This window comes from Bubalus bubalis, chromosome 4 (assembly GCF_019923935.1).
Source record: "Bubalus bubalis isolate 160015118507 breed Murrah chromosome 4, NDDB_SH_1, whole genome shotgun sequence".
In the NCBI taxonomy this organism is placed as follows: Eukaryota; Metazoa; Chordata; class Mammalia; order Artiodactyla; family Bovidae; genus Bubalus; species Bubalus bubalis.
The window spans coordinates 41,127,455-41,199,543 of record NC_059160.1 but is presented as its reverse complement, the minus strand read 5'-3'; the positions used below and the strand labels follow the sequence as shown (position 1 = coordinate 41,199,543).

General features: G+C 38.7%; 1 protein-coding gene across 5 annotated transcripts; it reads left to right on the top strand.

The window, feature by feature from the left end:
* Positions 1-14,000: 14,000 nt before the first annotated feature.
* On the top strand, positions 14,001-43,529 carry SINHCAF (SIN3-HDAC complex associated factor). 5 transcript variants are annotated; one of them, XM_006069093.4, is made up of 6 exons: positions 14,001-14,222; positions 27,979-28,126; positions 29,516-29,615; positions 31,129-31,255; positions 37,573-37,723; positions 41,438-43,529. In XM_006069093.4, the coding sequence occupies exons 2-6, from the start codon at positions 27,999-28,001 to the stop codon at positions 41,595-41,597; spliced, it is 666 nt and encodes a 221-aa protein (XP_006069155.1). In that variant the 5' UTR covers positions 14,001-14,222; positions 27,979-27,998; the 3' UTR covers positions 41,598-43,529. The 5 variants fall into 5 exon arrangements, with proteins under 5 accessions (XP_006069155.1, XP_044797249.1, XP_006069158.1 ...); XM_044941314.2 differs by lacking the exon at positions 14,001-14,222 and adding an exon at positions 14,907-15,039; XM_006069096.4 differs by lacking the exon at positions 14,001-14,222 and adding an exon at positions 16,096-16,471.
* The last annotated feature ends 28,560 nt before the right edge of the window (positions 43,530-72,089 follow it).

The window sequence follows — 72,089 nt, the reverse complement described above, 5'->3', positions numbered from 1 at the left end:
CTAGACGGACCTTTGTTGGCAAAGTAATGTCTCTGCTTGTTAATATGCTGTCTAGGTTGGTCATGACTTTCCTTCCAAGGAGTAAGCGTCTTTCAATTTCATGGCTATAATCACCATCTGCTGTGATTTTGGAGCCCAAAAGACTAAAGTCAACAACTGTTTCCACTGTTTCCCCATCTATTTCCCATGAAGTGATGGGACCGGATGCCATGATCTTAGTTTTCTGAATATTGAGCTTTAAGCCAACTTTTCCACTCTCCTCTTTCACTTTCATCAAGAGGCTCTTTAGTTCTTTTTCACTTTCTGCTATAAGGGTGGTATCATCTGCTTATCTGAGGTTATCAGCAAAGTAGCAGGATACAAAATTGACCTGCAAAAATCCATTGTATTTCTATACACAAACAATAAACAATCTGAAGACAAACTTATGAAAATAATTCCATGTACAATAGCATCAGAAAGAATAAAATACTTAGGAATTAACCCGTGACAGAAAAACTGTATAGTGAAAAGTCCAAGACATTGTTGAAACAAATTAAAGAAGATATAAATAAATGGAAATGTACTCCTTGGAAGGAAAGTTATGACCAACCTAGACAGCATATTAACAAGCAGAGACATCACTTTGTCAGCAAAGGTCTGTCTAGTCAAGGCTATGGTTTTTCCAGTGGTCATGTATGGATGTGAGAGTTGGACTGTCAAGAAAGCTGAGCGCCAAAGAATTGATGCTTTTGAACTGTGGTGTTGGAGAAGACTCTTGAGAGTCCCTTGGACTGCAAGGAGATCCAACCAGTCCATTCTGAAGGAGATCCATCCTGAGTGTTCATTGGAAGGACTGATGTTGAAGCTGAAACTCCAATACTTTGGCCACCTGATGCAAAGAGCTGACTCATTTGAAAGACCCTGATGCTGGGAAAGATTGAAGGAAGGAGGAGAAGTGGATGACAGGGGATGAGATGGTTGGATGGCATCAACGACTCAATGGACATGGGTTTGGGTGGACTCTGGGAGTTCGTGATGGACAGGGAGGCCTGACGTGCTGCGATTCATGGGGTCACAAAGAGTTGGACACGACTGAGTGACTGAACTGAATGAACCCATGTTTATAGACTGGAAGACTTAATATTGTTAACAGATGTCAATTCTACACAAAGTGATCTACAAATTCAATGCAATCCCTATACAAATCCCAATGAGTTTTTTTTTTCAGAAGTAGAAAATTCCATACCCAAATTTATGTGGAAACATAAAGGATTCTGAATAGCCAAATAATCTTTAAAAAGAACAAAGCTGGAGTATGAAATCATACTTCCTGACTTCAGAACTCATCAGAAAACTATAGCAGTCAAAACAGTTTGGTATTGGCATAAAGACAGACACATATAGACCAGTGAAATAGAATTGACAGCCCAGAAACAAACCAATGCATTTAGCCCATGGCTAAATTATTTTTGACAAGAATGCCAAGACCATTTGATAAGGAAAGGATAATCTTTGCAATAAATGGTGCTGGGAAAACTGGATATCCATATTCAAAAGAATGAAGTTGGAACTTATACAATACTATACATAAAAACTAACTCAAAAGGCATTAAAGACTGTAATACTTAAAATAATTCCTGAAACTATAAAAACTCTTAGACAAAGGAATTCTAGTGGTTAGGACTCAGCACTTTCACTGCTGTGGCCCAGGTTCAATCCCTGGACGGGGAACTAAGAACCCACAAGCCATGTGGGCCCTCTCCCCCACAATAAAAAATGGCCATTAAAAAACTCTTAGATGAAATATAGGGCAAAAGCTTCATAACACTGGATTTAGAGGTGAATTCTTGGTAGGACATCAAAGCACAGGCAACAAAAGAAAAAATAGCCAAATTGCACTTCACAAAAATGAAAACATTTTCTGCATCAAAAGACAATATCAACAAAGTAAAAGGTCAACTCAAAGAATGGGGGAAAATATTTGCATATCATATATGGGGGATTAATATCCAGTACATAAAGAGAACTACTAAAACTAAACAAAACAACCTGATTCAAAAATGGGCAAAAACTTTACGTTTTAATGTTTTTTTTACTTTTTGGCCGCATCACGTGGCATGTGGGACCTTAATTCCCTCACCATGGGATGAACTTGGGCCCCCTGCAATAGAAGCAGAGTCCTAACCACTGGGCCACCAGGGAAGTCCCCCCAAAATGGGCAAAAAATTTAAACAGATATTTCCCCAAATAAAATGTACAAATGGCCAATAAGCACATGAAAATATGCTCAATAGCACCAATCTTCAGGGAAATGCAAATCAAAACTCCAGTGAGATGAGATATCACCTCATATATGTTGAAACAGTTATTGTCTAAAAGGCAGAATATAACGATTGTTGGTGAGGATGTGGAGAAATTGAAACCCTTATGTGCTATTGGTGGGGATGCAAAACGGTGTATACTATGGGAAACAGTACAGTGTTTTCCCAAAAAAATTAAAAATAGAATTACCATATGATTTTTCTAACAACACAAGAGAGGACTTTACACATGGACAGCACCAGACGGTCAACACTGAAATCAGATTGATTATATTCTTTACAGCCGAAGACGGAGAAACTCTATACTGTCTACAAAAACAAGACCAGGAGCTGACTCTGGCTCAGATCATGAAATCCTTATTGCCAAATTCAGACTTAAATATAAGAAAGTAGGAAAACCCACTAGACCATTCAGATATGACCTAAATCAAATCCCTTACGATTATACAGTGGAAGTGACAAGCAGATTCAAGGGATTAGATCTGATAGAGTACCTGAAAATATGGACGGAGGTTCATGACATTGTACAGGAGAGAGTGATCAAGACCATACCCAAGAAAAAGAAATGCAAAAGGGCAAAATGGTTGTCTGAGGAGGCCTTACAAATAGCTGAGCTGAGACTCTAAAGGCAAAGGAGAAAAGGAAAGATATACCCATTTGATTGCAGAGTTTCAAAGAATAGCAAGGAGAGATAAAAAAGCCTTCCTCAGTGTTCTGGGCTTCCCTGTGGCTCAGCTGGTAAAGAATCCGCCTGCAATGCAGGAGACACGGTTCAATTCCTGGGTTGGGAAGATCTGCTGGAGAAAGGGTAGGCTGCCCACTCCAGTATTCTTGGGCTTCCCTTGTGGCTCAGCTGGTAAAGAATCTGCCTACAATGTGGGAGACCTGGGTTTTATCCCTGGGTTGGGAAGATTCTCTGGAGAAGGGAATAGCTACCCACTCCAGTATTCTGGCATGGAGAATTCAATGGACTGTATAGTCCACGGGGTCACAAAGAGTTGGACACAACTGAGCGACTTCACTTTCACTTTTCACTTTTCATGCATTAGAGAAGGAAATGGCAACCCACTCCAGTGTTCTTGCCTGGAGAATCCCAGAGATGGCGGAGCCTGGTGGGCTGCTGTCTATGGGGTTGCACGGAGTCGGACACGACTGAAGTGACTTAGCAGCAGCGGCAGCAAAGCAACTTTCACTTTCATTTTTTTCTTTCCTCAGTGATCAGTGCAAAGAAATAGAGGAAAACAATAGAATGGGAAAGACTAGAGATTTCTTCAAGAAAACTAGAGATACCAAGGGAACATTTCATGCAAATATGGGCACAATAAAGGACAGAAATGGTATGTACGGACCTAACAGAAGAAGATATTAAGAAGAGGTGGCAAGAATACACAGAAGAACTATACAAAAAAATCTTAATGACCCAGATAACTATGATGGTGTGATCAGTCACCTAGAGCCAGACATCCTGGAATGCAAAGTCAAGTGGGCCTTAGGAAGCATAACTTGAACAAAGCTAGTGAAGGTGATGAAATTCCAGCAGAGCTATTTGAAATCCTAAAAGATGATGCTGTGGAAGTACTGCACTCAATATCCCAGCCTATTTGGAAAACAGTGGCCCCAGGCCTGGAAAAGGTCAGTTTTCATTCCAATCCCAAAGAAAGGTCATGCCAAAGAATGTTCGAACTACTGCACAATTGCACTCATCTCACACACTAGCAAAGTAATGCTCAAAATTCTCCAGGCGAGTCTTCAACAGTATGTGAACCAAGAACTTACAGATGTTCAAGCTGGATTTAAAAAAGGCAGAGGAACCAGAGATCAAATTGCCAACATTCACTGGATCATTGAAAAAGCAAGAAAGTTCCAGAAAAACAGCTACTTCTGCTTTATTGACTATGCCAAAGCCTTTGACTGTGTGGATCACAACAAACTGTGGAAAATTCTTTATGAGATGGGAATACCAGACTATCTTACTTGCCTCCTGAGAAACCTGTATGTAGGTCGGAAGCAACATTTAGAACCCGGACATAGAACAATGGACTGGTTCAAAGTTGGGTAAGGAATATGTCAAGGCTGTATATTGTCACCCTGTTTATTTAACTTCTACTTAGCGTACATCATGTGAAATGCCTGGCTGGATGAAGCACAAGTTGGTATTAAGATTGCTGGGAGAAATATCAAGAACCTCAGATATACAGATGATACCACCGTTATGGCAGGAAGTGAAGAGGAACTGAAGAGCTTCTTGATGAAAGTGAAAGAGGAAAGTGAAAAATCTGGCTTAAAACTCAACATTCAAAACCTAAGATCATGGCATCCAGTCCCATCACTTCATGGCAAATAAATGGGGAAACAATGGAAACAGTGACAGACTTTATTTTCTTGGGCTCCAAAATGACTGCAGATGGTGACTTCACCCATGAAATTAAAAGACACTTGCTCCTTGGAAGAAAAGCTAAGACCAACCTAGACAGCATATTCAACAGCAGAGACATTACTTTGCTGACAAAGATCCATCTAGTCAAAGCTATGGTTTTTCCAGTAATCATGTATGGTTGTGAGAGTTAGACTATAAAGAAATCTGAGCACTGAAGAATTGATGCTTTTGAACTGCGGTGTTGGAGAAGACTCTTGAGAGTTCCTTGGACTGCAAGGAGATCAAACTAGTCAATCGTAAGAGAGATCAATCCTGAATATTCATCAAAGGACTGATGTTGAAACTGAAGCTCCAATACTTTGGCCACCTGGTGTGAAGAACTGACTTATTCGAAAAGACCCTGATGCTGGGAAAGATTGAAAGCAGGAGGAGAAGGGGGCAACAGAGGATGAGATGGTTAGATAGCATCCTGACTTGAGGGATATGAGTTTGAGCAAGCTCTGGGAGTTGGTGAAGGACAGGGAAGCCTGGCATGCTGCAGTTCATGGGGTCGCAAAGAGTTAGACGTGACTGAGTGACTGAACTGAACTGAACTGATGATTCAACAATTCAACTTCTGGATATATATCCAAAATAACTGAAAAGAGGTACTTTAAGAGATATTTGTATGTCCATGTTCGTGGCAGCATCATTCACAGCTGCTAAAACAGGGAAGCAACCCAAGTGTCCCTTGAAAGATGAATGGGTAAGCAAAATGTGGTAATTTACATATAATGGAATATTATTTATTCTTAAAAAGGAAGAATATTCTGACATATGCTGCAATGTGAGTGAACCTGGGGACATTATCCTAAGGGAAACAAACCAGTCATGAAAAGATAAACATGGAATGATTCCACTTATATGAAATACTTACGCTAGTCAAAATCATAGACAGGAAGTAGAATGGTTGTTGCCAGGAGCTGTGGGGAAGGAAGAATGGACAGTTACTATTTGAGTATAGAGTTTCAGTTTTACAAGATGAAAATAGTTATGGAGATGGATGCTAGCGATGGTTGCACATTATGAATGTATTTAGTACCACTGAATTGTATACTTAAAATGGTTAAGATAAATTTTATGTTATGTATATTTTAGCACAATAAAAAAACTGAAAAAATATTCTTTGGTGATTTTCACACACTGCAAAGGTTGAACTATTGGAAAATATCACTTGCTGTTTGAGGAATCAGGGTGAAGTCCATGAAGAAGTACAGTGGAATGAATCCAGAATTTCGACCTCAGAGACCTGGTTTCCTCTTTTGCCTTTGCCTCTTTCTATGACATATGAGACACTTAGTAAGCCTCATAACTGCTAAGCCTAGTTTTTATATGCAAATAAAAATGTGACAAAGACTCACATCTGTCACAGAATTTTTATGAAGATTTTAAACAATGAAGAGAGACAAAACATGTGCAAGCACATACAGTAATGCCAGATCTAGAGCTGGCAATCAATAAATGATAATTATATCTCAACCTGAGCTGGTATTTGAGTCAGGCCTTGAAGAATGGATAAGATTTAAACATTCAGACCTGAGAGGGAAAATGTTTCCAGTAAAAAAAAGAAGAGTTTTTATGGACTGCATGGTTTTATGGCTATTTATGTGTATGCACCATACAAAACACTTGGAAGCTTTGGAGCCAAATCAGATATGGATCTTTAGTTCAAGAAGCTAACAGTCACCTTAGTAACTCACTCATTAAACTGATACAGACACTTTTTCTTTTGTAATGTTGCTTGTATTCCTAATGTGCCACATATGTTTTAATAGGTGTTTTCTACCTTGAAATATTTTATAAGTATCTATAATAGATGTTCATAAAAGTTCAAAGAGGAAAAATTATATAACATAAAAATTACTACCCCCACTTTCTCAATTCTGTCTTCATCAGACGTAGCATGTGGTATGTCTACTTAAAATCACTTTTTGTGCACATACAAATGCATTACATATATATTTCTTTTTGCCTCTCAAATGAAATCATACCTTACATGCTGTTCTGGAAACTGCTTTTTATCCACTTTAAATAGAGTGCCAGTATCTTACTAAGTCAGTATATATAAAGCAACCTCATTCTTTGAAATAACAGTATAGAATTCCATTTTATGTACATTTCATCATTTCTTCAATTAGTTACCTATTGATAAGCATTTTGGCTATTTCCATTATGAATAATGCTGGAATACATATCTTTAGACATATCTATGTGCTCTGTATAAATATATCTTAGGGGAAATCCCCAGAAATGGAACCAAACAAAATTTCCACATTTCAATAGATAATGTTAAATTGGTATCTTAATGGAATGAATAATGTATACTCCCAATAAAAGAATATGACAGTTGCTGTTTCCCTACATGTTCATCAACCCTGGACATTATCAAACAAATTTATTTATAATCAAATCTAGATAAAAAGTGGTTGATTTTCTTTATACTAAAATTATTAATAGTTACTGTAAAATTTTTAAATAAACAATCTTATTATAAAGTATGACTAAAGTTCAGCTTCTTTCCATGTGTTTATTTCTATTTATATATATTTGGGTGAATTATCTTTTTATATTCTTACTCATATTAAGAAATTATTTTTATTTTGCAAGATTTTTTCAGTTTGACTTTTTTTCATTGGAACTATCATATCTTTCCCCATGTACAAATTTTTAAACTTTATGTAGTTAAATTTATTAATCTTTCAAGTCTTTTGAATTCCTTCATTCCAGGATTAAAAAAAAAATGATATACATTTTAAATTCCAGGGCTTCTCTGGTGGCTAGCTGGTAAAGAATCTGCCTGCAATGCAGAAGACCCACATTTGATCCCTGGGTTGGGAAGATCCCCTGGAGAAGGAAATGACAACGCACTCCAGTATTCTTGCCTAGAGAATTCCATGGACAGAGAAGCCTGGCAGGCTACATCCTATGGGGTCACAAAGAGTAGGACATGACTGAATAACTAACACTTTCACTTTAAATTCCAGTCTTTAATTGCAACATTCTATTAAAATAATATCATGATATGACAAAAAGAGGGAAAAGTTTATAAATTTTATCTTCTGATTATACTATATCAATTATGGTAAAAGCTAATGAATGTGATTTATTTATGTTCAGTTTTTCAAATCAAGAATTTGGACAAAATTAGTTAATTATTCAAAACATGAAATTTATTTTAGCCCCACTGGCAACTGTTCTGATTTGAAGAAATGACAGGTAAAATTTTAAAGAATGCATTTTTTCAGAAATAGTTTTAAAGATCTGGGAGTCCTGTGTTCTCCTCCACAAAGTATTATTTTGTAAATTATTAGTCTAAGTATAGATTACATTGCTGGCATTATAGTAGTGTTTCAGTTGTCAACAGTTGAGTACTAACACACCCCCTATTTTCAACAAGCTTGAGGGTATGTTTTAATTTTATTATTGTAAAGAAATTTAAATTATGTTCATAGTCTAAACCTTGCCTGCTAGCAAAACAGTATGTAATGTTTTATTCTCTGCTGATACCATCATCTCTAACCATTGCCACAGATGCAATATGGTACATTGATTACCTCTGTTTCATCTGCAGTGCTTTGTATTTCCATTTCTGGAACACTAAAGTACTGCCAAATTAGCAATATATCTAGATAAACAACTAATGCTTGCATCATCTGAAACCTTGAAACCGGTATCTCTTATTTGCTGAGCTAAGCTAGGAAGTTGCTTTTTTTTTTTAATTCCTGCACAAAAATTCAAAGTCTTTAAAATACATATTTAAATGTTTTAAAAAATTAACTGTCAGCAAAATATTAAAATTTTCTAGGTTCCTAGTTTCTAGATTTCTAGGTTCAAAGTTTTTAGAAATGGCATCCCAGCATGTATCTTTTACTTTTCTGTATTATGTAACTGCTTGTTCACCTGTTCATCTGTTGTTCATCTGATGTAGCATATTTGCCTTTAGCAGTGATCTGAATAATTAGAACAAGGATTCTTTCAGGAAGTGGATTCTATGGCTGGGGGATCAATTTCCTATTGATGTTTAGAAAAAAAAAATTTGCAGAAGAAATATATATTGATTATACCAATTGTAATCTAATCACAGGGGTTTGTCTCTGGAGTCTCTGCACTTGCATAGTGCAACTACTTCCAACTCAGTGTAGGTACTTCCAAATCCACAGGGCTTACATTCTGATTTCTACTAGACTCCAACACTTGACATGATCTTTTCCCTCAAACAAGATTCATGTGTGATTTTTATTCAATCAAACTTATGATTCTTTCGGTCATGTCTTTTCTCACCACCCCAAGTACCTGTCTTTAAGAACTTGTTCCTAAAATTGCCATTGGTTCAACAACTCTTTCTACCCTCCAATCCGCCATCTAATCCTGCTGATAATTCAACTTTACCTCTTCAAAGATGCTTTTACCTCCAGATTATATCAGATCTCCTTGCTACACATGATTAGGTTCACAGTATTTTTTTCCTTTTATTTCTCATGGTCTGTCATCATATTTGTGCTGTTATTTGGAATGCCTGCCGCATTCCATGAGAGACTGTTTCTGCATTGCTCACCATTTTACTGTCAGAGCCTGGCAATTAGTAGATACTCACTAAGTATTTGTTGAATGAATCAATGAATTCATGTCCAAACTGAAATCTCATACTCTCTAAAATGACATTCCTCACCTCTCCAGCCACAGTGATGGACAAATTCCTTTCCTGAACTTGTTGATGCCATTCATTTATCCTAAGGAATCACAGATTCACAAAATTCAGTAGGAGTAGGTAGCAAGCTTTCTACTGTAAATAATGTAACTCACTGAAATAAAAGTCTTGGTTTTATTTTTGTGAACACCATCATTAATGATGGGGACTTGACTTCTGAAGTATCATGAACCATCCTTGGACTATTCAAATGTTTAGAAATATTTCTTATATTTAGCAAGACATTCTTGGGCTTTTCAAGATGAATTTGGCTCCTAAGCATAAGAGAATAAGCCCATTTGCTCTTCTAATGATGGTCCTTTGCAGGTAGTCAAAGATTGCTCTCTTGCTCAATCAAAACATAGCCCCTCCTTCAATTATTGCTTTTATGCTGTGGTTTCTGGACTCTTTCATCATCCTGATTTCCTCTCCTGTGAACTCATTCCAGTTTGTCAATGTCCTTCTTGAAATAAAATTACTTTTGTTACCAGTAATTTTATTTTAAATTTAAAAACTTTCATTTTTTGAAAGTTAAAGTCACTCAGTCCTGTCCAACTCATGGGATTCTCCAGGCCAGAATACTGGAGTAGTTACCCTTTCCCTTCTCCAGGGGATCATCCCAACCCAGGGATTGAACGCAGGTCTCCCACATTGCAGGTAGATTCTTTACCAGCTGAGCCACAAGGGAAACCCAAGAATATTGGAGTGGGTAGCCTATCCCTTCTCCAGCAGATCTTCCCAACCCAGGATTTGAAGGAGGGTCTTCTGCATTGCAGGCAGATTCTTTACCAACTGAGCTCTCAGGGAAGCCTAATTTTTTTAATTATTATTATTAAAATTTTTTTAAGTATGCTAATATAATATTTAAAATTTCTATAAATTCAGAGGTTGCTCTTTCTAAGAATAAATTTATGACAGTTCTTTAAGTCTAAGTTCAGAAATTTGAAAAGTTAATTTTGATTAAGTAATAGATACCTTTTCTGGCAGCTGTGAACAGTTGCTGGAGGATTGCTTAGATTACACAACCAATTTTATACTTACAGTTTAAAATTATCTGACTTGCTCTGTCCACTTGCTAGTTGAACTTCAAAAGGACTTAAACAAATGAGTAACAAAATACTGTGCTTGTTTAGGTATGAGGAAAAGGTTTAGTTTTATAGCTATTACCTGTTAAGGATCCAAACCCAATGGTTAATAATAATAATCATCTCTTTCCTGGGCTCAACAAAAATGTTTTGATGTGGTTCATACCAGCCTCTGATGAGGGTATCAGCCTTCATTTAAAAAAATCATCATTAGTTTCAGTGGTCGTTACAAACCTTACTAAATTGCTGATGATATCCTTCATTGCCAAGCATGAATTGTCTTTTTCAGTCCTTTATATAGAATTTATCCTCCATTCCAAGATCATAATAAATTGTAAAGTTGCTGATAATAGTTAATCCTCAAAACAAGACAACAAATGCTACAGAAGAGAAAGTAGCAAGTAAAATGGAATAAATTAGAAGAGGTAAGAAGAGCTTGAGTCTCTCTACTTCTTAAGTGGTTTTACTGTCTGGCACATAGTTATGATCATAAAATGTTTGCTAAATGATTGAAAACATTTGGGCAATAGGCATAATTCTACAATGGGGACAACACATAAGTAAGGTAGTTGGCTTATCTGGTAGCTTATTTTCAATTTCAATATTTTTGCTAACTCAGTATGAGTTCAAAATAGCACTACAGTCATTAAAAATACTCAAATATTTCCCGAACATGGTATAAGTCAATCTCCTATAATCCAAATATAATCTAAACTTATATAAGTTTCTTCCATCCTTTCTTCCTTATGAAAAATTCACTTAGGCTACTTAAGAAACAGTTATTTTAAAAGTAGCTCATAAATGAAGCTATTAGTTGGCCCTGGATAGAGCCAGCTATAACAACGTGTTCAAACAGTGAAAGGAACAAAAGAACCTTTGGAATGCACCAGCTTGTTCAAAAATAGCAGGTTTTTTTTTTTTTTCAAGACTCTAAGGAACTGAAATTTCTCTTTAACAATTTTGTTGCTACCTTTCCTACAGAAATTACCTAGATGCTTCTTGACCTCTACTTTGAGAGTAGAGGAAGCCTTGCTGTATAGTATTAGTTCCATAGCACGAAATATCCAAAATACTGTAGTTCCTGCATTCCTTGCACATTTGGACCTATTTCATCCCTGTATTAAAATATATATATATATATTTTTTTGTATTGAGCTATAGTTGATTTACAATATATTAATGTCAGGTGTCGGAGAAGGCAATGGCACCCCACTCCAGTACTGTTGCCCAGAAAATCCCATGGATGGAGGAGCCTGGTAGGCTGCAGTCCATGGGGTCGCTAAGAGTCGGACACGACTGAGCGACTTCACTTTCACTTTCCACTTGCATTCATTGGAGAAGGAAATGGCAACCCACTCCAGTGTTCTTGCCTGGAGAATCCCATGGACGGAGTAGCCTGGTGGGCCGCAGTCCATGGGGTCGCACAGAGTCGGACACGACTGAAGCGATCTTAGCAGCAGCAGCAGCAGCAGCAGCAATGTCAGGTGTACAACATAGCAATTCAATATTTTTGTAGATTATACTCTCTTCAAGTTATTACGAACCAGTGGCTTACAGTATATATTCTTTACATAAATTTTCAAGAGAGAAGGCATTGAAAGTACATATATACATTATATATATTAAACATATATGTATATTAAAATATATAGATGTATCCTACAAACAATAATTGAAATTTGAAAAATATTACTATACTTGTAAGTTCCATACTTTCAGAAACATACATTAATGTGAAATAATTTTTGGACTATCTGTCATAAACTAAATAAGTACTCGAGACAACCTGGGCCACATTTTAAAAATCTTCTTTAAAAAGAAGAAAATAGAAGTTTATGCTTAAGAGTCTAATTTGCCATCAAAGTCCAGAAATGGTTATGAATCTTATTCTGCTTTACTTATTATGATTTAATGATAGCCATCAAATCAATCGAGGTGATGACCATAACTTCCAAGATCATTTTAGATAAAATACAAAAATTCTAAACTGAAACTGTTTTTATGTGAAATAAATCTATAATAAATTTGAAAACATCCATCGATTTATTATTTACAAGCAGTCTGTCAAAGAATTCATTACATACCGTGCACTGTTTTAGGCACTAGGGTACAAAAAGAATGTAACATAAAATTCTTGCCCTTAGGGAGCTGACATTTCAGTGACAGGTGTCAGCTTTTTTCTCCTTTGTAGGTATTTAGCATATGGTTTTTACAAACAGTTACAGAAATAGTATGCTACAGAACCTAAAGAAAATGAAGAAACATTAGTTGAAGACTTCAGAAGTGGGTTTGTCTTGTTTGTACTAGGAATTGATTGTCACATTAAATTAGCATTTCAGAAGTAGCTATTTAAATCCGTATTGTTGACACTACAGTGAAAGCAGTGAAACTAGTCAGCAGATGATTAAGTTTTATGGTTGATGTCCACACTTTTGTATCCTGGGACCAATATCAAGTTTCCGGGAAAAACATCCTTGCTCTCTCCCCATGTCCCTCAATCATTAAGTCAGGGTCTCAGCTTGTTGTCTGGGAATAAAGATGTATCTCAATTATTCTTTCTGCATTTTTCACTTATCAATCTGAGATTTACTTCAGCTTTTCCAGGTTTTTTCCTATCCTGAGGCAAGAAGCATTTAGATTGTTTATTATATATTCCACAAGGGAAAGTCTGCATTTAACTGGCTACTTTTTCAATTCCCAAGACCATCAGTTAGTAGAATCAATATTATTTCTGGGTGAGTGGAACAACCTTTACTAGCAGCTGGAGGTGGTATGTACATTTCTAGCTAGATTACTGACTTCCCACTAACTAGTCTATTAGGAAAACGACACTGTTCCCACGGAAATTAACAACCATTCAATTCAGGCTTGAAATCTTAAGGCTGAAGTGGAGAAAAAATTGGATTGTCATGGGTTCTGTTACTGTTTGAGGAGGGCAGACAGGAGTTAGTGAATGGAGTGTCAAAATCGGACTTTACTAAATGACTCATTAAAACTGCAAGACGAAACTCTACTGGCTCCAGAAGATTAAAACAGAAAAAAGATTCAAAAACCTGTTTTCAAACAAAATTTAGCAAACGTGGGAAACATATAAATTCAGTCTGGATACTTGCAAGACCACCTCCCCTATCACTCAGGCCAGAAACCGGGCACAGGTATGAGAACTTTGCAAAAACAGCTTTCAAAACTATTTTCCAACGCGAAACGGTGTGCCTGAAGAGCTTCGGAGTGGAAAACACTTCACGCAGTCTAGTATTCTCCCTGGGTCGCTAACCTCTCCGCCTTTCCCATCCCGCCACTCCCACTTGGCCGCCGCCTCAAGGCAGAGGGCGTTTGTTTACGTGACGTCAGCCGTAGTAAGCAGTCCCCGCCCCCGTTTCCCTCTGGCCGCCGCGTTTCCCGCGCCACGGCGCTTCTCCCCTTAAAAGGACAATAGAGGCCTCGGGAGCGCGCTCGGCCGCCGGGCCTTTTCCCCTCCCAGCCCTCGACGCGCGCGCGCCCGTATGCAAATAAGTTCGATTCAGGAGAATTTTGTACCGGGAGCCGCGCGTGCGCAGAGGGAAAGCGGAATCTACACCTTCCCCGCCAGCGGTAGCAACTGCAGAACTGCAGGAGACAATCTTTCTAGACAAGGCAGTTGAGGAGGAGGGAGCGATTGAAGGGGGGGTTGACTTGGCGTGCACTGCGCCCCTCGGGAACGTTACTGCGCGTGGAACGGCTGCTTTTGGAAGGTGAGTAACTCGAACCATTACTGTGGTGCAAAACTGTCTCACGAGGCTTTGATTTCAGAGTGGTTTCTTTTCTCTTTTCACCTCACCTCACTACCTCCCCCAGTCCTTCTACAGACACACGCACACATTTATACACACAGGAAGTTTTGTCTTGGAGATGGCATTTCGGGGAGCGCTGTTTTCGTGATCTTCAGACCCCAGATTCTTTTGTATCTGCATGTTTAGTGTGCCCTTTTTAATTGGGGAGGTTATTTGAGGAAAAGCGAAAGTCTTGGGGTGGGGGAAGTGAACGGAGCCAGGAAAGGGGTGAGGAGTCGCCAGAGTTGAGGGATCCACGTTGAAGGTGACAATGACTTTTCGCAGCCGCAGTGTTCGCTGGCGAAAGGGAGCCCGGTGGCTTAAAGGCCCCAGAGAAAAGGACTTGCTGGCGATTGCAGAGGGGCCCCGGGTCTGTGCACCCGCGTGGGCGCGCGCCCGGGAGTGGCCGGGCGCCGTTGTTGGCCCTCGTGGTTTAGTTTCTTGCGGCCCCTCGCGCGTGTTGTCATGAGGGTGGACAATGAACGCCCCTTGCTCGGAAACTAAGTTGCCGCCTACTTGAGAGCTGGAGGGCGGAGGGGGTTTAAATCGGCCTTTCGGGTCGGTGCCGGCGTGGCCATAGTGCACGCGGGTGGCGTTGTCCGCCCAACTCCGGAGGGATGCGGATGCGACAATGAGCAACACGCGGCCGCTCGGAAGCGGCCCCGGCTCGCAAACGCCTCTCCTCGGGCCGCGCCCAGACAGCGCGGGCGTGCGGGGTGTCGGTGGAGCCCCAAGTTTGGTTCGCAAATTTATTCACCTGTAGCGTATAAAGTGGGCGCCGCGGAGCTCTCTAGGGCGACGGTGTGCGGCTTAAGATGGCTAGTCGGAGCCGAGTTGACTCCGGGATGGAGGCAGCGGCGTTGTCTGCGCATGAGGAGTGCGGGAACTCTGGAGGGCACTGCTTTTTGTGGGGAGCGTGACAGACCACGTGCTGGGGCTGCGACCCCGGTTTGGTCCGGGGTCCGACTGAGTGTCGGGCTCGCGGTCAGCGGGGAGATGTGGGCGCAGTCTGCCCGGCCGGACAATGTGACTTGCTGATGATGGCGTCTTGCCAGTTTAAAAAGCAGAATGAAAGTCGCCAACTCTCGGCCGGTGCGGGGCGGGGGATTCGGGCGTTTCTCATCAAGGACATTGCAAAACTTTGATTAAATGGGCCTACTGCTTGGGGAGGACGGCGGGACCAGCCCCAGACTCCCGGGGCGCCGGGTCCGGACCCTTCCCCTGGGCGATCGTCAAGTGTCTCCCCCAGGGAAACAGTCCCACGCCCCTGATGCTGCACGTAGGCAGCGCCCGGCTGGACAGAAAACAAAGAGCTGCATGTGCCGGTGCGGGCCCGGCCGGCGCTGGAGGCGGCCGCCTTGCAGGCCGGGCCCTCCTAAGTTCGGGCGAGTTTCGGGAGGGGCTTTTGTCCCTCGGCCCCTCGCGGGGAAACTTTGGCGACGCTACTTGTGCGCGGTGCGGTGCCGGAGCGCGTGGGGGGAGACGGCGTGCTTCCTCGCGGCGGGCGGCCGAGGGGCAGCAGTCGGGGCTTGGCGCTGGAGCCGGGGCGCCGGGTGCCGCGACGGCCGAGGGCCCGGGAGAGAGCGGCCGCGAGGGCTCGGCCCGCTCCCCGGGGCCGGAGCCTGCGTCTGGGAGGTCTGTGGATCCGCCTTTGAAGTCGAACTGTTGCCATGTTTGAATTACGTCAGGGCAAAGCCATGAGGAGGAACAAGCCCCGGCAGCACGGCGTGCGGGAGGCGCGGCCTGCGGGAGGCGCCGGGCCGGCCGGGTGGGCGGGCGCGGGGCCCGTTGTTCCGGCGCAGGTGAGGGAGGCGGCGGAGAGGGACGCGCTTCCCTCTCGCCGCCACCCCCTCCCCTGCGGGCAGCTCTCCACTGGAACTTTCCTCCCGACCCCAGCTGCTGTATTTACCCACGGGTCCGCCGGGGAGCTGTTCTGTTTGCTGCCTGGGTGTCTCTCTCTCGGCCGTCGCCGCGTGCCCGGGGGGAAGCGCAGCCTGGGGCCACCGCGGAGGACTGGGGCGGGACGGGGAGGCATTTTGCTGCTTTCGGGGAAACCGGCGAGCACCCCTTCCCCCCAGCCGAGCCGCGGCCCGCACGTTCAGGGGACCCAGCCCCGACGACACCCAAAAAGCAACCGCAGCGAACTTCGGGGCTCCCGTTGTCCTACAAAGGGAAGTGAGGACTGTGGGCAAACCGTGCGTGCAGCTCTGGTCTTTGTGTGTTTACGTGTGGGAGGGGGGGCCGGCTGTGGCCAGGGCTGTTTTGGTTGGGGAGGTGCTACTTGGGGTGGTCGCGCGGTGCAGAGTTTGTTCTGGTAACTCTGACCCCTACTAGGTTTCTTTGTTTTTATTTTCTCTCTCTAATCTTCGATTACTCCAGGCACCCGGAAGACCAGGAATTACTGTGTAGCCAAACATGAACCCAGTGCTAGACAGTTTCTCCCCAACCGTCCTTCCGCGCACTCCTCACTCACATTATCGTAAGGAAGCTTAAGAAAAGTCCCTCCGCCCCAACCCCGCCTTTCTCCTAATAATTTTTTTTTTTAAATAAATTTGACCTTGTCATTAAAAGTACTCAAAGCACCTGTTTTTTAACTGGAGTTTGTCACTCTTGAAGAGCGTTTTCATAATTTATGTTACAAAACCGAAAACGTTTATTAGTTGCTCAATCTGAATAAACTTCTGGGACTTTGTTTCTGGTGGCTATGGCATTTAAAGTATTTACGTAATGGTTTGGGCAAGGGGGAATCTTTTGGCCTAAAGGTGTGCTCAGCTCAGGTTCCTGCGTTATCTTTGGACGACCTTGAAGAAGCTAGCACGTAGGAGTTAGGCCTTTCTAGGAGATTTTTTGTGGGGGCTGGGGAGGAAGCTACTCAAGGGGATGATACAAGGTAACGGCTAGCTGTCCCTGCTAGCTTTTCCTAGTTCCTGAGAACTGGGATTGACCTGCTGGTTACCCCTCTTAGATTTTCTTTTCAAGCTAACTTTTTTTTTTGGTATGTGGCCCCAGGCATAGCTCAGAAATTATGCTGGTTTGACACATGGATGCTTCTTTGGTATTTGGGGTTTGCTTGCAGTCTAGACATCCGATAAGCAGCACCGTGTCTGTTTCTTTCCTTATTGCTCTTGTATTTTGATCATGTTTAAGGGTTAGAATCTAAAAGTGGCCTTTACTGAAAAATAAAAATATCCTTTGAGGGCCACGCCCACACATACCAGACTGTCCATACAAATTGAAACCAGTTTTGTGCTTTCATTGTTAAGCTATTCAGTATACTCTTTTCGCCCAAGTTTTGGTTGACCGAATGACAAATACCTAAAGGCTGCCAATATTAGTACATTTCTGAAATGAATAGAAACATCTTGTCAAGAGAATGAGAAACTTCAGATTTAATAACCTTATGGCTTTCCTTTGGGGAGTTATTTCTCTGGGTCAGGTATTTATTAATAAAACGCATATGAGGAGCTTTGCCAATACACTGAGATTCTTTAATTTGTTTTCTTAATTAGTATTTCATAGCCGAGTTACAGCTAGATTTCAGTGTTCTGAGAAACTTCAAATGTATCTAGAGTTTAAGGCTTCTGTTTTAAATATCAGATGATATGTGCAGCAGAGATTTGGTTTATCAAGGTAAATGAGTTGAGAGTGGGAAAGACACAGACAAGGTCTCTGCTGCCTTCTCGTTTTGCATTACTTTTGCAAGAGATTGGAGATTAAAAGTTCAATACATAGTATGTTCTAGAATCTTGGGTGGGCCTCAAGACTGCTGTTGCAAAGTACTATTCTGTATATCTGGAACCTGAATGATCAGTTTTTTCTCTAGAGTTGGCAGTCAGACCCTGGGAAAACCTGGCTCATAAGCTCCCAGTCAGGCAGATTTATGTCACAAAAGCATTTTGAGAATGATTTTCCATGTAAAATAAGTTTCTCACTGGGAAAAACTTAAAAGCTAATTTGAAATGTAGACCAACGTCATAAGCTGTTGCAAGGACAAATTAATTTACTGTGCTAGGCACATAGTAGGTTGCTTTAAAAGTATTACATTTTTTTCCCCTAAGCAGTGCTAGGCATATAATTGGCTAAGAAGGAGGGAAGTATATTTGTTGAGGCACTAGGTTAGTGTTCAGAAGTCTATGGGGTTGAAAAGACGTGATCCAAAGACGCTTGGTTTCCAAAGACGTGATCATCTTAAGCAAGTCACTTTGTTTGTAGTCAGATTTTGTCATCTGCAAAATAGCAATAATCATACCTGGTTCTCAGGGATGTAAATAAGTAAATCATGTTCTTGGTAATACAACCTGTTGTCCTCACAACTTTGGAAAGTAGATATTTTGCAGAAGACAAAACAGGTTTGGATCAGTTTCCTTGCTGGAATACATAATTTAGTAAATGAGAAGTGGAAAGAATAATTGTTTTTGGCCCCATCCCCCACCTTCAGAAACTGTTTCTGGGAAGGCACTGCCTTAAACTCCTGGTTGCCAATCTAATTCTGATTCAACCAGGTAACATCAGAAAGTCCAGTGGATATCTAGAAAATACCATCTTCTTTCTGATTTGTCCACAAGAGTGTCCTGTTATAAATTGAAAATATTTTGTTATCTTTTGGTTCTCCAGTTTCTCTTTTTCAGTTTCCCTTTTAATTGAATCTGCAACTGAGTGGTTTTCTGTATTATGGAAATGCAGCTAATCCAAAAGAAGGGAGTTTATTTTCAAGGGAGAGTTTTCTTTTTGTACTAGAAATATAGAAGTCACAGACACATTTGCTATTACATATTCAAGTAAAAAAGTTGCAGTTTAACTAAAATAATTTTTTTAGCTTCATATTTAGTTGTTTCCACCTACTATAAGTTTGCTTTGGCTTAATGTTATTTTAATTTGGTTGATGTTAATGTATGCTGAGTTTAAATAGCTCTCGTTTTGAGATTCATTTCTACACACATTGTTCTCTTAATCCTCCCTTCCTCTACACATGCCTGCTTGAAATCAGCAAGAAATATTTTTTCTACCAATTGTTATGAAAACGTTGACTTGTTTACTATTAGTCTTTTCTGATTCAAGTCATTCATTTGGTTTATATTTCTTGGAAATCTTTAAAGCCCACTTTTTTTGGGGGGGTGCAAAAGTCTAGAAACTAAATGTTAAAGAAAAATGACATTGTTCACAACATCAGTTTTTTTTTTAAATGCCCGTCTTTATTGTGGACACCATTCCTATTTCATGCCCTTAAAAACACTGTTCAACTCCATTTTGTCTACCCCACACTTCTTAGCAAGTTCCACCCAGTTCTGTATACGATGTACAGTCAGCACCTGGTTGTAATGTAAGACTTATTAATTGTTTCTGTCCTGTAACAGTTTATCATTGAGTAGAGGGAGCAATCCCCTGGAGGAAGGCATGGCAACCCACTCCAGTATTCTTGCCTGGAGAATCTCCACGGACAGAGGAGCCTGGTGGGCTACAGTCCATGGGGTTGCAGAGTCTGACACCAGTGATTGACTAAGCACAGAGGGAACAATACCTTAAACTTAAGTACGTGAAATCCAGTGTGTTTGTTAGGAATGGAAAGGTTTTGTAAAAAGATGTAATTCTCAAGTAATTTCTTAGGTTAAGAGGATGAAGGAGAGACCATTTGGACAGAAATAGCAGCCTTAAGTATTGATGTGGCTAGTTATTAAGGTTGATTTGACACTCCTGGAATATCAGAATTCTATGTTGGGAGTAGCTGGTAGACGGGACTAGATCCTGAAAAGCTTTGAATTTCTTGCCAAGGAGTTTGGATATTATCCTGATACCCAAGTGTTGGTACCTTGAAAGGAATATTAATATTTGAACTTTTTAGGACGATACCACCTATTTGAAGGATGTAGCCTTATAAGTCAGTTATGAGGCTCTGACAGAAATTCAGACACTGTAATGAGGGACAGACAGACAATGGGATGGAAGGAACGTGAACCAGAGAAGTGAGAGTAGAAGCAGATGCTCCAGGACTTCATCATGGAGATGGTAGAGATCTTGCAGAAGATGAGAAGGGAGAGCCTGGTTGACTTTCAGATTTTTTATGTGATTATATGGATTAAAGCCAGGTTAGGTGAACACACAAAGAATGTGTTTGGAAGAGAAGACTATATAATCAGGAGGGCATTGCATTTAAAGGTTAGGACTGCCAGTCCTTGTGCTTCAGAGAGCTTTAGGAACTTTCCTGAGATTTGGGTTAGACCAGCTATGAGCTTTCTTAACATTTTTGTCAAGTTTGAAAATGGAGAACAACCTTCATGGAAAGGAATATGGTCATTTCATAAACTTAAAATCTCTGGAAATTTTAAGTTCCTCCTTCCCCACAAACTTGTTCTTAAAACCTTCAGAAATCAGGATTCTACCCTCATTTTAGTTAGTTGGGTGTGTCTTGGGACAGGTAAGAGTTTATATTTCTATAATGTGCAAGTCATAAATTTAAGGAAATAAATGGTATACATACACTGATGTTTTCATATTCTTGCTCCACAGCATTCCTGGAAAGTAGAAGTAAGATTTTACCCTAATATTACAGAGGACAAAAAATTTGAGGTGACTGTCTATTCACTTGTAAAGACACAAGCAGAAATATAGACTCCAGTTTGACTTCTTCATCACACTCATAATAGTCACATTTCTTAACTAATAATCATACTTTAAAAGCAAATAAATACTATCCTCCCAACCTTTAACTTTCTCATTCACTGGAATTTCTCCTAATCTGGTATTGGAATACCCAGTTTTGTTTTGTTTTTACAGTATCAAAATGGGAAGACCTAGTATTTGGTTTTACACTAAAACTCAGAGACCTGGATTTGTGATTTTTATTTTTAGCCTGTGCTATGTCAGCTGAAGACTTAATTTCTGAGTTTGACCCCTTTCCTGTAGGAGGAGTTCTAGGGTCTTCTACTGAGCGTAGATTCCATAGGCAGCACTGGATAAATATTTTATCATATAATTTCTCAGTCTGGGTACATGTTTGGAGAAGCTTTTGGCAGACAAGTGGGCATCCACCACCTCTTTCTGTTTTTCTCCAGGCAAGTTTAAATTTTTAAATTTCACTTGAAAAAGTGAATTAATAAATTCGGAAACTTTGGTGTTGGGATGTGGATAGGTATCTACTAGAAGCAGGTAAAAGGAAATAGTAGTGTTTGATTGCCCTATGGTTTTCCTTAAGCACTGCTGAAACATCTTTTTGTAGGGGAATACTGTAACCAAGTGGCCTAGCAGTGGGAGAACAAAACAATCCTATTTGACCCTTTGTGAAGAGTGTTGCTACAGTCACACTGTTAGTGTTTCCTAGAACCTGTACTTACATGTGATTAAAGATAGCATACCGTTGACTAAAATGGTGTCGAAGGTGGCATTACCAGTTTCAGGCACTCGAGATGGCACTTAACTTTGGATCATAAGTGCTTTTTCGTATTTATTTCTCTTCCTTTCCCATAATCATGCCGTTTAAAGTTCAGCTCTAAAAAATGCATCTCCTTCCCTTCAGAGTTGTCTTTGGTTGCTTGGTTCCTTTCCTCTTTGTTCACTGCTGTTTCCTTCCCACTTTACAAATCTTTTGCTTGTCTCGTCTCTGCAGTTTCCTTCCCATTCTGTTCTCTCTGTTCTGATTTTACTAGTCTATTCTGTATGCTCTCTTGTGGAATATATTTGCTAATGTGTATCTCTTCATCTGTATGTCTTTGAGGAAGTTTATTTAAGTTCTTTGGGCTTTTTCAGATTCCTCTTTAGTTAAGTCAAGATATGTGATGATGACTAAAGTTTTGGGGTGTGCTGCTCTTTATTAAAAAAAAAAAATAGTATAGAAGGGAGTAAAGTGAAAGTAAACCTCCTTCATCCTTGCACCCCTCAGAGACCGTTGCTAGTTATTGGTTCTTAAACGTCTATTTTAAAAAGCCAGGTTGTGTATTCAAGATCTCATTAAAAACATACTATATAACAAGATATCTTAAAAAACTTCCCTCCCTGCACATGTTGTAGATCTACTGCCTTCTTTTAAGGGCTGAAAGGGTATCCTGTAGTATGAAGACACCATACTTTAACCAGTCTGAGAATCCATGGACATTTACATTGTGGTGCAGTGGTAAAGAATCTGCCTGGCAGTGCAGGAGATACAGGAGATGTGGGGTCGATCCTTGGGTCAGGAAGATTCCCTGGAGGAGGAAATGGCAACTCTAGTATTTTTTCCCAGAAAATTCCATGGACAGAGAAGACTGGCTGGCTATAGTCCAAGGGGTCACAAAGAGCTGGACACAGTGCCTGAGCATGTATGCACGCACACTATTTTATGTGTGCTTTTTTTAGAAAAGAAGTCTAGGTCATTTGGTTTTTTAGAAAAAATGATTAGAAGCTATACGGTTTGGTCTCTTGAAAATGAAGAACAATTGAGAAATGTTTTAATTTGGGAGGTTGCACCCCTAATTTGTGCGTCAGAATTTCACTTCTCAAGATGGTATGGACAAGTTACAACGGTAACTATGAAAGCTGATTTATCATCATCTTTGGCATATTTACTTCTGTTTTCTTCTACCTGGTCTATCCAGTGCATTTTGAATTTTGAAAAAACAATTTTAAAACATTTGTTTATTTTGTTTCTTGGATGTGTTGCGTCGTCTTTGCTGCACTGGAACTTTCTCTGGCGCAGCAAGCTGGGCTGCTCTCTAGCGTGGTGCGCGAGCTTCTCACTGCGGTGGCCTCTCTTGTTGTGGAGCGTGGACTCTAGGCAGGGCGTGCAGCCTCAGCAGCTGTGGCACAGGGCACGTGGAATCTTCTTGGATGAGGGTTGGAACCCATGTCTCTGCGTTGGCAGGCGAATTTTTAACCACTGGACCACCAGGGAAGCCCCTGAAAGGTATTTTTGAATATAAGAAAAACAACTACCCAGAAGGAATCTAGAAAATGGAATTGGGAAAGTTATTACATTGGAGGAGCTATTGGTGTCCTTCAAAGCATACCAACTGAGGTGAACCTAATGGATGTTACATACATCATAATAAGAACCTTCTCCATTTTCCTAAGTGTTAATTAAAATCACACCCTTATCAGATTTGAAAGATAAGAAAATACTCTGCAGAATTAAGATCTTCATCTCACTGTCTCCTAATTCCATGTTAGAAAGGGTACTAAAAGCTCTAAAATTTGCATTTTTCAAGATTCTTCATACTGTTTCTTAGTTTATACCAAATCATACTGTTCCTTAGTTGATACCAAATCAAGTATTTGGTATTACTAAAAATTAAAAGAGATCATCTTTAAGCTTGGAACTATCAGAAAACTTCTTATACAGCCTTTTACTATTGGTTGTGAAGATTACTTCACCATCATGTTATACTGTGCTCGGCAAGCTTACATTACGTGTGCTATATTAAGTGTACTAAGACATCATCCTGCTCTTTGGGTTCATAGTCTCATTAAATCAGATTAGAATTGGCTCTTTTGTATCTTGATAAACAGTGGTAACTTCACGCTTTCCTTGCTTCAACACTAAGGATGCATTTCCCCATCCTTTCATTAAGTTGATCATTGAATTTTTATGAAATTTACAGTTTTAAAGTAGATGAAACCCCAGTAAGTCAATCAAAACAAATGTTCAAAATTGATTGTTGTGTTTTAAAAACTCACATTGCTGTCTCTGTATGCTATTTGTTCATGTAATTACAGTTATTTCTCTTATGGCTTTTGCTGACTTAGCTATTAACTTTAATCTCTGAGATTGAATTAAATTGGACAGAACAGTAATTTCAGCATGGTTGGTTTGTCTTTAACTGTTATAATATTTTTTAAAAATTGTGGCTTTTTGGCTGACAGTAGGTAAAGAAATGTCAGTGAAAGTGCTTTATCAAACATGAAGTACTGTACAAATGACAGTTTTTTAAAAAAGTTTAATCCACACATTTATTGAGTACATATTACATGATTGACAATATTCTAGGTGCTGAGGTTACAAAGATGAATAAAGTCAAGAGAATTCCAAACCCAATCTTTTTATTTTTAGAAACAAGCTTATTGTAATAATTTATATATCATAAAATTCACTCTCAAAGTATACAATTCAGTAGCTTTTAGTATATTTAGAGTTTTGCAACCACCGCTACTGTCTGTTTTTAGAAGGCAAATGACAGTTTTTAAATCAGCATTTTAAGTCTTTTATTTTTGCCTTTATTTCAAAGGTAAAATTTTTTCTGATTCTGCAAATACTTGCTTAAGGGTGATATTATATGGAGTCTACTCTCATCTGTAACTATTCATCAATTAGGAAGCAGATGGCATTGGCTTCCTTCTATTAAAGCACTGCTGAGTGATGTGACATCTGTAAGAATACATGCAAAAATCACTAATAATTTGAACAAATAGGTTGTTCTGGAGGAATCATTTAATATTGCACAAATGTAAGCTTAGGAAAGAAATACTCTTTTTTAAAAACTGAAGTTGATTCAGTTTTATTGTTACTTATTATTTTTATTATGTTAATTTCAGGTGTACAAAACAACATAGTGAATCAGTGTTTTATAGGGAAGAAGTATTCTAAAGACCACTTAGTTTGTTGAGATAATAGAAATCCCAAGTTTAAAATCAAATTGTGCCATGCTCACTCACAACCTTCTCAAATATATAAAGTAACTTGGTTTCAGAGCCATTTTGTGTCTAGTTTTTTCCCAGAGATTAGATAAGATTTTTTATTTTTTGAAACATTAGTGGGTCTGTAGGTTTTGTGAAAACTTTCACTCTCTGGCCTCCCCAAAGCTCAAAATGGTTAAACACCAATCACTGCTTAAGTGGGTTGCTTGTAAACAAAGCCCAAAATGAAACCCCTGTGTATTTACTGCAGATTCCCAGGTGCCTCTCAAGTGCAGGAATAAGCTCAGAAAAGGTTTACTAGGTTTATTAAGTAATCATCCATTAAAAGGCTCATGTGCTTGTGTGTTGCATCAGGACAGGTGCCTGCCTCCTTGCTGCACTTAGCACTGAAAGAGGGTGAGCCCTAGAATTCAGACTCCCCACTCAGCTGTTTAGGCAGAGAATTTTGTCAGGAAAAACAAGGTTGCAGAGCTACATAAAAGATATCAACCAGAAGACATCAGGCTATTAGATTTTCTCTGATGTCTAAGAAGAACATTTCTCAGGCTGAAGAGTGGATTGTTTCACTTACTCTTGGGTAAGTTTTGTGGCGATTCCTACCACCAACAAAAATTGATTCACAATTGCTGCTGATGAAAAGGAAAGTAATATTTAGCTATAGCCTTAATATTCCCTAGGAGCTTGCCAGCATGATAACTGGCACAAACTATGACTTCTTGGTCAAATCCAGCCTCAGTGAAGGTAGTAGTTCATATCTTGGAGATGACCTGAGTTTTTTATAGTTTTGATAGTATGTTTATTATTTGTGGAAGGAAGGGGATTGTGAGGGTAGAATAGTCTGTCCTGTAATGGGATTTGGCCTGTGTATTAATGGAATGAACTGGCCTTTCTTGCTGTACTTCCTCTGTCCTTGCTGAGTAGGGAGGTTGAAGTTTCCTGGAGCTATTGATGAAGCTGGCGACTGCTGGAGGATCTGTGGACTTTTGACCTTGATGATAATGGGAAGGTATTAGGGGAATTTGGAGAGGCCGCAGGTTGGTGTAATGACTAGAAAGAGTTGTGTTACATTTTTGCCTCAAAACAGGAATATACAAATTAAAGCAGTAGCTTCTACTTTCTTAGTACTTCTTTTAAAGTTTGTATAAACCTGTGTCTTTTGACATTGTTTTTTCCAAAGCAGTGCATGGCCATTTTCTTCAGGAGGCAATTTTCTTTTCATTTATCATGTGAATTTTTGTTAGACTGAAAAAAAAATCTACCTCATTTCACAGGTCTATGCCTTTTCCTACTATATATCGAGCACCTTCCTCATTTTTTTCCTTTCAAAAACGTCTCACTTAATGAAAACAGTTATCTTAATCAACTAGAAACATTATGTTCTTATTTGTTTTAACAATTCTTAAACTAACTTTTAGTTTAGAATTGACTATTGAAATGCATCAGTGGCCTTCTGATCCATCATATCTTTCTTTTACTTGCCTCTCAAAAACATCAAAGAACCACTAGTCCCTGTTTAAAAGGAAAACTTAAGTGTTTGGCTAATTATTTGCTGATAAATTATTTTCTTGAAAGCAAATTTTAAATCCTTTGTATTTCAGAATTGCTTCATCTCAAACACACACACGCACACACACAGAGTCTGATGATTTGGTTATTTTTCTAAATCACTTTCATAAATACTGTGGTATGGCTAACCAGAATTGGAGTGGAATGAGGTTAGGGAAAAGGTCATTCAAAGACAAACACCAAGGCTTTTGTTTTACTCATATATTTGAGTGTATTTCTAAAAGAACTTTAAAAAGGATGGCATTCCTTTTAAAACGTGGTTATAACTCCTAAAACTGTGGATACAAATCTAGTTCATTTTAATTATTTTCTCTTATGCTTTATGTGATGTGTGTGTGTGTGTGTGTGTGAGTGTGAGTGTGCACACACCCACACGCACACACACACAGAGGCCCTGCTCTGGATTTGTCCTTTGGGGTTTAGTTTCTGTTCATTACATTTTCATCACCTCTTAGTCCAGATGTTTTGTGAAGTTGGTCCTTGGTTTGGATATTCTAAATTATTTATAAGGTATATGTTTACTACCAGCTGCCTTTTTGTTGCAACCAGCCCTGGAGTTCTTTCTTCCTTCCTTGATGGATGTTGAGGGTTTTTTTGATCATGGAAATCACAGTTTATCTCACTCTACATTTTTGAACATCTGCCTCCCACTCTTACAGCTTTCAGGCACAGCACCTCATTGAAGAACTTCAAAAACCTCTGTAACGACTGAGGGGCAGACCACTGGTCAGGCAACGTGAGCTCACTCTTAATCTGTCTTAATGATTTATGAAATGAGCATTCTTAAACTATAACACTAGTTTTTTTATGTTTTACATCCTCCTTTCCGTAGTTTCAATTCAAGGATAACTTGCCTGCTTAGAACTTCCCGTTTATCACAGAAGAAAGCCCCTCTGATTTCCCATAGGGCAAAGTAGTGTGGGTTGATGCATTGAGCTACTTCTGTGCTTAGTGTCAGATTGTAGTCCTGTGGTAAATGCTCAGAACTTTCCCAGAGGGGAATCACAGTAATGCAAACATGCAGAGTAAAAAGGGGTACCTTTAATTTTAGGACGTGTCCTCCAATATGTATGATTCCGGTGTTTCCCAGGATAGTGGAGAGAGAGTTTGTTGTATTCTCTACTTTGTTGTTGGGCAGTCAGTCAGTTGTATTTGACTCTTTGCAACCCCATGGACTGCAGCACGCTAGTCTCTTCTGTCCTTCTCTTCTTAGAATCTTGAATTTTAGAAAATGCCTGCTTCCTGCAGTTTTAGAGTGAGTTTTTGCCAGGATAGTAGAAGGAGGTAGGAGAAGCTTTGTTATATATCTGAACTGTTCTGTTTGTTTTAGACACTTGGTGTGCTCGTGTGCCAAGAATTGAGGTAGATTCAAGAGGTCTTCACCAGAGCCCTCCTGTCTGGCTTGGTCATGTAATACCATGTTGCAGGGGGAGGGGTGGAGCAGAGAGCTTGCTTTTAATGGTTTCTTGTTATAGCCCTCAACAAAGCTGTGTCAATTCCCTTGGCTTTACAGGCTATTGCCCAGAAGAAAAGATGTTTGGTTTTCACAAGCCAAAGATGTACCGAAGTATAGAGGGCTGCTGTATTTGCAGAGCTAAATCCTCCAGTTCTCGATTCACTGACAGTAAACGCTATGAAAAGGATTTCCAGAGCTGTTTTGGGTAAGATCATGTGATGTTTGTACCATTTTTAGAGTGAAAAAGATCACAGTATAAGGAAATATTTCTAAGCAAAGGGATTGGAACAGTGCAATAATAATTAAAATCACTCATATTCTAATCTAGGTTGTTTCAAGGCACTTGCTCTTAAATCCAAACAATACTGAAAGCATACCTTTTTTTTTCTAGATTATGAGGAACTACCAAGTTTATTGTGAAGCCCTTAATCATGGGGGAGTTGAGAGGGAGGCTCAAAAGGGAGGAGATACATGTATACTGATAGCTGATTCACGTTGTACAGTAGAAACCAAAACAACATTGTAAAGCAATTATCCACCAATTAAAAATATATTTTAAAAAAGTTATAATAGAACCTTTCATTGTTAACTTCAAGATGTATAAAGAGATTAAAAAAATAACCCTTATTCTCAGAGTAATTGTCCTCCACTAGTACTTTGCATTGTTTTTCTAAGTTATACAAATAAATTTTAACCCGATCTGCTGAGGATCCTAACAGGGTTTAATGTTCTGCCCTGAAACCTGTCAGGGTCCATTAGTTTTATTTTATAATTTTGTTCTTTATTTATCTTTTGACAGTAAACCTCTGCTTAATAAAATGGAATTTACTTTTCAAAAAATAGAAACAAGATACTTAATGTTGAGCCATTTTTGTTGTTAGAAATTAATTTCACCCCTGTATTTTCTTATCGGAACATTCTGTTGATTAGTTATTGTTAATCCTAGACTGTATTTATTTTGAAGGTTGTCCAAGAGTCTCTACCAACCAACCTTGTCATTTGAAGTCACGTTTTTCTCTTAATGTCTTTATTTCCAATTGTATATATAATAAACGCTATTAGTATTTTTCTGTATATATTTGTAATATAGAAATATGTGTAGTAAATGAAAAATTCCTCAGAGAGACAATTAAAAAATAACTTAGAAACTGTATATTTATTTCCTCTTATGCAGATACATTCATTAAAATAATATTACAGTGCCTCTCTGGTTTTGTTTGTTGTGAAACTAGAATATCATGGCACATTATTTTACTTAAAGGGTAGCGTTTTATTGCTTACGTATCTATACATTTCAAGAAAGATTAATTGGACATCTTTGTTTAAAACCATGGTGACCAGGATCTTCTCTAGGTCTTAAATTTTACCATTGTTTAATTAAAAAAAATTCTTTATTTTAAAATGACCAAATTGCAGCACATAGAAGTTAATTAGACTTCTGAAATATTCTACAAAAACCGTAGAACTGGATCACCCCAGACAATTGGAAATAACATCTATAAACTATAAATAGTATTTTTTCTAAAAGACATGTACTTCCATAAATTCTTTTATGTAAAGGAGACGAGTAAAGGTTTGATCATTTTCTTATCAGGTTACATGAGACTCGTTCAGGAGATATCTGTAATGCCTGTGTCCTGCTTGTGAAAAGATGGAAGAAATTGCCAGCAGGATCAAAAAAAAACTGGAATCATGTGAGTTTATCTTTTCCCCTTTTTCAGTTGTACCTCTGTTATATTTAAAGTAACACTAGTTTTTCCCCTAATTTAGGAAATAATATGTTCCTGGGGTAGAAAAGTCTGAAATTCCTCCAGTTAATTAGACGTGAATCCTTTTTTCATCTCTTAGGACAACAGATTTCCTAACTCATGTTGGTACTAATGAGCACATGAGTTTACATTCAGAACTGGATTTAAACCTCCTTGTTTACCACTTACTACTTGTGAACTTTGGACAAGTGACATTTATTTATTAAGTGCAAAAGAGGATAATAGCCATGTCACAAAACTGTTGTAAGAACTGAATGAGATGATATATATTAAGAATAATTAGTAATCACTCAGTTAAATAGAAGCTGTTTTTGTTCTCTATGTTAAATTGAGATTTTCATTTCACTTGATAACGTCACTAGAATTCTTCAGAAAATATTTTCAGTGACCAGAACAACACTATTAAGTGTTATTTATTTTTCTATATGCTAGCTTTCAGAAGATTTATGACATTTATATAAGATACTTGTTTTTAAGCAGGCAGGCATTTCTTCTTTACATTTTTTCTTACGCTGCCCTTGCAAGCTGTTCTTTGGTGACAATGTTACATTATTATAATAGGTTTCTGTGTGTCTGTTAACTTATAAAATTGTGAGTTTTTCTTTAATGAATAGCTTATGTGGGGAAGATCCAAATTGTGATTTTGAAGGTGATGTCAACCTTTTTACATCAGGATACATGCATGCTAAGTAGCTTCAGTTGTGTCTGACTCTTTGCGACCCCATGGACTATAACCCACCAGGCTCCTCTGTCCATTACATAAGGATAGGAATCTTCAAATAGTAAATGTGAATGAAGACATGAGAAATGAGACCATATGGGGCTAGACCAGTGGCCTTACCAGGCTGTGGGAGAACATGCCATTGCCTGCATGTGGCTGACCTCAGGCTTAAGGGTGTGTGGTAAGAAGAGCATAAAGCATAGGTCTTAAAACCCTGATTTGAGTCTGGGCGCGTTCCCTACCTACCTTTGCCTATTTACTAGTTTAGTGAAATATGGCAAAATACATAGTTTAATATCTCTTGGTTTTCTTTACCCTAAACCTGGAGTAACAAATTACTGCTTTCTGCCTTGTGGTGAAGTTAGAATCACAAGTATATGAAAACGTTTTGTAAACTGCAGACATCATCCAGTAGGAATGTTAATTGTTATAAGGTCTGGTTTTTCTTAACCTCCTTGGCTCATTTTCACCATATATAAAACCTATATAAATTTTTTGTCCAGCTACTCTTGCTGTTACTACTTCCAAGTAAAAAAAAACGTAGATAAACTGTTTTTAATACCATGTGATAATTCAAAGTACACATGAGCTCTTAAACACTGAGTAGAAAACTATGGTTCTCAAATTTGGCTCCTTCAAATAAGCACTCATCTGAACTAAGGGAATACAGAGGTGTCATTTTTGAAATGGTATTAAATATTCAGTATTTTCTTCCAGGTGGTAGATGCAAGGGCAGGACCCAGTCTAAAGACTACACTGAAACCAAAGAAAGTGAAAACTCTATCTGGAAACAGGATAAAAAGTAACCAGATCAGTAAACTGCAGAAGGAATTTAAGCGCCACAGTAAGTTGGGTATTGAGACATGAGGATTTAAGAATGGATGTTTTGTTTCTGTCTGCTGGTGGCACATGGCGTATGTAGACCATGTTTTCTTTTGTTGCTTTTTTAAAAAAGAGTGGGAGGCAATGTTGACTTGGTAGAGATATTTTATTTCTAGGAAATCTTGAAACTTTATCTTTGATTTTGATGTCTTAAAAGTACTTTCATTAGCCACTTCTTCAAACTGTACTCAGAACACTTGAACCATTCTCATCTCTATTGACATCTTTTCTAGAAGATTAATGCTTCAAGTTTGTTTACTTGATTTTTATCCTTAAGGAGATTGAGACCTGAAGATATGCAGAAAGGTATGTAAATAATTCAGTTCAGTTCCGTCGCTCAGTCGTGTCCGACTCTTTGCGACCCCATGAATCGCAGCACGCCAGGCCTCCCTGTCCATCACCAACTCCCGGAGTTCACTCAGACTCACATCCATCGAGTTAGTGATGCCATCCAGCCATCTCATCCTTTGTCGTCCCCTTCTCCTCCTGCCCCCAATCCCTCCCAGCATCAGAGTCTTTTCCAATGAGTCAGCTCTTCGCACGAGGTGGCCAAAGTACTGGAGTTTCAGCTTCAGCATCATTCCCTCCAAAGAAATCCCAGGGCTGATCTCCTTCAGAATGGACTGGTTTTAGAAAAGGCAGAGGAACCAGAGATCAAATTGTCAACATCCACTGGATCATGGAAAAAGCAAGAGAGTTCCAGAAAAACATCTATTTCTGCTTTATTGACTACGCCAAAGCCTTTGACTGTGTGGATCACAATAAACTGTGGAAAATTCTGAAAGAGATGGGAATACCAGACCACCTGATCTGCCTCTTGAGAAATCTGTATGCAGGTCAGGAAGCAACAGTTAGAACTGGACATGGAACAACAGACTGGTTCCAAATAGGAAAAGGAGTACGTCAAGGCTGTATATTGTCACCCTGCTTATTTAACTTATATGCAGAGTACATCATGAGAAACGCTGGACTGGAAGAAACACAAGCTGCAATCAAGATTGCTGGGAGAAATATCAATAACCTCAGATATGCAGATGACACCACCCTTATGGCAGAAAGTGAAGAGGAACTCAAAAGCCTCTTGATGAAAGTGAAAGTGGAGAGTGAAGAAGTTGGCTTAAAGCTCAACATTCAGAAAACTAAGATCATGGCATCCGGTCCCATCACTTCATGGGAAATAGATGGGGAAACAGTGTAAATAATTAGTGGGCAACCTAAGACTTAAAACCCAGGTTTTCTGGAGAGTAATTTTGGAAATCATAACTCACGTATTGCAGCCTCAAGATTTTTAGGTTTAAAGGGGCTTGGTGTGTTGGGTCAGAGGATGGGAAAGAAATGATAAATTAATAATAAGTTCATCTACTTTTATGGGAAGTAACTGGGGGCAGGGGACCTGTTGTAGTACTTCTGTATTTAGTAATTTAAATTTTGAAAAGGAAATCCACTGTATATAATGTTATTACCCCCGGGGGTTTGAGGCAGCACCATTGAGTCCAGCACAGTAGGGTTTCTGCAGGAGAAATGTAGACATATTTATATCGGTGGAATAAACTAACTGTAAATAAACTAGTCATGTTTGCCCGCCTGATTATGGCCCAGATCAGGCCAGATTTTGTGGCCAAATGGGTTAGAGATAAATGTTTGTTTTGAGAACATTTTCAGAATTGTGGGTGGACCTATATTGGAGTTTTCAGGATTAAAAAGATATGGGGACTTCCCTGGCGGTCTGATGGTTAGGACACCACTGCATGGGGCATGAGGTGTGGCTAAAAAAAAAGATCTGTAGGCCCTTGTTAGACAAAATATTATCAATCAATGTTTGTTTTAGAGTAATGGAGAAAGTTAAATTTACTGATCAGACAGAAGGAAAGGAAGGAAGGAGAACTATCATCTCGTGAGCATTTTGGTATATATACCAAGTACTTTACAATTATCCCAGTGATTTCAGTTTTAGAGATTAGGATAGGAAGTACAAGGTAGTGGTTTCACCTTGATCTGGGGTCACTTAATAAGTAGTAGAGATGAACTTGACCTGGGGTTTGTCTAATCTCAAAACCCTGCGTCCTTTCTACACAATCATCCTGCTCTTTTGAATAGCATAGCTTATGCTCCAAGACCCCAAAGTCTTTCCAGATCTGCTACTAACTCCATGCTCTAAGTTGGTGTTACTAGTAAGTTGTTGGTGTTACTAGTCCATAGTTATTTTGAAAATATATTTAATTTAATTATATATTTAATTAATATATATTTAATCTTTGGCTAAACTTTTATAATACATTGGTAGTAAAATATTTAGACAACATCAAATATGTGTATATTTTAATCATAGATGTTTTTTTCTTAACCAGCTATCACCAAGGGGCAAATAAAACTGACTCTACCCTTTATTCTCAGTAAATGTTTGAGTGAACATTTAGAAAACAGTAATTTTCTTATCATTTGAGGAGTAGAGAAATTGAAAGTTTGTATGTATATTCTTAGCATCTTTAATTATAGGGAAGGTGACACCTAACTTTTGCCTTACCTAAGGGAATATGTCCAGTGTAATTTTAGATTTTTGTGATAAAGCTATGTTGTGGCGGGGTTGGAGATTGAAAATTAATGGGTTTGGAGACTCAGTGAAACAAGATTTCCTAGGTGCATTGTGAATTGCTAGCAGCTGTGTGCAATGTAACAGTTTTGAGATATTTGAATTTTTATACATCACCCACTAAATGGTTTCTCTGCCTCTAGTTACAGATTTACTTCTGTGCATCTTGCCTGTACCTGACAGGTATTCCTCTTCTTGGGATGTTCTTTCCTTTGTGATGTACTGGAAAGGCATTGGATCTAAGGCTTGAAGATCTGGATTTGAGTTATAGTTCTTGAACAAAATATGACCCTGCTGTTGCTTAACATTAAACCACAGTTTCCTAATCAAGAGAAGTGAGGATAAGCAAGTAAAAAGGGCTTTTGTAAAACAAAACAAAGAAAAATAAATTCCTCTAGAAATGTTAGCTTTTTTATTTTTTTTGGTCATTTTCCCTAAAATCTGCCATGATTCTGGTTGCTGTAGAATAAAATTGAAAATCCCTAGCAAGTCTTTGGATGTCTCCTTTAGGGTAAGGGTCAGTTCCCTTAATGTGCATGGTGTATTCTGTTTCCATCACTTTGCTCATCATCCCCATCTATCCCATGTGGGGGATGGGATTTCCAAATCCTACCTAATGTTTAAGATATAAACAATTTCAGTTCTTTGAAGAATTTCCAGATTTACATTCTAGAAGAGAGTTTTTTCCCCCCAACTGCATTTCTACGTGTAGTTAATTGTATCCTGTTGTCCCAGGTATTATTAGATTAAGCCATATAAAAAATTTATCACTTTTATATTTAGAAACGGACAAATATAATTGCAATTTCAAATGGTTCATAGATACTAAGCACTTACTAGAATAGTGTATTTTCTTCAGAAGCATAGCACTGCTATTGCTGTTAATTATTAGGGAAGTCTTTTAAGTATTCCCATAGCCTTACTCCTTTAATGCCTGCTACTTTTTTTTACATTAAAAAAATATATTCTTTTACCATTATGGTTTATCATAGGATATTGAATATAGTTCTCTGTGCTATACAACAGGACCTTGTTGTTTATCCATTCTAAATGTAAAAGCTTCCATCTGCTAAGCTCACCCTCCCACTTCATCCCACCCCAACCTCCCCGCCTTGGCAACCACAAGTCTCTTCTCTATGTCCATGATTCTGTTTCTGTTTCATAGGTTCATTTGTGTCATATTTTAGATTCCGTGTATAAGTGTTATCATATGGTATTTGTCTTTATCTGACTTATTTCACTTAGTATGATAATCTCTAGTTGTATCCATGTTGTTGCAAATGGTATTATTTTGTTCTTTTTTATGTGAAGCCTGCTGTTCTTAAGGATTTTGTTTGGTTGTTTTTTTCCATGGAGTTAAGCTATGCATAGATTGGGAAGTAAATGAACATATTAAAAACACCAATGGTGCTTTCTTTGTTTTAGATACTTAATATTAAATGCTAGTTTATGTAAAATTTTGATAATGGAAAACACTTGTGAGTACTGTTCAAAAAAGCTTTCTTTAGTCTTGTTTCTCCCCACGCAGGATGTGACACAGGGTTGGTTGTCTAGTGGATACTTCATGAATATTTGATTGGTTCTCTAAATTGGAGGATTGTTCTATCCACCTGTCCTGGGAGGGGGGGAGTCTTCAGATAAAGGTGAGGTGTGTAGTAGACTCAGCCCCTGTCTGATATTTCTGTTGCTGAGAATAGCAGTAGGATGGCTTTATAGCTCAGTGACTATTAACCAAAAGATTTCTATTCTGGTTTGTAAATGTATGTGATATCTTCTGAGGGCAAAAATACTAAATCATGTGTAGCTTGTATCTGATTAACTGCCTTTATTTCTTACTAAGTTAGAATCTATTGTTTCTGCTTTATAGGTAAGGTTTCATTTTTCTTTGGATGCTTTCAAGATTATTCTCTTTTTCTTCAGTTTTCAGGAGTTTAATTATAGTGTGTTTTGTGGCAAAGACGGTAAAGAACCTGCCTGCAGTGCAGGAGAACCAGGTTTGATCCCTGGTTTGGGAAGATCCCTGGAGAAGGGAATGGCACCCCACTCCAGTATTCTTGCCTGGAGAATCCCACGGACAGAGGAACCTGGTGGGCTACAGTCCACGGGGTCGCAAAGAGTCAGACATGACTGAGTGACTAACACTTTCACTTTGGCATTGGTTGCTTGGGGTATATCCTGTGTGACGTTAGCTCAGCTTAAATCTGTAGGTTTGTCTCTTGCCAAGTTTGGCACATTTTCCGCCATTATATTTGAGTACTTTTTTACCTGCGCCTTCTTTGTCCTCTTCCTTCAGGACTGTAGTCACTTGGATGTAGATTTTTTGTCGTAGTTACGCAGGTCTCTTAAGGCTCTTCATTTGTTTTCTTGGTGTTGTACAGGTTGGCTGATTTCTGCTGTTCTTTCTTCCAATTCACTGACTGTTTCCTCTGTCCCTTCCCTTCTGCTGTTGAGCCTGTCCACTGCCCTGTCATTTATTGTATTTTTTTCAGTTTGGATTTTAGTTCCTTGGTTCTTTGTAGCTTTTTTTTTTTTTTAAACTGAGACCTGCTTATTGAGTTTGTTTCCATTTATTTTAAGCTTGTTTATAAAGGCTCACTGAAGCATTTTTGTCATGGCTGCTTTAAAATCTGTCAGATAATTCTAACATCTCTGTCATCTTGGCATTAATATATACTTGACTTTTCATTCAATTTGAGATTTCCCTGGTTCTGGATATGATGTGATTTTTTTTTTTTTTTTTTTTAATTGAAACCTAGACATTCAAAAATTGTGTGATGAGACTCTGAGTTTTATTTAAACCTTCTGTTTTAACTGGCTTTTTTTTTTTTTTTGGTCAGAGGGGGAAATGGGAGAGGGGCACAGCCTCGTTACTGCCAGGTGGTGTTAAAGTCAGGTTCCCCACCCAGCAGCTATAGAGAGCTGAAGTGGGAGTGGCTCCTGACTGCAGCTGGGTGGGGCTGGGATGGGAATTAAGGCTCCCACGTGGTTGGGGTCCTCCTGTTCTTGGTGGGCCATAGTGAAAGCCCAGACTCTTTAGTAGGCTTCCACTGCCATCACCCTGGTGAAGGTGTTGGGGAGGCCTCATAACATTCTTGATAGGATGGAAATCTAGGCTTTCCTGTTGGCCTTTGCTAGGGTCGGTGGGGGTAGGGACCTGTCTTTTCTGTTTGGCTGCAGTAAAGTGATTATTGTGTTGTAAAGATTTCCTGTCATGCTAGACTGCCCCTTTCTTAGTCCTCTGGCTACAGAGAGCCGACTTCTGTTGGGGGTGTGTGTGCGTGTGTGTCTGTGTGTACCCACTGGCTTTTCTGAATTGCTGGCTTCTTCAGCTTCAAGACTGGGATTTATAAGGCAAAAATAAAACCCATAAAAGCTAGGGTGCTCACCTTCACAGCCTTCCTTAAGTGTTGAGCCCTCTAGCTGTTGCCAACTTTTGGAGTCTTTAGTTTTGTTTTATATGTTATATCCTTATGTTTTTAGTTGTACTTACTAGCAGAAGAGAGGAAAGTATGTCTACTCTTAGTCTTACCAGAAGCTCATTTTCTTTTAGATACACTTTAGTACAAATACAGTAGAATAGAAAGTAATTTTTTTCCATTTTCGACTATCTCATTCACTGTGTTTTATGTTGAGGCTTAGTTGCGATGGCATATAATGAAATTATCATTTTTGTTTTCTCTTCACTTCAGATTCTGATGCTCACAGTACAACCTCAAGTGCCTCTCCAGCTCAGTCTCCCTGTTACAGTAACCAGTCAGATGATGGCTCAGATACAGAGATGGCTTCTGGCTCCAACAGAACGCCAGTGTTTTCCTTTTTAGATCTCACATACTGGAAAAGGTAAAAGCAACAGAAAATATCTCTCTAACCAGCAAACCTTCTTAATTACAGGCAACTGTTTCCCACTTCCTTAGCAATTACATGGCATTTGGCAAACCGCTGGTAGCATGTGTGGTTGGAGGTGGATTAGGCAAGAATGGAGCTGAGAGTTTGGATTTTGTGTGTTTTTCCTATTAAAATTGATTTAAAATAAAAACCATGTTAAGGAATCTAAATTTGCTATAATGGAGTATACGTAGATATTCAATGTGATCAACTCTCCTACTGAAAAAAAGTAAAAAGATTAGAAGTTATATATATATATATTTTTTATGTCTTTAAAAATGGCATTAACAAGTAGACAAGTTAATGAGAAATATATATGCATGCTCAGTCACTCAGTCATGTCTGACTCTTTGTGACCCCCATGGACTGTAGCCTGCCAGGCTCCTCTGTTCATGGGATTACCTTGGCAAAAATATTGGAGTGGGCTGTCATTTCCTCCTCTAGGGGATCTTCTAGACGCAGGTATTGAACTTGTGACTCCTGCTGCCCCTGCATTGGCAGGTGGATTCTTTACCCCTTAGCAGCCTGGGAAGCCCCTAATAAGGAATAACCAGAGGCCAAAAGCCATGTGAATGAGAAACCCCAAAGTCGAAAAAGAGATAATAGACTAGGAAAGAGAGAATATTGAAAGAAAGTGGTTAAGGATTTTCTAGTTCACAGATTTGGGAAGACTAACAAGTAAAAGCAAGGTAATAAGCAGTTATCGTATGGGTGAGGAAAATTCACCCATATGACACATTATATGCAAACTATGGAACACGGGAGGCAAAACAGTTAGTGAGAAAATAAAGACTTTATTTTTTGAGGAACAACAAACACACAAGCTGAGTTCTCAGCATGAACAAAGGATGCCATAAAACCATAGATTTAACACCTTCAGTGGCCCCAGAGATAGTAGCTGGGAGATAATTCTCCCAGGCAAGAATACTGGAGTGGGTTGCCGTGCCCTTCTCCAGGGATCATCTTCCTGACCCAGGGGTTGAACTCACGTCTCTTAGGTCTCCTGCATTGGCAGCCGGGTTCTTTACCACCAGCACCACCTGGGAAGCCCTTACATGACAACAATAGCATTAAATCAAAGTAGTAGAAGTAATGGGAGTTAAATGTCCTAATGTCTTTGTATTGTTGAGAATAAATATATTGAATAACTTTAAAGTTTGATTAATGAACTGTATAACCACTAAAAGAATAAAAATAAGAATGTAAAACCTCCAGAGAAAAAGAGAAAGACCAAGAATTTAAAAATATACCTAGCAAGATAAAAAGAATGAAAAACTTCTATGTATTTGTAAATTGAGAAACCTTGGGTCAAGAAGAAGGTGTAAGTTAGAACATCCTTATAACTAAAAAATAACTGAAAAATACCACAAATCAAAATGGTGGTATGAAGTTAAAGAGGTAAATAGAAGAAAAGTTGCTTTTAGTACTTTCTTTTAACACAAAGATTTAAAATAAATGAAGTTATATATATCCAGTTTATAGATTAATGAAGCTCAATATAAAGAAAAATAAAAGCAAGGAAATCCTAAAGATAGAAGTAGGAATAAATAGAGTAGAAAACCAATATGAATGAATAGTATCAGTAAAGCCAAGAGTTGGTTCTTGAAAAAGATGACTGAAGAAGTTACTAGAGATCAAGTTACTACAGATCAAGTAAAAGAGATGGTACCCTTGTTATTTCTTATTTCTTGGATAAGAAAGTGATATTCAACTCTAGACAAACAGAGGTTTAGAAGTCAAAGGATATTATAAACAACTTTATGCCGGTAAATTTGAACATACAGGTGAAGTGGATACATTAGTAGCTTACCAAAACTGTTTACCAAGACAGTTTACCAAAACTGTGCCAAGACTTGAAGAGTCGCATAATAAAATGGATTCAGTGGTCAGAAGTCTTCCCACAAAAAACCCCAGGCTGAGATAGACAAGTCCTACTGAATATTCCAGAAACAAATGAATCTGATCTTGCACTGGATTTTCCAAATTATGGATCAAACAAGGCCTAGGCTCCAAGCATTTTGTGAGGCTAACATACCTTTGATATGTTATAAACAGTTTATCATAAGCATATTAGATTTATTCTAGGGATGTGAGATTGTTTTAAGCATTAGAAAGCCAAGTAACATAATTGACAGTTCCTAAAGGAGAGGGGAAAATGCCTATTGTGTTAGTGGTGTATTGAAGATATTTGAACTTTGCTTCAGGGTTTAAAATAAAATCTTTAGCAAAATAGGAAGAGGAGGCAACCACACTGATAAATACTTTGTATTTTCAGGTAAAGTCAAACATGTTCCCATTCCTATATTTCAGCAACATTGCCTTCAGACATGTGCACTGATATGTGCAGCGTGTTTGTAAAAACAAAAGTTGTCCCATCAGAAGAAGAGTGGATAGCCCTTTCACTGTTCACCTAAACTATCACAGCAGTGATAATCAGCTGTACCCTAATGCAGAATAAAAAGTTTTAAAAAGGAGAGTCTGCAAACTATGGTATATTCACGTGGTGGAATACCATACATAAGTTAAAATGAAAAAAAGCTCTAATAGTACAGTATATTTGAACCTCAGTTATTGTTGAGGAAAAAAATTGCAGCATACAGTATGATTCCATATATGTGCATTTCTGTATATATTTTTATTTTATATGTTACATATATGAGATAACAAGCAATATGTTTAGAGATGCAAACATGTATACAAAGAAAAAGGGGAGTGATAAACCTAAAATTTTAAGGAGAGAGAGATTGAGTGGAATGGGATTGAGAAGAACGTACAGGGGGATTTCATAGGAAACAATCGTTTTTTTCCTTGGAGTGTATGATCCATGAGTGATTTGCTGGGTTGTCATTTCTGTATGCCTTTATGTGTATTTGATAATATGTGTGTATTTTTTTTGTCTGATCAATATTAAAACCGCCAGCTGTATCAGCCTGTTCATTGTGGCTATTTTTCTTTAAGATGTGGTGACTTTTGGAGGAAACAGTTAATAACTTTAGGAACAGCCTCTGAAACTGAGGAATACCTTCTCCCCCTTAATATTTAATAAGATTCAGTGTGAGATTTGGGCTTTCCTGGTGGCTCAGCTGGTAAAGAATCTGCCTGCAATGTGGGAGACCTGAGTTTGATCCCTGGGTTGGGAAGATCCCCTGGAGAAGGGAAAGGCTACCCACTCCAGTATTCTGGCCTAGAGAATTCCATGGACTACGTATAGTCCATGGGATCACAAAGAGTCAGTGTGGGGTTTAAGGGGCTTGGGTAATTCCCATTACCTGGCACATTGAGGTCACTCTAGGAGACCATTCGTTAGAAATGTGATGATTGTGGAAGTAGAACCTTTCTTTGATCATATTCTGCTAGTTATAATGTTTGGTGTGTATGTTAGTTGCTCATTCCTGTCCAACTCTTTGCAACCCCATGGACTGTAGCCCGCCAGGCTCCTCTGTCCATGGGATTCTCCAGGCAAGAATACTGGAATGGGTTGCCAGTTCCTTCTCCAGAGGATCTTCCCAACTCATGGATTGAACCCAAGTCTCCCACAGTGCAGGCAGGTTCTTAACCATCTGAGCCACCATTAAACCAATATAATGATTGGTGGATTGTTCTTTTTTTTTCTGTATTCTTATTCTGCCTTATTGATATATTTTGTTCTCTCTCCATTTTTTCTTTTAGACAGAAAATATGCTGTGGCATTATCTATAAAGGCCGTTTTGGGGAAGTCCTCATCGACACACATCTATTCAAGCCTTGCTGCAGCAATAAGAAAGCAGCTGCTGAGAAGCCGGAGGAGCAGGGGCCAGAGCCTCTGCCTATCTCCACTCAGGAGTGGTGACTAAGCTTTATGTAGAAGGGGAGCAAAAACGATTTAAATTTTGGAAAACAAAGCAACAAAATGACCCTCCTATTTTTAATTTGGATACCTGCTATTCTGCCAAAAGATGGATTTGTAGAATAGTTTTGAATGGGTTATTTTTCCTCCAGTTCCACAAACTCTGAAGCCAGTGAAGCTTACTAAGAGATAAAAAAGAAGTGTACATAATATTTAAGATGCTGAGTATTTCATAGGAAAGCTGAATGCTGCTGTAAAGTGCTCTTTAAGTCTTTTTTAAAAATCCCCTTCTAATGAATGAAATTAGGGGAATTTTCAGGGGACAGAGATGGGATTTGTTGTATGATAAACGTATGTAGTTTTAGTCTTTCTATTTTGAGAAGCAGTGGTTGGGGCATTTTTTAAGATGGCTGGCTACACTTGTTTTCCTTCATTATAATAAATTTGTCATAACTCAGTAAACATGGACTTGCCTCTAGAGGTAGTGGTTAATAACTGAAATATTAAGGTCTTGCCAAGGTTCTGGTGATTCAAACCTGTACTACTGAATATTAAGCAGGACAGACAGCTCTCTGGTGCGAGTATCTTGAAGGAGTAATTTCTAAATATGCAGAGGTAACTTGACTGTATATGTTGCATCCTGTGTCACCTCCCTCCATATTGGTATTTGATACAGATTTTAATTTATATGAAACTTAAAAGGCAGAATCAAAACTTAAAGCAGAATCAAAGTTCCTCTTGGGGAAATGTCAAGTCTTTAGGATAAGCAATCCTACATGAATAGTACCAAAGCATTACCACTTGGTAGAGAACATTCTCTATTAAAAATGTTATATTATCTGAAAAATAACAATGTGCAAGTCTTTAGGATGGCACACGAGAAAAACAGGTTAATGCTTCTTGGGGCACGTTTCTTAGAGGGCTTGCAAGTGTGTAAATAATTTGTTTATGTTACGTGATTGGTGACTTCACTGAAAATCTGCACAATTCAGTTTTAGCTCTGGATTACTTCAGTTGACCTTTGTGAAGGTTTTATCTGTGTAGAATGGTTGTTTGACTTGTTTTAACCTGTTAGGGTTTTGGGATTTTTGGGGTTTTTTTTTTTTTTTTTTTAATTCTATATTAAAGTAAAATTCTACTAAAAGAAAAGAGGTGTGTGTTAATGCTGAGTGGGTTGGTTTTGGTTTGGCTTCTTTTAGTCAGGCTTTCTGAACATTGAGGTGTTAGATGATACATCCTAAATGTGGAGCTCTTCCATTCTGAAACCTTCATTAAAAGCCTTTTACTTGAACCCAAACCAAAGTACTATCTATTGCCTCTTTTCTAAAAGTACAGGAAAAATATATCACCTGTTTTCATAACGAGGAAGCATCATTTGCCTCCCTGGTAAAACATGACTCAGTACTTATTTTTAAAACTGGATTTTAAAGATTGGATAGTATACATAACAAGAGAGTGAGCCACTTTTTATGGGCACCCTATAGTTTTATAGTTCTTAATCGAAACTTAAAGTTTTATATTTCTTCCTTTGGAAAAAACTACAAGCCACCATATGCACAGACTACACATGAGTTGGGTCAGTGCTCCCGCAGACTTTGAGGTGTATTACAAGAACCCCAGCCATTATCATCTTCCTCCTGAGTTATTTTGAAATTTTTTTTTGTACATTTTGGCTGCAGTATTGGTGGTAGAATATACTATAATATGGATCATCTCTACTTCTGTATTTATTTATTTATTACTAGACCTCAACCACAGTCTTCTTTCCCCCTTCCACCTCTCTTTGCCTGTAGGATGTACTGTATGTAGTCATGCACTTTGTATTAATATATTAGAAATCTACAAATCTGTTTTGTACTTTTTATACTGTTGGATACTTATAATCAAAACTTTTACTAGGGTATTGAATAAATTTAGTCTTATTAGAAAATAAAAGAGGCTGTTTGTGGCTTTGTTTGAAAGGTGTTCTTAAGTAAGAATAACTAATACTTTTGGCCCTCACAGGTGTTACTCAGTATAAGTACTTATTGTAAGAAGCCATGAAGGAAAAAAGTCCTCTTTACCAAGAAATACAGACTTTAAAATACAGATCTTCTCTACTTACCTTAGGGTTACACCCCAATAAACACAAGTTGAAACCATTGTAAGTGAAAAATGCATTTAAGTGACTTCCCTTCCTGTGGTCCAATGGTTAGGAATCCCCCTTGCAGTAGGGGGAGAGGTGGGGGAGGGAGTGAGGAACACACAAGTTGGGAACTAAGATCCCACATGCTGCAGAGCCACTGAGCCCTTGTGCAACAAGCAACTAGAGTCAACTGCAAGGAAAGGTCCTGCATGCTAAGTGAAATATTTTAAAAATGTGTTTAATACATTATAGCTTAGCCTAGCCTACCTTAAACATACTCAGAACATTTACATTAGCTTACAGTTAGCAAAATGATCTAACTCAAAGCCTATTTTTAATTAAATATTGAATGTCTTATGTAATTTATTGAATGTTGCACTGAAAGTGAAAGCCAGAATGGCTAAACATACTGGTAGTTTACCTCAGGATCATGCGGCTGATTGGGAGCTGTGGTTTGCTATTCCCTGCTGCCAGTGCATCACAAGAGTATCCTACTGTGTATTGCTAGCCTGGGAAGAGATCAAAATTCCAAGCCTGATTTCTACTGAAAGCATGTCTCTTGCACGATCATAAAGTCAAAAAATTAAGTTGAACCATCATTAAGCCAGAGACTGACTATAAAAGACATTTTAACTGATGTGCAGGTGATTTTAACAATAAATGACAAAAGTTCTCCAATGATTCAATGACTACAGTGTTGCTTATTACTGTTGTCTACGTACATATGGGAAGCACCATTGAGACTTTAGAGAAACTAAAAATTGTTTGGAGACAGATTTTGGCATTGGGATCAGACCTGGGTTCTCTAATTTCTGGTCCTACATTAGCTATGTGAGTCACTTGATTTTGTGAGTCTCCAAACTTTCTCTTAAGGACTTCCCTGGTAGTTCAGATGGTAACGAATCTGCCTGCAATGCAGGAGACCTGGATTCAGTCCCTGGGTTAGGAAGATCCCCTGGAGAAGGGAATGGTAACCCACTCCAGTATTCTTGCCTGGAGAATACTATGGACCGAGGAGCCTGGCAGGTCCATGGGGTCGCAAAGAGATGGATATGACTAACACTTATATAAACTTAACGTTACTTTATTTCATAGAATTGTTTATAGATTTATGAGGAAACCAAGAGGTATAATTAATACCAAAGGTTTTTGTTTTTTTTTTCTGTACCGCTCTGCTTGCGGGATTTCAGTTCCCCGACCTAGGGATTGAACCAGGGCCATAGCAGTGAAAGCCCAGATTATTGGCCACTAGGCCACCAGGGAACTCCCATATATCAAAGTTTTAAAGACAGATTGTTACTTGGGCAAGGTATATTCTGTGGGTCAAACCTTTTATACTACAGTTAAATTTGCTTTGGGATAGTCCAGGTGATTTTGCCAGCACCTAACCTAGTTACTGTGAAGCTACTAAGTTAGGTAGTGAAAGATGATAGCACCTACATTATTATCTATTGCTGTTTAATGAAATTACCACAAATTTAATGGCTTACGAGAAATTGATTTCAGTTTCCATCTAGGTGCAGTGTGGCTGGGTCCTTTGCTCAGGATCTCATAAGGCTGCAACAGGTGTCAACTTGGTTGCATTCTCATCAGATGAGAGTAAACCACTCCAAACTCACTTGGGTTGTTGATAGAATTCTTTCCCTGTGGCTGTGCGATGGTGGGGCCCCCTAGATCCTTACCAGTTGTTCAGTCGCTCAGTTGTGCCCGACTCTTTGTGACCCCATGGACTGCAGCATGCCTGGCTTCCCTGTCCTTCACTATCTTCCAGAGTTTGCCCAAGCTCATGTCCATTGAGTCGGTGATGCTATCCAACCATCTCATCCTCTGTTGCCCCCTCTCCTGCCCTCAGTCTTGCCCCAAACTAGGATCTGTTGAGGTCTCCCAACATGGCAGTCACTGCACCAAGCCAGCAGGTCTCCAGAGCCAGTCAGCTGGCAAGAGTCGTCTGGTCCACATTTAGGTCACAGCACAAGCGGTGGAGTGTGGGAACCATAGGGTTTGGTCTGCCACAGCACCTCTATCGTAAATGAACCACTTGAAAGTGTCCTATAATACAAGCATTTGGTGTAGCAAGGAAAAAAAAAGAAGCTCTTCCTATTAGGAAACACTGTGGTGGCCCTGGCACCTTTAAACTTTGTTCAAACAACCTCACAAGTGAAAACCAACAAAACGCGTGTTTACAGGTAGTCGGTGAAGGGGTGCAAGGGGGCCATATAATTTAAAATCAGCTTTCCTGATTGCAAAGCCTCTGCTCTTCAGACTGGCCCCTATCCCTGCTCTAACTCGAGTCTCTTCTGAAGGCTGCAGATGAGTCAAGTTTCACCCCTGCAAAGAGGCTGAACATTGTCTAAATCAGTTACTCGAATTCTGATAATTTTGATGTTGAAAATGCATAGTATATACTGTCTTTTCGTGGAGAAGAGAGTCTCCAGGAGGTTTAGTAAAACATGGAATCATCTCAATAAAGGAGCCAGAACTAACTGCTTGCTCTGTACTGAAGAATGGAAGATCCCGAGGGAGCCTCTTGATGCGCCGTCCCTAGAGCAGTTTCCCAATCACCCAGATTTAGCATTGTGCTGCCCTGGCAATCACTGTTGTGTGATGTTCAGTGAACTGGGAAGGAGGAGAAAGCCAAACTGGATCAAAGTTAGATATTTCACAGGCTCATGTTCTCAAAGAAAGGGATCTGAGGGTTCTAACAATTTCTCAAGCTATGGAGTTTGGTTACTCATTGTGATCATGAGAATGCTTCGGGTTTCAAATATCTTGCCCCTGGTTAGAAACTGCTTGTTATTTTATGTCGAGTAGGGGGGTCTTGGACATGCTTAGTTACAGGCTTCAGTGCAAAACTTAATCTCTCAGTTTGTTTGTTGTTTAGCCGCTCAGTCGTGTCCGACTGTTTGCAACCCCATGGACTGCAGCACGCCAGGCTCCTCTGTCCATGGGATTTCCCAGGCAAGAATGCTGGAGTGGGTTGAAAAGACTTTGGCAAAGCTTGCCTTTTGTCTCAGTGACTGAAAGAGGGGGAAGTAATTTACTCTGTTTTAGAGCTTTGATTCTCTACACTTCTGTAGCTTACATTAGCTTTAGTATTGTCCAGGTATTGTTTGTTTTTTGTTTTTTTTTGTAACTGCAAGGAAGAGTGGCTGTTTTATGTTTATACTCACACCTCAAAAATTAAGACAAAAATCTCGAGATTCTTTAGAAAGTCCCTGGAAGAGTTAAAAAGTTAAAATAGGAAACTGAACAGTTGTGTCTCTTTCTGACGGTAACAAGTGTGTTCTTCGCCTCCAACCACCATTACAGCCCACAGAAGTTAATATGCCCACCACCCCAAGGATGGCTTCTCATGGGGAATTCCAAGGCCCTCATTTTACTCAGCCAGCCTCTCAACAGCACTTAATACGATTGTAGTTTCTCTTTTGAATCATTCTCGGCTGATAAGGCTGCTGTTTCCAGGTTTCCTACTGCAGATGTTCACTGGCCCAGGGGGCACCTTCAGCCCTCTTCTCAGACCGTCTGCATTACCACGGTTCCAAATAACATCTAAAACATGCAGGCATCTCCCAAGTCTATCTCATCAGGGTGCCAGTGGAAAGCACATGGCTTTTGAAATTGGATAATTTGAGGAAAGTTGAATAAAGGGACTTTACAAAGCTCTGCACACGGTATAGGGAAACTCCAAAGGAGGGTGCAATTCTCAGGACTGGTAATGTCGCTAGTAACCTAAGGTTGCTGTTAACTACCCCTGGGTCTGAAGGGTTGGGAGTAGGGCATTATTGATGTAAAAAAGGGTGGGGGACATGGTGAAGCTATAGGAATAAATACTTTTGTCACTCCATATTGACCTACACCATCATTGGTTTACACATACTGTTTGTTCTCTCTGAGCCACTTCCCCACCGTACTATAGCTAGGTAACACCTACTTATCCATCAGGTTTCAGCTTAGGCACCACCTGAGGAAGGCTTCCAGAACTCTACCCTTCCCAACACACACACACACACACACACACACAGAATTGTATGTTAAGTGGGTTCCATGAAAGCAGAAACCATGTTTATTTTTTACCACACTAGTTCCCAGAATCTAGTATGGTTGTTATTAGTATATGAATAGGAGCACAACAAATATTTATTAATTGACTCATTGGTTACAACTTTGTGTTTTCGTAAGTCATGATCATAAAAGAGTTGAATTTATGCTAATGGGTTGTGATGAATTTCAAGAATTTTAAAAAATATTTTGACTTTGAAAAATTTTTAAATATCCAGAAAGTTGACCTATCAACTTCTAAATTTTACAAGTACTTTATCTGCATTGCTGAATCATTTGAAATTAAGTTATGACAACTGACACTTCACCCCTGAATATGCAAGCATTCATCGCCTAGGGATTCTACAGCCTTAGGTGCGCCATCGCCACACCTGAGACAAATGGCTCAGTAACACCTAACATGATAGATCTGTATGGAATAATTGCCCCAATCATCCTAGTGTGTCTTTTAAAACTTTTTTCCTCATTCAGAATCTAGTCAAAGTTTATTTATGTGGTTATGTCTCTCCTCTTTTCATTTAATCAAGAATAGTCCTTTCTGCTTTTTTTTTTTCTTCATGACACCGAACTTTTTCACATATCCAAATCAGTGTATAATATCCTAAATCTTGAATTTTTTCTAGTTGTTTTCTTCGTAGATTTAGATTGCTCATTCTGTGTGGTTCATCTCTTAGCACCTCAATAGAGGTGCTGGTGATGCTAACATGATCACTTGTTTAAGGTAGTGACAGCCAGATCTTTTCAAAGTATATTTTTGCCTTTTGTAAATGAATAATCAGTGAGATGATACTGTAAACCTTTTTAAACACCTTTTCATTCAAGTGTTCATTGAGCACACATGTCCAAGACCCTACTAAGTGTCCTAAACAGTCCTCTGATGCTTGAGAAATCGTGTAATCCTTAATTCCTTTGAGAATCCTTGCTTGCTAAGGTTCCTTTGCTTATTCTTGCCATTTGACTTTTATTTGCTTGATTTCCCTGTGGGTCCCATTCAGAAGTAAAGGTGTGATGGATGGGAGTAGGGGTTATGTTTGGCGTGTGAGCTTAATAATATCACTGGAGCATAGATGAATAAACAATGGAGTTAAAGTTAGAAGACTTGGATTCAAATTCAGATCTTGATTTTGGTGCTTAATGGCCTTATGATCTCTGGTAAATTTTCTCTGAGATCATTTCCTTCTCTGTAAAGGGAAGTAAATAACAGCAACCCGAGTTGTAGTAATATGGAATGAGTAGTGCACAGTGAAGCCATCACTTGTTCTTTTTAGCACTGAGGTCTATTTGGATATGGAGAAATGAAAACTTTTTTTGTTATCTGTAGTTATGGTGAACGTAGGAAAGGTCATCAAGAGTTCACATCAAGACACCTACCTCCTCTAAACCACCCCCTTTAAAAAAACTACAACCCTAAAGCTTTCTTAGGTTTCAGTGCTTTAAGGAGAAAACGTATTCACTGCAGGATAATTACCCTTTGGCAGCACATGAATTCCAGGATTGGGAAATTGTATAGAGGACACGAAGTGATGCCAAATATAATTACACTATCCAAAAGTGTGCTGAGACCCAGGGAGTGGCCAAGATAGGCTTGCAGGATGGCTTTTGAACGGTTAAATTTGGCCGTGCTCTAGCTGTACTGTGGAACCAATTCATAAATATGCTGAAATAGTAGAACATACCTCTTAGCCTCAAGGCCTAAGTCTTCAGTTAGTTTAAGCCAGACCAGTTGCCTGCTTCGGCCAGCCTAACCTCCTGGAACAACTCCAAGGGTGAACCGTTCATCCTACAGAAACGCTGTCCCTCCTCCTCGCCCTCCTCCACTGCACCCCCTGTTACGCTAGCACTGAAGATAATGTCAGTGGAGTGCATGGTTTCCGGAATGCTTATGGCTCTAGCAGCTTGAAATTCTTCCTAAACTCCATGGGACAGAGTTCGGTTCTCTTTGTAATGTTTTCTTTCTTTCCCAAATAAACCAGTGATAAGGGGTAGCTTTGGCTGTTTCTAGACCATCCTGGAGATAAAATTCTGTCAATTGTTAAAGAAATCTGACATAATTAAAAATTCTAATTTTCATTTTCTTCTGAAGTACTTAAACCATTATTGAGGAGGAGGCTGACACTGGGCCACCAAGCTTCCCTTATCATGTTATTACATGAATATCCACAAGGTGGTGCTAGTCACACAATAATTTTAGGGCCATCTAGTTGAGCGCTTTCATTTACAGAGGAAGAAATTTACCAAACGATCACCTAGCTCATTAGTTGAAGAGCTAAAACTGGAGCTAATCCATTGTTGAATCCACAATCAGCTAAACAGTTGTTTTAGTTTAAATATAAGTCTTAGAAACATATTTAAAATGTCTGGAGAATCTATTTGTATTTCCTTTGACAAGATAACTTAAATCCTTTTTAAGAACTGAAAGCCAACCTTTAGTGTTTTCTGCAGTTAAATTATCACAAAGGAGAAATAAAACATGCTTGTGTTTTCCTTCTTCTAGTTTCCAATCCCAGAAGACTGCTGTTGTGGATAAACTATGCTACTGGGGGAGTCAATTCTTGAATATCACAGATACTGTGGCCATAGTCCTAAAGGTTTAGGACAGCTGGGGTGTCTGCCCAGTGTACATTTGGAGATTAAACTGGTGCCATACAACAGAGACTAGAAGTTATCAAGCCCACCAACAGCATGCTCCCGCTGTCTGTACAGGTGTGGTTTCCAAGTAGTGTGCAAGGCTGGTCCTTTTGAGGTATGCAAAGTAATTTCTGTTTATTTTTTCTTATTCTTTTTGTCTCTTATTTTTTATTGAAGTATAGTTGACATATAGCATTATATTAGTTTAGGTATTCAACATCATGATTTAATATATGTATGTTTTGTGAAATGATCATCACAGTAAATCTAGTTAACATCCATCACTGACATAGAGTTACAGGGTTTTTTTCTTGTGATGAGAACTTTTAAGAACTATTTTTCTTCTATGATTTAAAAAAATTTTTTTAATGTACATAATATTAACACAGTGCTACATACATATGGAAAAAACATATATGGAGTATATACTCAGTTTTTTTCTTACTAGTTGGAGAGGGATCAGAAAGGCTTGGAGAGAATTGTGTACTTTTCTGCATGTGTATATATCAATAAGAAGTTTACTTTTAATATATTTGAAGTTCATTGCTCTAGATACCATACAGTGATGGAGGGTTAGAAGTAGGGGCTATTTATTTTTAACTCTAAGAGATTCTTTAGTATGAAATATTAGAGAAAGTGGTTTATGAACCTTTCCTAAATTGGATGGGGAAGAAGGAATGACGGTTGCCAGAGCTGGTTTATATTACATGCTTTTCAAATGGTTGTTTCCTCTCCCATGGTGTAATGTTTCCTCCTTCCTGCCTTTATCACCTAGAGTGGAGTGTTTTTCAGAATGGGATATCCTCCCTTGGGAGTAAAGTTATTAAGTGCGCGCTGTCATTGGGGGAAACGAACAAAGAAAAACCTAGTTTTACCTAGGGTTTTCTAGTTTTTTTCCTTTACCTCCCAATCAACTGGATCCCTACGATTTCTAACCCCCAATTATTTTTTTGTAATCGTATTGAAACTCCATAGAAAATAGTAAAAAATGACCATATTGGCTTATTAGTCAAGGATAAGTCTCTACATTTGCCAAATTATTGAAGGCAGTGAAATGGATCAGGAAAGATAAAATTATGTGCAAGCCTTTTTAAGGGAGGTTGAGAGTGGAGGGTAGAAAATCAGTTACTTAGATTTTTAGTTGTAAAATAAAGCTCCACAGCTACCCAACAGGACAGGTAATGTATTCCTTATGAGGAAATAGAAGAAAGAGTTTCTTTAGGAAGAGAATCAAGTTGAAACTTTTGGGGAGAAATTATTAGCGGATGGTGTGTATGTGTGTTAGTTCCTCAGTTGTGTCCAACTTCTTGCGACCCCATGGATTATATAGCCTATGAGGCTCCTCTGGCCATGGAATTCACCAGGCAAGAATACTGGAGTGGGTAGTCATTCCCTTCTCCAGGGCATCTTCCTAACCCAGGGATCAAACCTGAGTCTCCTTCATCGCAGGCAGATTCTCTTTACTATATAATATTTCATCATGTGAATGTACCATAAATTTTCACAGATATTTGGGTAGCTTTAGTGAACATTTTAGTATGTGTCTTCTGGTGAACCTATGGATGTATTTCTGTTGGATGTATACTAGGAGTGAAATTACTGTCTCATAGGAGATGCATATGTTCAGTTTTAGGAGATGTTGGCAAATGATTTTCCCGAGTGTTCATACCAATTTGTACTTGACTAGATTTGTGTGAGAACCCCAGTTGTTCATAGCCTTTCTAACACTTGGTATTTTGCATCTTTTCACTTCAGCCATCTGGTCACATTTTGGTTTTAATCCACATATCCCTGATAATGAATCAATCAGTTGAGTACATTTTTTCACGTGTTTATCAGATGTACAATTTCATATACTCTTATGAAATGTCTGCAGCGTCTTTTGTCTTTTTCTGTTGGGTTGTATTTTTTTCTTACTGATCTGTAAGAGTTTTATATGTATTTGGGATATGAGTCCTTGGAGGGATATGTGTGTCTGTGAATATCTCTTCTCAGTTTAAGTTGCCTTTTAGATTTTTTTAGTAGTATCTTTTGAACACATGTTCTTAATTTTTATTTTGGACGGTATATAGGGAAATGTGTCTGACTGAGTCAACTTTTAAGGCCTGAGGCCTGAGAATTGTTGAATCTCATAGTAGTTTTGAACACTTTCATATACATGACTGAGGGGGGGAATGGTTTTTCCCGGCTTTATTGAGGTATAATTGTAAAATATTTAAAGGGTAGAACATGATGATTTGATATATATATATATATATATATATGTGTATTGTGAAAGGATTCCCCAGTTGAGTTAGTTAGCACAGATGTTCTTAATTTTAATACAGACTAACATCACCTTTTTCCTTTTTTGGTTAATTTTTTTTTTTTTTTTTTTGTCCTCTTGAAGAAATCTTTGCTAGAAGATATCCTTTTAAATGGATTTTAAATGTAATGGAAAAGGAGGCTTATCATTGATAGGAAGTAGCAGAAAAATAGTATCATGTGGAATGATCTTTTTTCAATCAGAGGAGCTCAGAAAATCATTACTTGATATTTATAGAATATAAAGTGAAACTGCAAAGTATGCTGTCTACAGAAGGTACTGACCACTTGACTCTTGCCTCTGCTGCTAAGTCACTTCAGTCGTGTCCGACTCTGTGCGACCCCACAGACGGCAGCCCACCAGGCTCTGCCGTCCCTGGTACTCTCCAGGCAAGAACAGTGGAGTGGGTTGCCATTTCCTTCTCCAATGCATGAAAGTGAAAAGTGAAAGTGAAGTCACTCAGTCGTGTCCGACTCTTAGCGACCCCATGGACTGCAGCCCACCAGGCTCCTCCATCCATGGGAGTTTCCAGGCAAGAGTACTGGAGTGGGGTGCCATTGCCTTCTCCGACTTGACTCTTATGGTAATGCATACTCCCAGCGTTGACTGTGCCAGGCAGCTTGTAGAAGCAAGCTGCTTAGTTTTTGACTCAGCTAAGGGAGAGAGCTTTTAGACCTCAAATATGTTCAAAGCCCACATTTTATTTATTTTCACATTGTGAGAGAATTCAGTTACTACTTTGTTAGATACAGGCTTCTTCTTTTACTGATTAAAAATATATACATATTAGATGAATAAGTTCACATGATTTTCCTTGACAGTGGCTATTATTCTCATGTTATGCAGGATGCAATAGGCACATTAAACATGACCCTCTTTACACCAGAATGAAAAACCATAGCTAAGAAACTAACCTTTAATGCTCTAAAAACATATATTCTTGGGACTTTCCTGATGGTAGTTGGTTAAAACTCCACACTTCCAATGCAGGGAGCCTAGGTTCAATCCCTGATCAGAGAACCAGGTCCTGCATGCTGCAACCAAGAGCCCACAGGCCACAGCTGAAGATCCTGCATGCTGCAGTGAAGATTCCATGTGCTGCAACTAAGCCAAATTAATACATACATACATACATATATTTTTATTGTTGTGATGATAATGGGACTTTTTAAAAAATGAACTAAAAAATCACTTAGAAATCCATCTCTACATCCCCAGCCCCCCAGTACAATAATAGCCTTTGTCTTTTGTTTTCCACTCCAGATCTTACTATCTAGGTCCTCTTGCTCTTTCCCAATTGTGGTTTATGGTCCACTGCTATACACACAGTTTTCCAAGTCACTAGATGGTGGAAGACTCTTCCCTGGCAAATCCCATGGACAGAGGAGCCTGGTCGGCTGCAGTCCATGGGGTCACTAGGAGTCGGACACGACTGAGTGATTTCACTTTCACTTTTCACTTTCAAGCATCGCGGAAGGAAACACGCCAGTGTTCTTGCCTGGAGAATCCCAGGGACGGGGGAGCCTGGTGGGCTGCCGTCTCTGGGGTCGCACAGAGATGGACACAACTGAAGTGACTTAGCGGCAGCAGCAGCAGCAGATGGTGGAAGACTCAAGGAAGTTTATTCCCTACAGCTTTAACAGCACTAATGAAATACTGACAGGGAGAAGAGATGGAAACCTCAGCTGTTCCAATTTTGTAGCTCCAAGGAAAGAAAGTATAGGGAAAGAGGAGGTAATTCACGTTTAGAAAATTAGAGGATAAAGGAAAGCCTATTTTCTTAGATGAACAAGGGTTGCTAGTCATAAATGGTTTATGCAGGTTCTCATGTTTGTGAAGAGCCTCCATGCCATCTCTTCATGTAGAGTCTTTAAAAAGAGATGAAACTTGCCCACAGTGATTCAGAAGTTCCCAAATGAGATCAACAGTGATGGTTCTGACAAGCATCAAACGAAAGCAATTAAGATAGTAGAGGTAGCAGACAGAAATAGCCATGGCAAATGAGATAGGCAGTGATCCAATAATTTCTTGCTGTTGATTTTAGTCCTTTACTCATAAAGAAAATGGAAGGTTTGTTAGAGAGTGCATTCTTGTCTCCTTCATCATCACTAGTGATGGAACTGTGACTGGAATTAGAAATCCAACTTCTGTGTTTAAAACAAAAGCATTGTGTGTTTAGGAATCTATCCAAGGTAAGTAATGAAAATTATGTATAAGATTTAGCTACACGAATGAATAAATTTCAACCCTTACTTCATACCACTTACAAAAGTTAACTCACAATAGATCAGAGGCCTAAATGTAAGAGCTAAAACTGTAAAACTCTTAGAAGGAAATATAGGTAGAAATCCTATGACCTTGGGTTTGGCAACAGTGTCTTAAATATGATACCAAAAGCACAAGCAACAAAAGAATTGCTTTTGATAGTCCAATTGCTTTTGAAGTCCAATAGATGAATTGGACTTTATGAAAATTAAAAACTTTCATGCATTAAAGACACTATCAAGAAAGTGAAAAGACAAAATGAAATGGGAGAAAATATTCATAAGTAACATCAGGTAATGGCATAGTATCCAGAATATATAAAGAACCCTTAAAACCAACAATAAAAAGACAAACAACCCAATTAAAAAGTGGACAAAATATTTTAACAGACCTTTTTAAAAGATGATATACAAACAACCAGTAAACATGTGAAAAATGTTCAAATTCAAAAGTCATTAGGGAAATGTGAATCAAAACCACAATGAAATACCATGCATACATACTAAGATAATGATACTACTAATATTTAAAAAGGAAAATAACAAATATTGGTGAGGATATGGAGGAATTAGAATCTATACACACTGCTGGAGCAGTGTAAAATGGCATAGCCACTAAGGAAAATAATTTGTTGTTGTTGTTCAGTCTCTAAGTTGTGTCCAACTCTTTGCAATCCCATGAACTGAAGCATTAGAAAGCATTCACTGTCCTTCACTGTCTTCTGGAGTTTGCTCAAACTCATGTCCATCGAGTAGGTGATGCCGTCCAACCATCTCATCCTCTGTTGCCCCCTTCTCTGCCATCAGTCTTTCCCAGCATCAGGGTCTTTTCCAATGGGTCAGCTCTTCTCATCAGGTGGCCAAAGTATTGGAGTTTTAACTTCAGCATCAGTCCTTCCAATGAATATTTAGGGTTGATTTCCTATAGGATGACTGGTTTGATCTCCTTGCTGTCCAAGGGGCTCTCAAGAGTCTTCTCTAGCACCACAATTTGAAAACATCAATTTTTGGTGCTTAGCTTTCTTTATGGTCCAACTCTCACATCCATACATAACTACTGGAAAAACCATAGCTTTGACTAGATGGACCTTTGTCAGCAAAGTGATATCTCTGCTTTTAAATATGTTGTCTAGGTTTGTCATAGTTTTCCTTCCAAAGGAGCAAGCATCTTTTAATTTCATGGCTGCAGTCACTGACTGCAGTGATTTTGGAGCCCAAGAAAATAAAATCTGCAACTGTTTCCATTCTTCCTCGTCTATTTGCAATGAAGTGATAGGACTGGATGCCACGATCTTCGTTACTTGAATGTTGAGTTTTAAGCCAGATTTTCACTCTTCTCTTTCACCCTTATCAAGAAGTTCTTTAGTTCCTCTTCACTTTCTGCCATTAGAGTGGTATCATCTGCATATCTGAGATTGTTGACATTTTTCCTGGCAATCTTGATTCCAGTTTGTGATTCATCCAACCCGGCATTTCACATGATGTACTCTGCATAGAAGTTAAATAAGCAGGGTGACAATATATAGTCTTAACATACTCCTTTCCCAGTTTTGAAGCAGTCTATTGTTTCACGTCTGGTTCTACCGCTTTTTGACCTGCATACAAGTTACTCAGGAGGCAGGTAAGGTGGTCTGGTATTCCCATCTCTTTAAGAATTTTCCAAAGTTTATTGTGATCCACACAGTCAAAGGGTTTAGTGTAGTCTACAAAGCAGACTGGAGATCAGTGGAGAAATAACTCCAGAAAGAATGAAGAGATGGAGCCAAAGCAAAAACAACACCCGGTTGTGGATGTGACTGGTGATGGAAGCAAGGTCCGATGTTGTAAAGAGCAATATTGCATAGGAACCTGGAATGTTAGGTCCATGAATCAAAGCATATTGGAAGTGGTCAAACAGGAAATGGCAAGAGTGAACATCAGCATTTTAGGAATCAGAGAACTAAAATGGACTGGAATGGGTGAATTTAATTCAGATGACCGTCATATCTACTACTGTGGGCAAGAATCCCTCAAAGAAATGGAGTAGCCATCACAGTCAATGAGAGAGTCCGAAATGCAGTACTTGAATGCTATCTCAAAAACAACAGAATGATCTCTGTACGTTTCCAAGGCAAACCGTTCAATATCACGGTAATCCAAGTCTATGCCCTGATCAGTAATGCTGAAGAAGCTGAAGTGGAACGGTTCTGTGAAGACCTACAAGACCTTTTAGAACTAACACCCAAAAAAGATAACCTTTTCATTATAGAGGACTGGAAAGCAAAAGTAGGAAGTCAAGAAACACCTGGAGTAACAGGCAAATTTGGCCTTGGAGTACAGAATGAAGCAGAGCAAAGGCTCATAGAGTTTTGCCAAGAGAATGCAATGGTCATAGTAAACACCCTCTTCCAACAACACAAGAGAAGACTCTACACATGAACATCACTAGATGGTCAACACTGAAATCAGATTGATTATATTCTTTGCAGCCAAAGATGCAGAAGCTCTATACAGTCAGCAAAAACAAGAGCGAGAGTGGACTGTGGCTCAGATCATGAACTCCTTATTGCCAAATTCAGACTTAAATTGAAGAAAGTAGGGAAAACCACTAGACCATTCAGGTATGACCTAAATAAAATCCCTTATGATTATACCGTGGAAGTGGGAAATCGATTTAAGGGACTAGATCTGATTAAGTGCCTGATGGGCACTATGGGCAGAGGTTTGTTGCATTGTACAGGAGACAGGGATCAAGACCATCCCCAAGAAAAACAAATGCAAAAAAGCAAAATGGCTGTCTGAGGAGGCCTTACAAAAAGCTGTGAAAAGAAGAGAAGTGAAAAGCAAAGGAGAAAAGGAAAGATATACCCATTTGAATGCAGAGTTCCAAAGAATACCTAGGAGAAATGAGAAAGCCTTCCTCAATGATCAATGCAAAGAAATAGAGGAAAACAATAGAATGGGAAAGACTAGAGATCTCTTCAAGAAAATTAGAGATACCAGGGGAACATTTCATGCAAATATGGGCTCAATAAAGGACAGAAATGGTATGGACCTAACAGAGGCAGAAGATATTAAGAGGTGGCAGGAATACACAGAAGACTTTTGCAAAAAAGATCTTCATGACCCAGATGATCATGATGGTGTGATCACTCACCTAGAGCCAGACAGCCTGGAGTGTGAAGTCAAGTGGTCCTGAGGAAGCATCACTACGAACAAAGCTAGTGGAGGTGATGGAATTCCAGTTGAGCTATTTCAAACCCTAAAAGATGATGCTGTGAAAGTGCTGCACTCAATATGCCAGCAAATTTGGAAAACTCAGAAGAGGCCACTGAGTCAGTTTTCATTCCAATCCCAAAGAAAGGCAATGCCAAAGAATGCTCAAATTACCACACAATTGCACTCATCTCACAGCTAGTAAAGTAATGCTCAAAATTCTCCAAGCCAGGCTTCAATAGTATGTGAAACTTGAACTTTCAGATGTTCAAGCTGGTTTTAGAAAAGGCAGAGGAACCAGAGATCAGATTGTCAACATCCACTGGATCATCGAAAAAGCAAGCAATAGAGTTCCAGAAAAGCATCTATTTCTGCTTTATTGACTATGCCAAAGCCTTTGACTGTGTGGATCACAATAAACTGTGGAAAATTCTGAAAGAGATGGGAATACCAGACCACCTGACCTGCCTCTTGAGAAATCTGTATGCAGGTCAGGAAGCAACAGTTAGAACTGGACATGGGACAACAGACTGTTTCCAAACTGGAAAAGGAGTATGTCAAGACTGTATATTGTCACCCTACTTATTTAACTTATATGCAGAGCACATCATGAGAAACACTGGACTGGAAGAAACACAAGCTGGAATCAAGATTGCCGGGAGAAATATCAATAACCTCAGATATGCAGATGACACCACCCTTATGGCAGAAAATGAAGAAGAACTGAAGAGCCTCTTGATGAAAATGAAAGAAGAGAGTGAAAAAGTTGGCTTAAAGCTCAACATTCAGAAAACTAAGATCACGGCATCTGTTCCCATCACTTCATGGCAAATAGATTGGGAAACAGTGGAAATAGTAGCAAACTTTATTTTTGGGGGCTCCAAAATCACTGCATATAGTGACTTCAGCCATGAAATTAAAAGACGCTTGCTGCTTGGAAGGAAAGTTATGACCAAACTAGACAGCATATTAAAAAGGAGAGACATTCCTTTGCCAACCAAGGACCGTCTAATCAAGGCCATGGTTTCTCCAGTAGTCATGTATGAATGTGAGAGTTGGACTATAAAGAAAGCTGAGTGCCAAAGAATTGATGCTTTTGAACTGTGGTGTTGGAGAAGACTTTTGAGAGTCCCTTGGCCTGCAAGGAGATCCAACCAGTCCATCCTAAAGAAGATCAGTCCTGGGTGTTCATTGGAAGGACTGATGTTGAAGCTGAAACGCCAGTACTTTGGCCACCTGATGCAAAGAGCTGACTCATTGGAAAAGACCCTGATTCTGGGAAAGATGGAAGGCAGGAGGAGTAGGAGACGACAGAGGATAAGATGGTTGGATGGCATCACCTACTCAATGAACATGAGTTTGGGTAAATTCTGGGAGTTGGTGATGGACAGGGAGGCCTGGCGTGCTGCAGTCCATGGGGTCGCAAAGAGTCAGACATGACTGGGTGACTGAACTGAACTGAACTGATCTGAACTGAATGAAGCAGAAAATAGATGTGTTTTTTTTGGAATTCCCTTGCTTTTTCTATGATCCAACAGATGGTGGTGGTTCCTCAAAAGAGTGAAATAAAGCTAAGCCAGCAATTCCACTTCTAGGTATAAACCCAAGAGAACTGTAAACGTATGCCCACACAAAAACTTGTACAGTGATATTCATAGTATCACTATTCATAACATGTCAAAATGTAGAAACAACTTAAATGTCCATTATCTGATGAATGGATAAATAAAATGTGGTGTATTCATGTGATTGAATACTATTCAGTCATAAAAAGGAATGAAATATTGATACCTGCTATAACATGGATGAATCTTGAAAACGTTTTGCTAAGTGAAAGAAGTCAGACAGAAAAGGTCACATACAGTGTAATTCCATTTGTATAAAGTGTCCAGGATAGGTAAATACATAGAGACAGAAAATGCACTGGTAATTGTCCTGGGATTTGGGATGGCAGTTGGGAGTGATTGCTACTAGTATGGGGTTTCTTTTTGGGGTGATAGAAATGTTTAGAATTAGATACTTGTACAACCTTGTGACTATGCTAAAAACTTTTGAATTGTACACTTTAAAATTGTACACAAGTTTTGTTTTGTGAATTTTATCTCAAAAAATTACAAAAAGCTTTGACTACAAGGGTATTCACTAAATTGTGATTTTTCATACAAAAATAAAAGGAAGGAAAAAATAAAAGAAAGATGTTAAATATTCAACTATGGGGTGTTCTTTGAATGAATTGGACTAGAGCCATATGTACAAACTTGTAGAAATTTATTAATGTGGAAAGGTGTTCATGATTTTGAGTAAAAAAGTTACAGAATAATATTTAAGGAATGATTCTATATTTTGAAAAAATAATGAAAACAAAACCAAAATACACTAGGGAATGAGAGACTGGAAGGGTACACACACAGTTTTCTTCCTCTTTTTGCCTCCTAGTGTTCTTGGATTTTTCCACAAATCCCTTCGCTCCCATAACAGATTATGGTGAAATAATTGGCTAAAATCGGGGGGTTTAGGAATTTTGAAGCCTGGGGCCACCTTGACTCTCTGACTTGCCCAAAGCTGTGCTTTGCTCACAGTCAGAAAAACATGACAATTGAAGGGGAAGGAATAAGGTCCCTAGGTAATAAAGAAACAGTTTTAGAAAATGTCATTAGGCAAATGACACCTGTAACTGCTAGACTGCCTGCTGCTTGACAATTTCCTTTTACCCTTCACACTCTCCTAGTGAAGGAGGTAAAAAGACCAGTGTGTTGGCAATAAAATCCTTACGGCAGCACTGGGGAGTGCTACCGTAATTATGGGGCTCTGAGCCCTTTCCTGCAATTCCAGCTTTCAGATGTTTAAAACTATGTTGTAAATTCTTTATCCACATTGAAACTTAGCACATTTGACTACTAGCTGCCCAGAGATTTAATTGTTAGAATCAACAATGCCTTTTAACTGGAGAGAAAAGAAAAATAAGCTAAATATTTCTGGAACTTGGAAGGTGTTCTCTCACATCATTTTATTTTTTAAAATTAAAACTTTTTTCTGACAGTCTTTTTGTATACTTAGGAGGTTTAAAAACAATATGAACATCTTAATATTTAAAAAAGCATTTTAAGGTGCATTGATGAAAGTTGAACATTTCTAAAAACTCCAATAAATTACAAAATAATGTTTACTTATTGACCACAAGGAAAATAGAGGAACATTTACCAGCTGTTCACTAGCTGTGCAACTTTGGGAAATTTATATAACCTCTGAGCTTTGTTTTTCTTTCTGAAAAATGGGGATGACTATAAAATCCACCTCTTTGTGAGAGCCATGATGTACAGCACTCAGATCTCGCTTCAAGAAAGGACTTGCTCTTGAGTTCTAAGGATTGTTAGCACTTTCAGGATCAACCTCAATTTCTGGGGTGAGATCACGATGTTCTGGAGTAGTCCCTAGCCAGTAGCTGAGCTCAGTGGGGTACAGTGTAATCATTTCAGGCCAAGGTGAGACTCCTCTAAAGGGAAACATTGCTCCAGAGTTCCTGATGGCCAAGACTTTGTCAGACTGCCGTGTGGTCAGAGACTGGCCTGGCCCAGCCTGCTTACTCTTTAACACGTCAGATCTGCAGTGTGGTCTGAAGACTCCCTGCCAATCTTGCTTTTCCTTCCTTTTATCAATATCTTTCCTAACTCTATCTGCTTCTTAGAAAACCCAGCTGACACGTTTGAATTTGTTGTAAGACTTAAGTATGATAGTATATGATAAATCCTAGTTGATCGATGCCTGGCACACAGTAGGCCCTCAATAAATGTTTGACATTACTAGCATTATGTAATTGATTTTAAAATTAGTTTGTATTTTTGATCACCACTATTTTCTCATTTATTCTTGATTCAGTTTCCATCAGCATTTTCTATTGGCATATAAATACAAGATTGCATATGTACTGACTTTTTAAAATAAAAGTTTCATCATTTGATGTCCTATGAAGAGAAAAATTGAAACAAATATTGACTAGTATTGGGCAAAAAACTTAAAGAAATTAAAGAGAAGAAAATAAGATGTGCATGAAGTGAAGATAACAGATTTGGGGGACATATTTTTATCTAACATTTAAACAATGTTACATATCATATTCTTTAACTACTCACCTGCTCCACCCCTGCTTCATAAGAATTCTTTGTCAGCATTTAAAAGTTCTGTTATTTAAGAAAATTCTTTTTTAAAAATTTATATTGGATTATAGTTGATGAACAATGTTGTGTTAGTTTCAAGTGTACAGCAAAGTGATTCAGTTACATATATACATGTATCTATTCTTTATCAAATTCTTTCCCAATTCAGGTTATTACAGAGTATTGAGAAAAGTTCCCTGTGCTATAAGTAGGTCTTTGTTGGTTACATGTTTTAAATATAGTAGTATGTACATGTCAATCCCAAATTCCCAATCTATCCCTCCCCACTACCCTTCTCCCATAGTAACTATAAGTTCATTCTCTAAGTGTGTGAGTCTGTTTCTGTTTTGTGACTTCATTTGTATCATTTTTTTAGATTCTGCATATAGTAATATCATATGATATTTACCTTTCTCTGTCTGACTTACTTAGAATGATAATCTCCAGGTTCATTCATGGTGCTGCAAAAAGCACTGTTTCATTCTTTTTTTTTAAATATAAATTTATTTATTTTAATTGGAGGTTAATTACTTTACAATATTGTATTGGTTTTGCCATACATCAACATGAATCCGCCATGGGTGTACACATGTTCCCCATCCTGAACCCCCCTCCCGCCTCCTTCCCTGTACCATCCCTCTGGATCATCCCAGTGCACCAGCCCCAAGCATCCTGTATCCTGCATTGAACCTGGACTGGCGCTTCATTTCATATATGATTATTATATGTGTTTCAATGCCTTTCTCCCAAATCATCCCACCCTCGCCCTCTCCCACAGAGTCCAAAAGACTGTTCTATACATCTGTGTCTCTTTTGCTGTCTTGCATACAGGGTTATCATTACCATTTTTCTAAATTCCATATACATGCGTTAGTATACTGTATTGGTGTTTTTCTTTCTGGCTTACTTCACTCTATATAATAGGCCCCAGTTTCATCCACCTCATTAGAACTGATTCAGATGTATTCTTTTTAATGGCTGAGTAATACTCCATTGTGTATATGTACCACTGCTTTCTTATCCATTCATCTGCTGATGGACATCTAGGTTGCTTCCATGTCCTGGCTGTTATAAACAGTGCTGCGATGAACATTGGGGTACACGTGTCTCTTTCAGTTCTGGTTTCCTCAGTGTGTATGCCCAGCAATGGGATTGCTGGGTCATAAGGCAGTTCTATTTCCAGTTTTTTAAGGAATCTCCACACTGTTCTCCATAGTGGCTGTACTAGTTTGCATTCCCACCAACAGTGTAAGAGGCTTCCCTTTTCTCCACACCCTCTCCAGCATTTATTGCTTGTAGACTTTTGGATAGCAGCCATTCTGACTGGCGTGAAATGGTACCTCATTGTGGTTTTGATTTGCATTTCTCTGATAATGAGTGATGTTGAGCATCTTTTCATGTGTTTGTTAGCCATCTGTATGTTTTCTTTGGAGAAATGTCTGTTTAGTTCTTTGGCCCATTTTTTGATTGGGTCATTTATTTTTTGGAATTGAGCTGCAGGAGTTGCTTGTATATTTTTGAGATTAGTGCTCTGTCAGTTGCTTCATTTGCTACTATTTTCTCCCATTCTGAAGGCTGTCTTTTCACCTTGCTTATAGTTTCCTTTGTTGTGCAGAAGCTTTTAATTTTAATTAGGTCCTATTTGTTTATTTTTTATTTCATTTCCAATATTCTGGGAGGTGGGTCATAGAGGATCCTGCTGTGATTTATGTCAGAGAGTGTTTTGCCTATGTTCGACTCTAGGAGTTTTATAGTTTCTGGTCTTAGGTTTAGATTTTTAATCCATTTTGAGTTAATTTTTGTGTATGGTGTTAGAAAGTGTTCTAGTTTCATTCTTTTACAAGTGGTTGACCAGTTTTCCCACCACCACTTGTTAAAGAGATTGTCTTTTCTCCATTGAATATTCTTGCCTCCTTTGTCAAAGATAAGGTGTCCATAGGTGCATGGATTTATCTCTGGGCTTTCTATTTTGTTCCATTGATCTATATTTCTATCTATACTGTCTTGATGCCAGTACCATACTGTCTTGATGACTGTGGCTTTGTAGTAGAGCCTGAAGTCAGGCAGGTTGATTCCTCCATGTTTCATTCTTTTTAATGGCTGAGTAATATTCCTTTGTATGTACATACTATATCTTCTTTATCCATTCATCTGCTGATGGACATTTAAGTTGCTTCTATGTCTTGGTTATTGTAAACAGCACTTCAATGAACATTGGGGTGCATGTATTTTTTTGGACCATGTTTTTCTTCAGATATATGCCCAGGACTAGGATTGCTAGATCGTATGTTTGTTCTAGTTTTGGTGTTTGATTTTTGTTGCCACTGGTTTTTCATAGTGTACCAATTTATATTTCCATGAAGGGAGAAAAGGGTGCCCTTTTCTCCACATCCTCTCCAGCATTTACTGTTTGTAGACCTTTTGGTAATAGCCATTCTGACCAGTGTGAGGTGATACCTCATTGTAGCTTTGATTTGCATTTCTATAACAATTAGTGATGTTAAGCATCTTTGCTTTTGTCTACTGGCCATCACTGTGTCTTCTTTGGAGAAATGCCTACTTAGATCTTCTGCCTAAGTCGTCTGCCTTTTGTTTTTGTTTCTTGATATTGAGTTGCATAAACTGTTTGTGTATTTTGGAAATTAATCCCCTGTTGGTCACATTGTTTGTAAATATTTTCTCCCATACTTTGGGTTGTCTTTTTGTTTTGATGATGGTTCCTTTTGCTTGCGCAAGCTTTTAAATTTAATTAGGTTCCATTTAATTACTTTATTTCTTTTGCCTTGGGAGACTGATCTAAGAAAATATTGCTACAGTTTATGTCCAAGAATGTTTTGGCTATATTATCTATCCTCTAAGGGTTTTATGGTGTCATGTCTTATATTTAGATCTTTCAACCATTATGAGTTTGTTGCTGTATATGGTGTGAGAGTGTTCCTATATCATTGATTTACATGTAGCTGTCCAGTTTTTCCAATGTCACTTACTAGACTGTGTTATCTCCATTGTATATTCTTGCCTCCTTTGTTGTAAATTGTCTGTAGGTGTGTGGGTTTATTTCTGGGCTCTCTATTCTGTTCCATTGATCTATATGTCTCTTTTTGTGCCAATACCATGCTATTTTGATTACTTTAGCTTTGTAGCATAGTTAGAAGTCAGGAAGGGTTATACCTTCAGCTTTGTTCTTTTACCTCATGACTATTTTGGAAATTCTGGGTCTTTGATGGTTTTATATAAATTGGAGGATAATTTGTTCTGGTGGTGGTGGTGGTTTAGTCGCTCAGTTGTGTCTGACTCTTGCCACCCTGTGGACTGTAGCCTGCCAGGCTTCCCTGTCCATGGGATTCTCCAGGCAAGAATACTGGAGTGGGTTGCCATTTCCTTCTCCAGGGGATCTTCTTGACCCAGGGATCGAGCCTGGGTCTCCTGCATTGCAGGCAGATTCTTTACCAACTGAGCTAAGAGGGAATTTTGTGAAAAATGTCACAGGTACTTTGACAAGGATCTATTAAATTAAATCTTAAAACTTAGATTAAATTTGTAGATTGCTTTTGGTAGTATGGTCATTTTAATGGTCCTAATTCTTCCAATTGAAGGAGCATGGTATATCTTTCCATTTCTTTGTGTGTGTACCTAGTTGATAAGGTGTGTCTGCCTCTTTGTGACCCACACAAAAGAGACTCTATAACAAAGTTCATAAAGAAAGACAGAGAAGGGCACTATATAATAAAGAGGACCAATACAAGGGGATATTACATTTACATTCATTAACATATATTCACCAAATAGAGGAGTACCTAAGCATATAACACAAATACTAACAGACATAAAGAGAAAAGTTGACAGGACTATAATAATAGTAGGAGACTTTGACACCCCACTAACAGCATTGGACAAATCTTTCAGACAGAAAATCAATAAGGCAACAGAGATTCTAAATGACACAATAGACCTGTTGGACTTAACTGATATCTGTAGGACGCTACACCTAAATAAACCCAGGATACACATTCTTTTGAAGTGCATGTGGACCATTCTCTAGGTTAAACAGCATTCTAAGTCACAAATAAGCCTCAACAAATATAAGAGGATAGAAACTATTTCAAGCATATTTTCTGACCACAATGGTATAAAACTAGAAATTAACCATAGGAAGAAAAATGGTAAACTAACAAACAGATGGAGACTAAACAACATGCTACCAGAAGAACAGTGGGTTGATGATGAAATCAAAGAAGAAATAAGAAAATACTTTGAAAAAATAGATTAAAAAATAAAGAAAATATCTCAAGACAAACAACAAAATGAAAACACAGCCTTACAAAATCTATGGGATGCAGCAAAAGCAGTTCTAAGAAAGAAGTTAATAGTGATACAGGTCTTCCTCAAGAAAAAAGAAAAACTCAGAAAAATAATCTAATCTACCACCTGAAATGATTAAAAAAAAAAGAAGAAAAAACAAAGCCCAAAGTCAGCAGAAGGGAGGATATCATAAAGATCGGAGAGGAAATAAAAAAAGTAGAGATGAAAAAACAATAGAAAAGATCATGAAAACCAACAGCTGGTTTTTGAAAGGAAAGACAAAATTGAGAAACCTCTAGCTAGACTCACCAAGAAGAAGAGAGAGAAGACCCAAATAAACAAAGTAAGAAATGAAAGAGGAGAATTACAACTTATACAACATAAATACATAAAAAAGGAGAATACTACAAACAGTTGTTACTGTTGTTCAGCTGCTCAGTTGTGTCTGACTCTGTGACCCCCATGGACTGCAGCACATCAGGTCTGCCTGTCCTTCACCACCTCCCAGAGTTTGCCCAAGCTCATGTCCATGGAATCAGTGATGCCATCCAACCATCTCATCCTCTGCTGCCCTCTTCTCCTTTTGTCTTCAGTCTTTCGCAGCGTCAGGGTCTTTTCCAGTGAGTCTCCTCTTTGCATCAGGTGGCCAAAGTATTGGTGCTTCAGCTTCAGCATCAGTCCTTCCAATGAATATTCAGGGTTGATTTCTCTTAGGATTGACTGGTTTGATCTCCTTGCAGTCCAAGGGATTCTCAACAGTCTTCTCCAGTACAATTTGAAAACATCAGTTCTTCAGCACTCAGCCTTCTTTATGATCCAGCTGTCACGTCTGTACCTGACTACTGGAAAAACCATAGCTCTGACTATACGGAACTTTGTTGGCAAAGTGATGTCTTTGCTTTTCAATACACTGTCTAGGTTTGTCATAGTCTTCCTTCCAAGAAGCAAGAGCATTCTGATTTCATGGCTGCAGTCATCATCCACAGTGATTTTGGAGCCCAAGAAAATAAAATCTGTCACTGCTGCCACTGTTTCCCCTTCTATTTGCCATGAAGTGATGGGATCAGATGACCTGATCTTAGTTTTCTTAATATTGAGTTTTAAGCCAGCCTTTTCACTTTCCTCCTTCACACTCAGCAAAAGGCTCTTTAGTTCCTCTTCACTTTCTGCTATTAGAGTGGTATCATCTGCATATCTGAGGTTGGTGGTATTTCTCCCAGCAATCTTGATTCCAGCTTATAACTCATTCAGCATTTTTCATGATGTACTCTGCCTGGAGAATTCCCATGGACAGAGGATCCTGGTGGGCTACAGTCCATGGGGTTGCAAAGAGTTGGACATGACTGAGCGACCAAGCATAGCGCAGCACTCTGCATATAAGTTAAATATACAGGGTAACAGTATACGGCCTTGCCATACTCTGTTTCCAATTTTGAACCAGTCTGTTGTTCTATGACCAGTTCTAACTGTTGCTTCTTGACCCACATACAGGTTTCTCAGGAGACAGGTAATATGGTCTGGTATTCCCATCTCCTGAAGAATTTTCCACAGTTTGTTGTGATTCACACAGTCAAAGGCTTTCGCATAGTCAATGAAACAGAAGTAGATGTTTTTCTCAAATTCCCTTGCTTTCTCTATGATCCAATGAATGTTGTTGATCTCTGCTTCCTCTGCCTTTTCTAAATCCTGCTTGTACATCTGGAAGATTTCAATTCAAGTACTCCTGAAGCCTAGCTTAAAGGATATTAAGCATAACCTTATTAGCATGGGAAGTGAGCACAATTGTCCGATAGTCTGAACATTCTTTAGCACTGCCCTTCTTTGGAATTGGGGTGAAAACTGACCTTTTCCAGTCCCGTGGCCACTGCTGAATTTTCCACATTTGCTGACATATTGAGTGCAGCACTTTAACAGCCTCATATTTTAGGATTTGAAACAGCTCAGCTGGAATTCCTTCACTTCTACTAAGGTGATAATTCTTCCTAAGGCCCACTTGACTTCACACTCCAGGATGTCTGGCTTTAGGTGAGTGACCACACCATCATGGTTATCTGGGTCATCAAGACCTTTTTTGTACAGTTCTTCTGTGTATTCTTGCTACCTCTTCTTAATCAGTTATATGCCAACCTATTGGACAAACTATAAGAAATGGACAAATTTCTAGAAATATACATCCTGCCAAAATTCAATCAAGAAGAAAGAGATAATTTGAACAAACCAATCAGTAGAAGTGAAATAGAATCCATAATTAAAAAAAAAAAATCTCTGCAAACTAAAGTCCAGGACCAGATGGCTTCACTGGGGAATTCTACCAAGCATACAAAGTTATCCTTCTCAAACCATACCAAAATAATGAAGAGGAGGGAACACTTACAAATTCATTCTATGAAGCCATCATCACCATGATACCCAAACCAGAAAAAGACAGTAACCAAAAAAAAAGAAAAGAAAAGAAAAGAAAATTACAGGGCAATATATTTGAAGTCACTTAAAAACTATTTTCTGCGTCATGATTCCCAACATTATCCAGATTGGAAGCACCTGCTGGATACTGATGTATGGAACTGGCTATCAGATATTTTAGAAACCTTTTGTGCTTTTAGGTAAATCTAACAGAAAATGAGCAAGGCAAAGTCCGCTGTTTGATTGCCATGAATGTAGGCATTAAAGTCTGTTCCTTTTTATGGCGGATCACACTTTATGAGTAAGAGCCATCAGAGAACATGGTTAGGCAGGTTTTTGCCCTGAACATCTTTGGTACTTAGTTGGATGAAATTTTGTCAAAAATATCTTTCCAAAAATATAACCTTAGAGACTATCAGGTACAGTTTTGGCTTCTTGAGTCTTGTGACTAATATCAAACATTGCTGGCATTTTCCCATCATGTCAGTTTAAACAGTGTCATCTATTTTCTTCTTGCCCCTTTTTTGTTTGAATACTTTTCTGTAAGATCTTAGTTCTTCCTTGCCATGAGTGTTACTGATCAGAAAAGTAAAGTCAGTTTATTTCTTAGTCAAAGAGCAATGGGAGAGTAAAAGTTATCATGAGTCTACAGAAAAGGCATAGCACTGTAAGCTTCTTAAGGACAGTCAATGTTGTGCATCTAATTGTATTTTCTACAATTCTTACCCTTACTGATATGCATGTTATGCTGCTGCTGCTGCTAAGTCACTTCAGTCGTGTCGAACTGTGTGACCCCATAGATGGCAGCCCACCAGGCTCCCTCGTCCCTGGGATTCTCCAGGCAAGAACAGTGGAGTGGGTTGCCATTTGCTTCTCCAATGAATGAAGGTGAAAAGTGAAAGTGAAGTCGCTCAGTCGTATCCGACTCTTAGCGACCCCATGGACTGCAGCCCACCAGGCTCCTCTGTCCATGGGATTTTCCAGGCAAGAGTACTGGAGTGGGGTGCCATTGCCTTCTCCGATGCATGTTATAGTTTCTGAAAATAAATTTAGGGAGTGTGTTAAAATATATGAGCATGTGTAAATTGTGGAGTGAGCCATAGTAGTTTATAGATTTTTATGTGGTTATTATAAGGTTAACTGAAATATACACACACACAAAACATGAATTTGATTATTTTAAACACAGTACACTCCTGGCTCTTTCAATATTATCTGGTTTATAACTCTCAGGAAATCTTCAGCTGTGTTAATCAAAGTCATTTAGAATGTTGCCAAAATGTTGCCACTAGCACGATCAAAGATGCACAGTTTGCTTGCAGAGAGATGAGCCTCTATTCTCGGGGGGAACTAGAGAGGCTGGTCAAGGACAGGACAATAGGAACTGATGGCCTCTCAATAAACTCTGTTATAAGGAATGCATTCCCCACCCCTTGCAACATTCAAGCCAAAATTATTTGACCACTTCTTAGAATCCTGAAGAGGTGATTTGTATGAGAGTTGGACAGGAGGAGAAGACTGCTAAGATTTTTTCTGTATGAAAAAAAACCTGTCTTTGAGAATTAGATTTACAAAATTAGCAATGTTTAATGCTTCATCAAGGACATTCTTAAATGGAACTTGTGTGTGTGTGTGTGAGTACCTGTCAGTGAAGAGAACAATAGTTATTAGCACAGTTTAGTGTCACTGCCTTGACTTGGGCTACAGGTCCAGCTGATTTCCCCACCATTGCTTTTTCCATCATAGTGCAAATGTCAACAGAGACATTTTCTGGTAAATGTCATACTTTCATTATGAACACAGAATCATTTTAAAATCCAGTCTGACAACCCTTCTCTTTTAGTCTCTTTACATTTATTATAAGTACTATACATTTGGATTTATATCTATCACTTTACCCTTTCTTATTTTATTCCATGTATGCTATCCTCCTTATTCCCTCGCTTTCTACGCTTTCTTTTGGAGTAATTATTTTTTACTATTCCATTACTGTCCCTACTCGCCCTGTTAGGTTGTTACTTGCTTGCATTAGCTTGTTAGTTATTCTTTTACTATTCTTTTTTTGTTAAAGAATCCACCTGCCAAGATCCCTGGATTGGGAAGGCTCCTTGGAGATACAAATAGCAACCCACTCCAGTATTCTTGCCTGGAAAAATCACATGGACAGAGGAACATGGCAGGCTACAGTCTGTGTGGTCACAAAAGAATGAAACATGACTAAGTGACTGAACAACAACAACTCTTTTAGTGGTTACTCAAGAGATTAAACATGAATCCTTGATCAATCAAACTTTCAATATAAATAAGTACTTTTGCTACTTCCCAGACAATATGAGAATTTTGATCATTTTTACTCCATTTACCTTCCTTTAAACAATCTTTTTTTGAAAAAATTTTTACACCTTCAAAAAGTTGCGGTAACAATATAATAAACTTCTATGTACACAAATACATATATTCTTATAGATTCACCAGTTGAATCTATAAGATTCTATGGATGTCTGTCTCTTTCCGTCTCAGTTTTGCTCATAAGGACTTTCTATTGATTAGATGAGGCCTGCCCAGATTATTAAGGATAATCTCCAGTATTTAAAGTCAACTAATTGTAAATGTTACTTATCTAAAAAATACTTTCACTTAGATCAGTGTTTAATTGAATAAATGGGTACAATGGCTTAACCAATGTGCACATAAAATGAATCATCACAAAGCACACCAAGTTTCTTTCTTGTTCCAAGTCAGAGGACATAATACACTTACCATTTGTACATTCATGACTTCATTCATTTATTCAAGAACTATTTCTTTTTTTAATATAAATTTATTTTAATTGGAGGCTAATTACGTTACAATATTATATTCGTTTTGCCATACATTGACATGAATCTGCCATGGGTGTACACGTGTTCCCCATCCTGAACCCCCCTCCCACCTCCCTCCCCATACCATCCCTCTGGGTCATCCCAGTGCACCAGCCCCAAGCATCCTGTATCCTGCATCAAACCTGAACTGGCGATTCATTTCTTATATGATATTATACATGTTTCAATGCCATTCTCC

Coding starts and splice junctions, on each gene's coding strand:
- SINHCAF (XM_006069093.4), top strand. CDS start 27,999: ATGTTTGGTTTTCACAAGCCAAAGATGTACCGAAGTATAGAGGGCTGC. Junction 28,127..29,515: donor GATTTCCAGAGCTGTTTTGG/GTAAGATCATGT, acceptor TTTTCTTATCAG/GTTACATGAGACTCGTTCAG. Junction 29,616..31,128: donor CAAAAAAAAACTGGAATCAT/GTGAGTTTATCT, acceptor ATTTTCTTCCAG/GTGGTAGATGCAAGGGCAGG.